The sequence below is a fragment of the Erigeron canadensis genome, chromosome 9, assembly GCF_010389155.1.
Source record: "Erigeron canadensis isolate Cc75 chromosome 9, C_canadensis_v1, whole genome shotgun sequence".
In the NCBI taxonomy this organism is placed as follows: Eukaryota; Viridiplantae; Streptophyta; class Magnoliopsida; order Asterales; family Asteraceae; genus Erigeron; species Erigeron canadensis.
In genome coordinates, this window is record NC_057769.1 from 6,115,372 (window position 1) to 6,174,771 (window position 59,400).

A 59,400-nucleotide genomic window follows, 5' to 3' on the forward strand; every position below is an offset into this window, starting at 1 on the left:
CACAATTCATGTTTATTCATCATCTTTACAGGTACATATATATATTGATGAAATTTGGTTTTGCATTTTCCTTATTCTTTGTTTATTTCATTATGTTATAAGGTTTTAATTGTTATCATTTTTGTTAATGAATTGATATTTTTATTAGTTTGCATGAAATGTATATGTTTATGTCACATATATATAAGTTTGTGCTTTTGACTCTTATTATTTTCTAAATATATTTGCTTGCTTATCCAGGATTGTGATTTGTGGAAGAAACCTCAACATGATATGAAATGTATATATATATATATTTTGTCGCGATATATACGGAAATAAGAAGTGAGAGATGACCTTGTGGTACTAAGGTTTTGACATTCATAAGAATAAGAGATTATACTTGTATATATTGGCATTGTAATATAAAGGGACTGCATTTTGATTATGTTCACCTAGTCGTTATTTAAAAGTGTCAAGAAGCTGATGGTTTTACGTTAGATGAATAGAAGTAAAGGAGACAGAAAATATGCAAAAAGTGAACAAAGACTGTTAAAGCATTACATATAGTGAAGAAATCCTGGGTTGCTGCAAGAATGGCATCAGTAGGGACCAACCATAGACGTTGTAGAAGTGAAATTGTTACGTCGTTAAATAATAATAATAATACTCAAAGTAATGGTTTTCAAAGATTCAAGACTCATATGCAAAGGGCTTTAAATTGGGGTGCTGGTCAGGACCAAGCTTTTTTCAATCCAGAAATATTAGCTAATCAGAAACGCCAGTGGTATCAGTTTCAATCAAAGACACCGGTAATTTGTAACTTTTTTTTTTCTTTATTGTATTTGTATATTTTAACTGTATTTATGCTTCTTTTTTTATCCTTGAGTTTGAGATATGTATGCTTATGTGAAGATGGTGGATGTAGGATACAACAAAGTATCAGGATCCGACCGCACTTTTTGAGCATTTTCTTATCGCGGGTATCCATCCAAATGCTAATCTAATGCCTGTGGAGGATGCATTTGCCGCAAAAAAGAAGATGGAGGCCAGAATGGACAAAACAGATATGACGGATTATAAAATCAGGCAGTTGAAATCACCTCCAGCTGTGATGATGGAACCTCAGGTCAGCTGGAATTTTAATCTTTTTCAATAAACCACAATGATAAATTGTTTTTGCTTGTACTGAATGAGTTAGGATTACGAGATCTATGTAGACACGCATAGCTAAACTTGATGAATCTTTATCCTAGTATAGTCTAATGCTTTTTCTAATGTCCCTCCATTCTAACTTTCGGACAAAAAACATGCATGCTATGTTCTACTTGCAGACTTTTGTAAGTTAATATCGATAGTTAACGTATAAACTTCGGAGATTTCACATTTTTCTACTGTTAACCAACTATGAATTAACTTTATGTGGTTTTGGGATAATATCGGTTTTATGAATGTTTTTTACTTTTTCCTTTAAAATGATTCTCATGAAGATAAGCATGCAATTTTGGAAGGAAGATGGATTTCTGCAATTTCTTTCAATGTAAAAGTTTTATACTGCAATAACACAAAAACTGTACCTCATTAGCTGTAAAATAGGAGTGTAAGGACTTATATCTTATTTTAGAGCTAAATTGAATAAAAAGTAACCAACTTCGGTCAGAGTTAGCGAACCAACAAAAACTATAGGCTTCAAAGCTCAACAGTTATGATTCAAGCTAAACCATCTATCAAAAATCTTGATCAAAGGTAATCTGGCTTGCCCCCATTTGGAATTTTGAATATCAATCTATGTTGTTATCAGAAAAAAGGCAATATGGCTGGGTTACCTGGTCAAAAAAACAATGATTTGGTAGCTGACATGTCATTAAGTTAGCCCGTGTTGAGGTTTTCTCTGGCATGGTATTGATGTGGTACCTGGAAACTGACTAACTTTAGGCTAAATCTTAAAACATTAATAGTTTGTTTATAGGTTAAAAAAAAAAAAGTCGATTACCTGCACTAGAAATGTTACCAAAGATGGTCAATGTTATATGCAATTTACTCATCATCTAATGGCCAAAACTTTGTATCTTAATGCATGAAGATGTTCTGTTCTATATAAAATGCGGGGGATGTTTTTCAATGTTTGTCTGTTATCCAGATACTTTTCAAGTACCCTCCAGGGAAGAAGTTATCTATGGAGTTAGCAGATTTAGCATCCTTTTGCTTTCCTGAAGGTGTGAAGGTGATGCATTGTTTAACTCCATGTCTTTATGATGACACTGCCTATGCTACCCAAACTAGATACAGAGAAATGGGTGGACCTGTCGAGTTGGTTAACTGGTAAACGGGTACTTTCTGTATCAGTCAAAGAGGGTCCGGTCAGGTTGAGCCTAAACAATGGTATCACATACTAATTATAAAGCAACTTATCTATTCCAAAATGAATTACAGATTATGTCATATGAACAATAATCTAAAAATTACACTTTAGACTACTTTTGACCCAATTAACCGGTTTCCTTTTTAGTTATTATTTTTTTTTTAATATTTACCCATTTGACTTGCTAATATGAAACATGACCCGGATAAACAATTTATAATTAAGTGGGTTGAACTTTCTACCTCTGTGCCTACGGCTCACAATCTCACATTAGTAGATGTGGATTTATGTTTCCTGCAAATAACTAATCTTTTTCAATTGTATGCTTTCTTCAGGCATGTATGCTGACGAGGTCTCCATCACTAAGTGAGCTTAATCAACTCGTTTACGGACAGGTATGAATTCATAGAAAATTATTTTATCTTCTAATATGAAAATCTCTGTTTTTTTGGCTCATCTTAGATGTTCAAAAATGCTTAATTTTAGCTCTTATGCGTTTCCATTGTCAGGAACACTTGACCAGAGATGACTTATCATTTATATTTTCATTGAAGGCAAGTTATATATAATCATGGTAGCTGGTTGGCCATGCTACTTTGCTTCATTGTGTATTCCATGTTTATATTGCATTTCAGAAGGTAAAATGAAGTTGTGCTCTCTTTGTATCTACCAGGTGGCAGACAATGCAACTCTTTATGGTGTTTGCTTACACACTCAAGAATTCGTTCAGAGACCACCAGGGATGCTTGGTTCTGCATCAAAGGCCCCAAGAACACCCGGAAGAGGCAGTCGTTTTTTAATCACTGCACCTCGCTGTTACTGTCTATTGACAAGAGTTCCATTTTTTGAACTACACTACCAGATGTTAAACAGGCTAGTTCTTTGCACCGCTTTCACATATATATCAATGAATGTGGCAGTTTCGACCCATTTAATTATGTATTAGTCGACCCGGGTTATGTTTTATCTCTAATGGGTCAAATGGTTAAATACTCCAGCTTAGAAAGAAACAAGTCAAATTGGTTGAATAGATCAGAAGTGGTCAAAAGTTTTTTTTTTACTGCATAAAAAACCTTGTAAGTCACTTTATCAAGAGAAAACTCAATTATTTATTGAGATATATACTTTTGTTAATCATATTTGACACATTGACTGGCTATTTATTTATCACAAACATTTGACATTTGTTTTGACCCATCAGCCAACCAGCCTGAGATACCCGTATTTCAACCACTCAAAGGCATGCTGATTTTTAACCTCCACCCAATGATGTGCATTTACCCTGATGCAGTATCGTTGCTCAGGAGCGCCTCCATCGAATAACACAGTTTGTTAGTGAAGTGAGTCTTGATCATATTCCTTCGTCACCCAAAGTAAATGACCGAGAGGATGGATGTACTGGCAGTCCAAGTAAGAAGCACTCATGGATGGATTCTGCAATACCAGTTAATGGCACGTTAGCCCTTTCGGTTTCTTCTACTGGCATCTTAGATAGTGGGTTAAATTCACCTTCAAAACGGGAAACCAGGTCTCCTAGTTCTGGAAGAAAGCAGCAGCCTAGTAATGATGTGTCAGAAAAGCAATGGGAGTACATGGGAAAAGTGCAGGGTGATCATGATAGCATACGAAAGGCAAGTGTTGAGGCATGTGTAATTCCTGCGAACCGGCCTTTGGAACGAGTTGGAAGTTCTGGACCATTGTTCAGGTGAAGAGTTATTTATAATTTTAATATGCCTAGTGTTTGTATTTGGTGTAAGGCCCACATTATTTTGTCTTATGTTTGAAGACTTAGAGTTAGAGGTAAAAGGGAGAGTTGGGAAACCATCAAAACAGGTTCGGGTCAAAAAGTGTAGCTGCTAATGTTTGAGTTATCAAAACACTTTTGCACAAAGTTTTAATCAGTTCTATAATCTATATATAATTATTGATCAAATATGAATACAAATTATAATTTACAATATATCTATTAGTAACATGATTTAAGTGTTTTTTGGTTTGTAAGTACATTTTAAGTGTCTTTTCAGTTAGTTTTCTTTGTAAAAAATATCGTTTAATTGATCCTTTTGACCAGAAAACCCCATTGACCCATATCATTAATAAATGGATCACACTTGCCACATCTGATAATAGTGTATTTTCCACGGCTTGATTAACATGATTGCATGATGAAACATTGACATGTGTTTGAAAATCTGTTTGCTCTTGTTCTTGTCTGTGCATGATTATGGAATACATGTGTTTGCGATTGTTATCTACCATGTTCTTGTCTTTAACCAGTTCAGTGAAAGGCATCGTGGCAGAGGATGAAGATGGAGTACTCTCTTGCAGTGATATCAATTCTACTAATAAAACAATAATGGAATGGGCTAAGGTGGGCTGACTTTCTATACAAACTACCGAGTTATCTAGAAAATATTATAGAGGTGGCAAACTAAAGTTTTGACTCGCTTATTATATATGTGTTGATTTGTGGTATATTTCATTGTGATGGATATGAATTAAAGAGATTTAGAAATAAAGTAATTGTGTCAAATGGTTGAATGGGTTAAATGGCTTGATGTAGCTTAATATTAATACAAAAAATATCTCTAGTTAGTTACTCGTATTTAGTAATTATTGTGTTATTCAAAATAATAACTTTTGTAGTCACCTTATGACACAATAATTAGTATTTGAATAATCTGAAAACATGGAAGGCAAATGTCTCATGTTAAATCCATCACACACCCGCTTTGACCCATTACCCAACCCGCCCATTTTTTTACCTCTAAAATATATTATGTTGTACATGACTGATCTTGTGAATTGTCTGTTTATGACAGGAAAATAAAAATGAGTTGCTACAGATTGTTTGCAGCTATCATGAAATGCCAGTTCCATCATATGGTGGTAAAGTACATTTCAAGCCACTTGAGCATTTGCAGGCTATTGAATATTATCGAACTGCCTTTGCTTTTGGAGAAGGTCCTAATGTTGATATGTCAATGATTCCTGAAAAGGTAAACCGGCCTGTTGATGCACTATATAAGTATTCAATAGATGCGGATGGGGTAAGTTACAGGTTGAAACAGATTTTAGCCAACATGAATAGTTTTATAATAGTGGGGTTGACTTCAAACTATTTTTTCCAAATGATAAATTGTTTGATATATAAAGTTCGTCAGATATGATTATAAAAGTTATATTATTTCAATAATAATATTGTCGTAATATTGAAATAAGATAATTTGGGAGGTTTTAGGCATTGAAAATCCACCTTGGATGACTTGCAACCTGTTTGCCTTATTGGAGAGAAAACGTAACCCCAATTGACCTTATGATAAGTAAATGGATCAAAAGTATCACCTCAACGATTCAGTCATGCGCATAGTTGCTAGATAGCTGACTTGTAATGTTTTAATAGGTCAAATTTAAGCTTGCTGCAATCGAGGAAGCTGTCTCGTTATCAAATTGGACAACCATAACAATTTGTAGAGCTCTTTCCCTTGAAAATGTAAATGTTATTCATATAATCCTTACTGCTATCCTCAATAATTTACTTAAATTCTGAAGTCCTTTTCTCATATTTTCTGGTCTGAAAGAGACTTTTTAGAACTTTAAACATCTTTTAAAGGTTACTATGTGTACAAAGTGTGGATTCTGATTAAACCAAGTTCAGGTTCTGATTTTGCTTGCGGCAGTACTTTTGGAGAAACAAGTTATCATTACGTCCCCAAATATGGTAATATGTGTTTGCAAGTTGTCAATGGCATTTGAGTTTGTATACGATCATGATTCATGGCACGTTGTTGATCAATGCCAGTAATGATTGTTATACGAAACTGATTTACTTACCACCTTAACTGTTAACTGTCAAATATGTAGGGAGTCCTATCAGCCACAGTGTTATCCCTTATTCCTATGATTCTTCCCTTTGAATGGCAGAGCTTGTTCCTTCCTGTAAGTCATATTTATTCAATGAAGCTGGCAATTTTGACCCATTTGCTTATGGTGGGTCGATATTTGTTACGTTATCTCTGACGGGTCAATAGGGCTATCTAAAATATTTTTCAATAGGAGAACATGTCAAATAGGCCGAGGGGTAAACTCACCCAAAGTCTATCTTCTATGCATATAACATCCTATATTATATTATTCAGCGATTCAATTATTATTATCGTTATAGTATTCTTTTTCTTAAATCATAGTTAAGGCAAAATTATATCAATTTAAGTTAAAATGGACACAGAAATTATCTGTGGGTCAATCCAACCTGCCCTGTGTTTTAGTTTCCATGCTAAAAATGGTATGTTTCAATCCAAGTCTCTTTTAACAGATTAGCCAACCTACCTGACCCACCCATCTTGTGACCTCTGAATGCTGTAAGAGTGTACTAATATTTTTTTTTTCACAGATTCTTCCAGGGAAGATGTTTGATTTTCTTGATGCGCCTGTTCCTTTTGTGGTAAGATTCTGATGTTCAGCCTCGATTTCCATTTTAAGCATCTTTTGTTTGTCATTTCATGTTACAGGTTCAGTGGCTGGATTCTTAATCACTGAAATAAAATTATACGGAGTATTTCTGAAAAGAAATGCGATTGTTAGTGGAACTTGTATGCACGTATGTAAGAGAGATGCAGTTGTGTTATAATCAAATGACATATTTACTGAGCCTTATTCTTTATCAGGTTGGGATACTACACAAACCAGCAGATAAGAAGTTGAAATCCAATAACCTTGTTCATGTTAATTTGGTTGACGACCAGGTATAATGCTTAAAGAGAAAAGGATTATGTACTTATCAATTATGCATTGTTCTAACTAAAGCAGACTATTATCTGAAACTAATTCTGATCCATTTCATCAACTTACCTCTGTTACAGGTGGAAATGACCTCCTTGCCAGCGCTTCCTAAGCATAGAGAACTCTTGACCAGACTTGGGCCACTTCATGCTAGACTTTCAAGTGACAAAACTGCTGCTAAAAAGCATCCAGTATACCGGTGCAACAAATGGCAGGTGATTCCATACCACTTTTCTTTTTCCAACATGAACAATGATTATAGGTGAAACTTAGAATCCATTGACTTATGAATGAGTCTACATGGGTTATGTTTGTTTGCAATGAGTCAAATCGTCAAACAGGTTTCCTTTTAAGAAAATGTTGAATGTATTGAAAGTTGCCCAAAGTATATTTTTCTAATGCATAAACCCTCCTACGCTGTTTTGTTCATCAAATTTGATTTATCAAAATAATTTTCTTAATCATCACTAAAACTCTAAACAATCTAAAGCTTTGGACAGAAAGCGTTTCGGTCTACACCACCAGAATCAAACTGTTTGACCTGTTACCCAACCTGACCCGCCCATTTTGCCATCTTAGAATCTGATGATCATATACCTTATGGCAGATAATATTTCATTGCTCTTTGGATTTATCTGCCTTGCTATTAAAAATATAAGTTCATACTAACAAATGTATTATGACACATGACAAAGAAGAGTTGTATATACTCTGCCCTAAATGGAACAAAATCTATATTTCCTCGGTCCATCTTGTTTGTCCACTCATATAAAATACTATGAAGTAAGATGTGTGTAAATTGTAATTCAATGCATAAAACCTCCAACATCGCTTTGTTTAAGTGTGTTAAATAAAGCACAACATTCTTGACTTCGTAAAATATCTGGCAATAACTTGTTATTTTGACACAGATTGAAGCTGCGACACAATTTTCAGCAGTCGTGAGGCATCACTTGGAGTTGCTTTCTTCAAATTTGTCCAATCATGCAATCACTAGTGTACAAAATAATGACAGGGTACCTAATTTTTTAAGTTATTGGTCTTCCGTTCTTGGACATTAATGGCTATCTGCAACTAGCATGATTCTGCTTGATGCTTATCTTATTACAGGTTTCCCTACTTATCAAAGAGAGCTACATCGATTCCTTCCCCTACAGAGACCGACAATTTGTCAGGGTACCATCTTATTACAAACACCATCTCCTGCAGCATGTTTTATACTAGTGTTTATCTGATCATACCATTGACATTTTTGTCACCCGAAATTCGACGACCCCCCACCCACCCAACACAAAAAAAAAAAAAAAAAAAGGTTTCTAATGTGATCTACTTTTAACAGGAATTTGCAGATACACAGATGTTCACCGTTCTATCAGACACTCGACTATCTAGACCTGAGTATCAATAATTACCAAAGTTAAGGGTGCAATCTATTGCATGAATTCATTTGTTGAAGACCTTAGAATGCCAAATTTGTACCATGAACAACGTTTAGTATTGTACTCTTCATAGCATAATTGATTGCGGTTATATGTTTCTTTGGTAAAAGATAGACACCATCATCCCTATGTTTTTAATGGGATAGATTTTGGATTCTTAATATGGCTCATTCCCTTGATGGAAAAAGAAAAATTGTAAGTTGCAAACTCTTTGCATGTACAAGAAAAATTGTATTTTTAATGTTACTCGTCAAAACAGGTCATGTTCTAGTATGCGTCGGAGTGTTGGACTAACTTGTCAACACTTATATTACGATAATAGTGATATATTCTGTCAATTGATTATGACATCTAACATGACAATGAAAACTATATTACCCATTCTCCTTTAATTAAAAAATAATGGGATTTGCTAAACAGAGTTTAATCAATCATCATCTTTCTATAAATACAGAGCTTAACCATTATCCATAAGGCATTGTTTAAAAGATCCCTAAAATAATTAGTTTGATTTATAAACCTGGTTCAAAGGTACCTCTGTTGTCCCGCTGCCTTATATGTCAATAAGTGGGAGCAAGTAAGGATGAACCATATCCAAGTAAACTTTAATCAGCCCATAGCCTATAAGTTTGGACAAATCTGCAGTAGCCAAAGTGCAAGTGAAATTGATTCAAGTCTCGGAAGAAATCTTTCATACTGAAGTTTGTGGTTTACATATGTCATATGTTATATAGTCAATACAAATTATAACCTAACTGTATCAACATCATTCCTAAGCTACATATACGCACTTCATGTCTAACGAAAGTTACAGATTTTATAATATGTGACCATTTGTGGTCCATTCGACCGAGCACTGAAACCAATATGCGTGTTGGACACCTGGAGTACACTTTCTGGTAAACTTTTCACCATAAAGGCATGAACTGCAAAGATCTTCAGTTGATATTTTATAATCTAGTCATGCCTCACGATCACAAACATCTTTTGCTGTATCCTCATTCTCTATAGGAGATAAGTCAAAGAAGTACAAAGATCTTATGCTTGCCTAAAGTACCGTCGAATATCATACCAAGATGACAAATTGTCATCACTTGTCTTCATCCTCGGAATCAGAATTTGCAAAAATTTGTTTCGGTTGAGTCTCTGCATAAGCTGGAGCGATGAACTTTGGATCTTTTTCAGCCACATCGGCATATTTTAAGATAGCCTCTCTTGGATCTTCATCCATCCATGTTTCTTTAATCATGCCACCTTGCTGCAATAGCACCCAAGAAGTTAGTGTCCTCACCAACAGTGCAAGCTAGTCTTAGGAAGGTCTTTCAATGTGCATTATGAAAGTGATCATGTGAATTTTAAATGTATCAGCTGTATTAAAACTTAAAAGAATATGCTAATGTGCCTTGTTGTTTAGAGTGTTAAATTTCATGTAAACAGAAGCAGGATCTATTAATCCATTCATTAAACAAAGTTTATTTCAACATGTCACATTATTAAGACGAGAGTAAGTACCCGCGCGTTGCGGCGGTGAGATGGTGGGGGTGATAGCTAGGTCAGAGAGTGTGATAGTCAAATGCCTACGCCCTCCGCCCTCGGATTTAAAAATTCGTCGAAAGTATATCGAATGACTGAAAGAGCATGAAATTTTAAGAACACCCATACAATTTTTATAATTTATCGACGTATAATTTTTGAGATAAAAGATTTTGAATGAATTGGAGGAATAGATGATTTATGGAGGAGAGAGAAAAAAGATGATTGGTTGAGATTTGAGGAGAGAGAAAGGGTATTATGGTTATTTTAGATAAATATAGAATAGATGAGAGGGGTATTTTGGGGATGTACTTAAAACCAATATTGAAAATTTCAACTCAATGTTGAAAATCTGGAAGGAATCTGCTTTATAATATAGTATAGATAATTGGTTTTCTTGCAGCTAGTGTTGACAGATTAGTTGTCCCAAATATTCAGAGATCAGCTACATCCGGTTAACCAAAAAATACGAGTAACAGCTAATTATTTGCAACAAGTTGCAGCAATGCAATTAAGTATCAAATAGCCCATCAAAAATATTTCTTCTTACAAAAAGAACTTATTATAAGAGTTATGTCATGATAATCAGTTTCAATGTGCAAATCCTAAAAGATGCAGAAGGATAAGTTGATACCTTGAGAAGATATTGAGTCAACAAGCTTCCCTTAGTTACACCTACTCTCCCACCAAATCCTGGTCCGTTCATTGGAGCTTCAGGCTTATGAGACTTAAGTGGATCTTTCAAGATTTTCTCACGCTGACGCTTACGACTAGGCTGGTCTCTAAATAATGGAAGTGCATGAGGGTTGTGGATAACGGGTTCAGCCTGGAAATCATCAACAGACTTTTTCCTAGGTGCACGAGCAACACAGACAAGTGCACCTCTGGCACTGAGTGTAGGATCGTATAATACATGAGTTCCTCCTTGGCGTTTATCCCCTGCGGTTGCAAAAATCTAGAAACATAGAAGTGTTTAGAGCAACACTCTTGGCATCTCGCACCCCAAAAAATAAGATAAACTAGTATAGTCTCTACATAAAGCAAGATAGATGGAAAGGTGAATTGGCTTGGGTCATATATCACCCTTTAGTTGAGGCAAAGGGGGTTGGGTTGACCCAGAGACATTGCTGTCTATTTATTGTTTTGTTATAAATATCTATTGCAACAGTTCTAATTACAACAACATCATGACGATGATAGTCAAAATATTTGAACAAAATAATTAAGAACATTGTATACATTCAAAAATGGACTTTAGGCAAATTTTCAAGCCAATTTGACTTGTTCCCCTTTATGCTATTTGACCCAGTTGAGATAAAACACATCCATTTGATTCATTCATATGAGTAACAGAAAAGCCAGACAAGCAGTGATGCCATATGCATGATGACAGCGATCCAGGGACAAAAGTAAGCTCCAGCCATAGACTGAGAATGGACGAATATACAGATGACAGTATGGTACAGTGGACATTCGGACAGGTTTGGAAGCTTGGTAACTAGTCAAAACAGGTACAATGATTCAATTTATTTTAATTTACTAGAACACTTTTGAAGGTTGCAAAAGCATATATATAATAGAAGCAACTTTAAAACCATGTGACACATGATGTACTTGTTGAAGCTAAAATGAAGTCAGCAAGACACATTTATGCTTAAACAACATAGATCATAGCCAAAGGGTGTACATATAACAAAAATCAATTTTTTGGTTAAACTTTAAATTTGACCTCTCTAATTCGTTATCAATAAAATATACCCTATATTGACTTAATTTTGCCAACATATATAGGCCCGCTAGCAGAGAGTATCAGAAAATCTGAGAATATAACATAAAAAGGGAATAAAGATTTGGCAACCTGATTCAATTTTGGATGCCAGGCACACTGCACAACACTACAGGTGGGTGATATCCCCACTTTTGATACAAGCTCGAGTTTTTGTCTATCAAATAAACATAGCAACCCACCAGTCGTGCTATCCCTTTCCACAGATGTACCCGTTAAGAAGAGCTGCTCATCAGGACTAAAAGCCACATTAGTTTGTGCATAGTGATTCGGAAGGTCCTCAAATGACTTTAATGCTGTCTTCATTTGACGTAAATCCCACACCTATTACATATAACAAATTATTATCATCAATTCAGCATTCAAAAACAAGAATGTAGAATATGTAACATAATACGATGTGTGTTGTGATGTATGTGATACTGAGAAATCAGAATCAGATAATCTGCTGTAATAAACAGAACGTAAAAAATACTTTTTGGGTGTGCTTCTGCAACAACAGATAAATTTGTGTTTCAAGTGTTTGAAATTTTTTTACATATTTAAGAGAAATAGATAAAACTACCAAAATGGACATAGTTACAGAAAAAGTAGAGTTAGTGAAACAAGAATATAAGCCTCTAAAACTAGCTAGTTTAATATTGGTAGTAGATAACTAAACTCGATTTTACCCTTACACAAGTTATTTTGTAGCAGCTTGTATGATTAACTGTTCGCACGAATTAGATAAACAACTCTAAAAAGCAAATCCAAATGTAGTTTTACCTTTAATGAGCCATCAAAACTTCTGGAGAGTAATATTCGTCCATCACTAGAAAATTTAAGACTACTGATTTCATCTGAATGACCATTGGCAACATAGATGTCGGGCCGACTTCCCCATCCAGGCTTAATGCTCCATATCTATAATGAATAAATTTAACGAACATATATATATATTATATATAATGCAAGTATATAGATAGAAAATCTAGATAATCAAACACCCTTTTCATGAATATAAATCATAATAAACAAGATACCAGATTATACCTGTATAGACCCGTCACCAATACCACCAGCAATGGACTTCCCTTCACGATCCCAAGTACATGTGGTGACAGGGGTCCTTCCGGGTCTTGCCAGTTTCGGTTTAATGACCTACAAATATAAAATGTTTAAATCACAATCAGCTAACTCGTTTTGTTCAATACTCCTATAGATCTCAATATGAATCCATTGCTTATGAATAGACCAACTTGGGTGATGTTTCACCTCTACATGGTCAAACAGTAAAAACAAAATACAAACAAAACACTGTCTAACGGGTAACAGTTCAAATGTGTCAACTGGGTCAAAAGTCACCAAAAATCTTTTATTTAGGAAGGCAGACATCACCCGAAGTCTACTTTTATGGCATAAAAAAAACCTGAAGAGATATATAATCTTTTACAAGCATTACTTTTGCAATCACTATTGACACAATAACTATGTATTAAAGTGTTGAACATGAATAATACCAACAGATTATCCATTATCCAACTCCCTGACCCACCAAAACTTCCACCTCTATGGCTCTATATATTTCAGTTATCATTATTGTAAGACATTTTGTTGATTCATGATGTTATAAATATAGGCCAATACTTCATAGTAACCTTTTTTTGGAGCCCAAGGTCATAGCATTATTGTAAGACATTTTGTTGATTCATGATATTCCAAAAAAATGTTACAGAAGTATTCAATAAATTTGATATGAACAACTGCATTTAAGGCTAGCAACAACATAAATTTCTTCAAATAGCAAGGATGGAAAAACACCTGAATCTTTCTTAGAGAAAGTACTACTAATTATATGCAAACACGAACCTGCTTTTGAGAATTGAAATCATTGACATCCCATATGCGCAATGAACCATCCTCTGATGATGTTAAAACGGTCTCTTTTGTCTTTGGATGCCATTCTCCACATGTCAATCCAGTTATGTGGCCTTTCGTATTCTTCAGATCACGTATATACATATCACCTTTCACAAACTCTCCAAGCGTCAACCCATCACGGTCATATATCTAGAATAAATAAGCAAGAAGAGTTAGTGGGTTGAGTTGAGATTGACATCTACACATGTGCCGTGGAAAGTGGCGACCACAGCAGACCAAAACTGCACCAGAACCAATAAATAGGTTCATATTAATTTGGAAAATATAGATCTAAAGTGGCATCACTTCAACTTTGAAGATAAAAAATTCCGACAAACACGACATTGTTCTATTTTTTTAAAAGAATGTGAGCAAACAAAGAACCAGTGTTTATTATAAAACTCCTGTAACTAAGAACCAAACATAAACAGTTTTTAAATAAATCAATATCAACAGTTTATTTCGGCCTGGTTTGGTTCTAATGTTCTACAACTTCGTTGGCTTAGACATAATTTGTACCCCTAATGACATCCAAATGAATTAATATAGAGTTGGCGACGTGGTTCGAAAGGGGAAAAAAAGGAGGAGGGGGGTTAGTGACGCGCCGAAAGGGGTCATTTTCGTGCGAGCTGAAACAAGGTTTGGTTGAGCTAGAAAACATTGTGCAATTTCGTACTATTATTTAAACGTGTGTCGAATATGATTGTAAAACAATCACTTTTCAATAAACTGACAATTATTTATGGTTTTCTACATAAAGACTTGGGAGGTTTATGCTTTAAACATACACTTTGGGTTGTTGATGCACAATCATCTTTTGTCCAATATCTGGAAACACGCTTGCAGATACTAATAATATGCTGATTAGATTTATAAACACAATAATATTAATATAATAGTACGAGATGGGTACCCGCGCAATGCGGCGGCGGTGGAGGCAACGGGTGGTGCTAGTATCGGTGGTGGTAACGATGTGGTTATTAATCTAAAAGTAATTGACATAAATGGTAGTGTAGTTATTTTATGATTAAGAGATGTATGTTTTGTAAATAACTTTATTAAGAATATTATAGAGATATTAGGTGGAAATATTTAAATTAATTAATAAAGGAGATAGATATTTTGGATAAATATGGGTGTAAAATAGTTTAGGGATATATTGGGTAGATTTAGTGTGTGAGTTAAGAATGTGTTGAAAAATAAGGGTATTTTCGGTATTTTAAAGGTAGAGAGTTGAAAAGGGGGAGGGTAGTTTGTTTATTAATATAGTATAGATAATACTCCAAATTAAAAAAGGTTGTGTGTGCATAAAGAAAATTTTTGGACTACCAATGACCCATTTGACCATCCAACTTGTTCCCCATCAAACTACAGTTTTTATTTGACCAGTTTGAGATTAAACACAACCCAAAAATATACATTCGTAAGTAACTGGTTTAGAACGGCCACCTCTAATAGAAGTATGAAATGTAGGTTACATTAAGTTTTTAAGAAGTACCTTAGCTTGGGCAGATCCAGTAACACACAAGAATCGATCTGCAGTAGGACTCCAGCTTAAGCTACGAACTTGATGTCCTTCAGAAGGTTCAATCTGTCTAAATGATTCCAAACGAGCATTCATCCCTTGAAAATCATACATACGAACTGTGTAATCATAACTTCCAGAAAGTACCCTAGATCCAGAATGGTCGATAGCAAGAGCAGAAACCACCTGCAGTTTTAAGCCCAAAATAATGAGATTGTGAGAGAAAGAATGGCTACTGGGCTATCCCTAACTTTAAAAATATGTCGCTGATAATTATCTGTTCTGATTTTGAGGGTAAACAAAAATGACTGTTCGAGAAATAATTCAAGCTTTTAGATTTTTGATGACATTGAACAAAAGCTACAGTATTTAACAACCTAGCCAATCATGTGGTTTCAACTCCAGTTCCTTCTCAAATCTAATCTTCTTTTACAATCATGTTACATCAAAAGGTATTCAAATGTGTGCTTTAAAGCTTATTACTTGATCGTATGGTGTACCACAGACTGGGATATGCACTCCTCTTTCAAGAGACTGTTTTCGTTCATCTTTCGATAGTCTCATTACATGGAAGCATGAATTCCTAAAGCCAATACTTGGGACCAGCTTCATATCCCATACTCCCATAGAACTATCAGATCATCTATCAAAGGTGACCAGGTCCCAGTAGATCCCCTAATCCTCACCGACTTACCAAAAAAAAAGAACCTAAGGGTGAGAGTTTTGGTACATCAGGCAAATCTATCAATAGCCAAAAAATGAGAAACTTCTAGCTCTTCGATTCTTATAAAGGAAATAAACCAAGATGAACACACTTGAGTGAAAAAGATGACTTTAAGGTAGCTTATTCCACTAAAAGAATGTTTGAACAATCGAACTTGGGATTGGTGCCCTAATCGAACGCAAAATCTATCAAGGAAAAAAAAGGTTAAAAATTTTGCTCAGATAGATTGCTTAGATAAGCAACAGTCTCACTTGAGACTTTATAATTTCCTATCTGTCTATGAGGGAGATAGGTCGAGCTATACAATCATGAATATCTACTTCATAATTTTGACAGTGCTCTTATCTTAGGCAATCTATCTGGTTGATTCTTCCTTCTTTTAATCGTAAGTTCGTAACCTACCATCAAATTGTGTCTAAAACTAAACTACTTACTGTTTCCAAACCAACTTATGGTTGTCAAGTAATCGCTTTCAAACTTATCACTAATACTACCTGCATCATGACTGATCATCAACAGACACATCAAAATCCCTTGTTTTAGACGACATTCCCCAAGTTATCAGATTTATCCAGACAATAATGATAACAAGCCTTACTATCTCTTCACCAAGAAATATTTAGCGTGCTATTGCGATTTCTAGTCACAACAATAACCCTAACTATCTCATCACCAAGCAATCACCTTTTTTACAAATTCATTTTAAACCGATAAATGCTAGTTACACTTACAACTTGACTAATCATCAAAAGTGATATATTACAACTATACTATATATATATATATATATATCAAGTACCTTAGAGTGTCCTTTCAAAACAATCTCATTACTAAGGGGAATTTTATGCCGATTTTCGTATTCATCGTCATCTTCATCCTCATCATCACTATCCGAATTCACCGGCGGCCGCGGCGGACCGATAACCACCTCATCGTCATCATTATTATTTCCATTATCATTAACCGGAGGTCCAATGACAACATTATCATCATCATCATTAGCTTCTCCATCAGCCGAATTCGATATCGGCGGAGGGCGGGGCGGGCCAATTGCTACGTCATCATCATTGTTATGGTCATTGGTTGTGTTTTGTTTAGGGTTTTTATTGAGGGAATTGAGCCATGATTTTGAGGATGATGAAAGGGAAGGAAAAGGGGATGATGAGGTGGTGGATGGGCGGCGCGTGGCGTTGTGAAGTGATTCGATGGAGGTTTTTGATTTGGGTTTTTTTCCGAAGGAAACTGGAAAGTGTGCCCTAATTTCATTGTCTTCTGAATCTTCCATTTAGTCCTGCTGGTTTGTGTGTGTGTGGGGGGGGAGTATGTTAGTTTTTAAGGTTTTATCTGTGTCGCGGGTTTTTAGCAGGACATATAGCACGCAAAAAAGAGGGTTAGACCAGGTTAATGGTTAACTCCACCGGACTATTAGCGGTGACGTCGCCGTAAATAGTCGGTCCCCCGACACCTGAAACATTAAATGATAAAAGCATGTTTACGAGTCGCCGCGTCAGAGGTATTAGCGGCGACGTCGCCGCTAATAGTGGGGCCCCCTCTGACAATTCACGTTTAGGAAGTCTCGGGAATCGTTATTCGCCATGGATAGGATAAGAGTATGGCAGCCCTTTCTAAAATAATTCGTTATTGGCCAGAGTATGTCAACTCATCATTCAGGATAAGAAAAGCCCATCTTAATTCTGCAGTATAAATTGTATATTTCGTAGCGGTCGTTTTCGCATAACTTTTAGTTTTCATACGCATAGCTTTTGTATTCAATATTTTAGTTTTCATACGCATAACTTTCGTATTCAATCTTTTAGTTTTCATACGCATAACTTTCGTTTTCATTCGTTTTCATTCACAAATTTCGTTTTCAAAGCCATATTCCAATTATATTTAGCACAGGTATATTGATGTATACGTATATATATATATATTATGAATATAAATATAAATATTATACATATGTGTGTATTATGAATAGTTAATGAACTAGATGTTTACTTGAATTGTTTCAGATGGATAGTTTGGAGGATATTTGGGCAGACCCAGAAAACGTACGTATTGAAGTGCCTGATAATGTGTTTGAGCAACCTGATGCAGACGGTGAATTTGAATGCGAAGCTGGGGACTTAGAAACCGATGAGGTGTTCGGTTCCGTTGAAGAATTGACGGAGTGGGCTCAAAGAACAGCAATGGAGTTGGGTTATGTTATAGTCATACGGCGGACGAACAAAAACTCAAAAGAGGTGGTCAATAAAGTGACACTTATATGTCACCACGGTGGAGCGCGTGATGCAAGGTTAATTGGGCCACCCAAACGGTTTACCAAGATAGGTTGTCCCTTCACTTTAATAGGCCGCCCTGGGCGTGATGGTGGTTGGAGGGTAACTGTCAAGGACTGGAGACACAATCATGATCCAACTACCGATCTGCAAGGGAATGCGTACGCGAGACGGATGAAGAAAAGGAATACGCGGGGAACCAATCGGATCGCGGTTTGTACCCACGTCAGATCTTGGTAAACCTCAAACTTGAATTTCCGGGAAACCTGACTCGGAGAGGATACATTACCAACTTCCTGAAATCGAGACGGAGGTCGGGCCAAGCAAGGCGTACTCCAATGCAGTTACAAACATCAAGCTAGTGATTATGTACTACTGATAAGCCTCAAATTGTACATGTTTCCCTACACCGAATTGGACGTTTTGTACTGGTTTTATAGCCATTTATACTTGTTTTGTGGTACGTTATGGTATTTGCTAGTGGTTTCAGGCCTACAGCAGGTATATTGCCCCATATGGTAGAAAATAGCTCAGAAGTGGTCCATATGCACTAACCGAAGAAGAACGAAGCTGAAACGGCAAAACTTTGCAAGACCTCGCCGCGCGAGGAGGGTCTCTCGCGGCGCGACCTGAGAAAATTTAAGACAGAACTTTAACCTGTAGGAGATAGCGACGCGAGGAGGGTATCTCGCGACGCGAGACAGGGTTTTCAACCCAGTAGCGGCGCGAGTGGCAAGACTAGCGGCGCGAGCTGGGCACTTTCGAAGTCAGAACTTTGGCTTGAAGGAGCTAGCGGCGCGACCCGAGTTCCTAGCGGCGCGAGTTCTATCTGACATCACCATTTTCTCTCTCCTGGGGTATAAATACCATCCACCACTCCATCCAAACCCTAGTCTTGGACATTTTCAGCTCACACACTTATACTTCAGCCGTTTTTCAAGGTTTTGAAGAGTTTTTCACTACTCCGACATCATTTGAAGACTTGAAGATTAATTTTAGCTATTGTTACTCATTGTAGCTCGATTGTAACTTCGGTTTGTATTTGTTCTCTATATTTGGTACATCATGTCTTCCTTTCTACTTCAATCTTTAGCTTTTAACATTATGAGTAGCTAAATCCTTATACATCTATGAAGATGAAGTGAAACAATTAGTTATGGTTGCATAGTATTTCGAATTCAAGTTGGTTTTACTTAACATTTTGTCAAGATCTTAATGAAGTGATTTCTTCCACTTAGATTTGTGTTCTTGGTGATATTTGTGTTTTTCAATAATGGTACTAGTTGAATGCAAGTATTATTTTAGTTGTTTGTCTAAGAACAATTTTTGCTAGGTCATGGTATGATAGTAAAGAATATAAGTTTAATAAAAATTAATTTGTTAAGTGAATTTAACGGTTGGTGGTACCACGTTTCTTTCACACAGATAAAATTGTTATTTAAGTAGTCAAACAAACTAGTTAGTTCAAGGAAGTGTAATAAGGTTGGTGGTACCACTTGTTGCAAGGAATTGAATTGATTAGGTGATTGAGTCGATTTTACAACCGGAGTGCACGCCGGGTGTGTTTTAGTCTTGTCACGATTATTGTCACCAACAATATTGAATTTTGAGCTTAAACCATATGCAACCTAAACTTCTTGTGTAGCGGATTCGACATAGATGGCTTTTTAATTATTTGTTACAACTCAAACTATTTTCGCATACTCTCGATTGACACCGGTTGAGTATTTAATTTATTTTACTTGTCGATTAATTAGCTTTATGAAACGCAAAGTGACAACTCGGTCACAAACCAAACTTTCTCTTGATTTACATTTTTACAACCTTAAGTACAACATTTAGTCCTTGTGTTCGATCCTGGTCTTACCCATTAACTATATTACATACGAACGGGTACACTACCCGTAAGTGTGTGGTAGACAGTAAACGGTAGATCTTGTTATAAATTATTAAACTCGATTTCACACATCAACTACGTTGTTGGAAGTGACTTATTTACTATATCTTGTTCAATTTTTCCAGGTTATGTTCTAACTGTTGCAGGAGAAAAACTATTTTTACCAGTTCATCACAAATATCAAAAATGGACGTTTAGAGAACCTGTTTTTCATGCATCCAACATCAATGACCCTATGGTGCACATTTCCCTGTTTTTCATGCATCCAACATCAAGTCCACCCTTGTTGAAAGCTTTGCCATTCGTGTCATTCCTTGATGGGCTGGGGCACCTGCTCCCACGACTCGTAAAAATGTGGGACAGTAGCGACATAGGTCCCCAAATAGCTCTTGTACCATTTGGCGTGGTCCCCGATGGCCTGCCACCTACTAAGATCGTTATTAAGCATAAGAGATATACGGCGTCCGGAATTCTGAAACTCCCGCTCCAGATCATTGTTAACAGCGGCAGCTCTCCCTGTGCTAATACCTGCAAAACAAAATAAAATAACAAATATATATACATATATATAATATATTTATATGCTTAATACATCAATATATACTTACCACCTGTACGCCTACAGCCCCATTCGGGATTCCACCCCCAATTTGGATGGTCATTGCCACCATCTCCGCCGTGAAGGGCAGCCATTTTAACCTACATAAGTTATACACAACTTATAAAATAATAAAAACAATCATAAATGTCAAAAAAAAAGGCGCAAATTAAATTAACATATTTTGGACACAATATTGTTTTTCAAACTTATTATACCTAAAATGACCACATTTTTGCAACTTATTTTTCAAACCTTCTTTTCTAACATTAATATTAACTGAATAACAACTATATTAACAATTACAATCATATTAACAAGTGTTTTCTAACATAATACTAACAATCATATTAACAATAACCATAAAATTTCTAACAATCATATAATTTTTAACTATAATAATATAACATTTTAAACAATAATTCTAACTACCAATAATTCCTAAATATCATTTAATTTCTAAGAATCATATCATTTTTAACTATAATAACATAACCTTTCTAACAATCATATTCTACGAAGTTCTTACAATCAAACTAACAAACATATATTTCCTAACTATAATACTATAACATTTCTATAACTAATATTTTCTAACATATATTTTCTAACACTTATTTTCAAACATATATTTTCTAACATTTATTTTCTAACATGTATTTTCTATAACAAACATATATTTTATAACATTATACTATAACATTTCTATAACTAATATTTTCTAACATATATTTTCTAACATTTATTTTCAACATATATTTTCTAACATTTATTTTCTATAACTAATAATTTCTATAACAAATATATATTTTATAACATTTTTATATATTAAAATAAAAACAACAATTTAAAAGGTAAATGAGTGTTACCTCGTCTGAAAACTGGTTCACCGGAAAAATGAGTAGTCGGAAAACCGGAAAAACTGGGTCGTTGGAAAATTCGTTCGCCGGAAAACTGGTTCGCCGGAAAACAGTCGCCGCTAATACCGCATCTGAAAATGGAGGTCGGGACGCCGAAAAACGTGGGACAAATGATAAGGAGGATGAGGGGATAGATGGTCGGATTATGCAAATAAAAAGAATATATTGCCTCAAAAATAGCCGGAGAAGGAGCCCGGAAGCCGGGGGTGGCCGGATTGTTGATATAGAAGGTGAGGGGATAGGTGGCCCGGAGGTTTTTTTTGGATAGCCGGATTTTTTTTTTCGCAGGTCGAGTGGTGTGAAGAAGAAGAGATAGATGAAAGGAAAGAAAGATCCGCGCGTTTAAATCTATGTAGTTTGTCAGTGGGGTCCATTAACGGCGACGTTGCCGCAAATAGTGGGATCCATGGCACGTGAAATGGTCACGTTGAATCTCTGCAGTCTGTCAGTTGGGACCCACTATTTGCGACGACGTCGCCGCTAATAGTGGGTGGTGGGGGTACCCTGTTTGACCTGGTCGTGTTACGCGCTTCGGCAAAAAAAACCTGGTGGGAACTTGAAGCCGATCAAATCCTGATCAAAATCGGCTCGAAATTTGTAAAAATTGATGGGTTGAAACCGGTTTGTATACATTTGTAACATCAAATCAATATCAATATAAATATATAAAAAAACAAATTTAAAAAAAAAAAAGTGTTGTTAGGTCTTAGGATACCTCTATGTGAAATGTTAATTTGAAAACCAAATTTTATGTAAAAATTAAAAAACTGATAAAACACATTGTGATATGAATTTAACACAATGTGTATTAATTGTGTTTAATAAAAACACAATATATCTTTATTGTGTACTCTAAAAACACATTGTGTTAAATTTTAAATCATGATGTGTTTTTGATAATGTGTGAAAATCAAAAAATTGTTCAAACATACTGTGATATGAACTTAACACAATGTGTTTTCTAAAACCATAATGTGTTTTTGATAATGCGTGAAAATCAAAAAATTGTTCAAACACATTGTGATATGAACTTAACACAATGTGTTTTCTAAAATCATAATGTGTTTTTGATAACGCGTGAAAATAAAAAAATTGTTCAAACACACTGTGATATGAACTTAACACAATGTGTTTTCTAAAAACACATTGTGTTAAATTTTAAATCATAATGTGTTTTTGATAACGCGTGAGAATCAGAAAATTGTTCAAACACACTGTGATATGAACTTAACACAATGTGTTTTCTAAAAACACATTAAAAACACATTGTGTTAAATTTTAAATCATAATGTGTTTTTGATAACGCGTGAGAATCATAAAATTGTTCAAACACATTGTGATATGAACTTAACACAATGTGTTTTTTTAAAAACATTAATAACACATGGTTTTAAATTAAGATCACAGTGTGTTTTAGCCAGTTTTTTTAGTTTTTACAAAAATTTTAGTTTTCAAATGATTACAATTCACCTCTCTCTTCCACACTTTCATGTCAACTTTTCTTTTTCCTCATCCACCTCTTTCATACTCACCACCAATAACAAGTCTTTCACACCTCTTTCACAACTTTTATTTATTTTATTTTATATTTATCTAAATAATAAATTAAACTTCAATTTATTTAAAATTAAACATTACAACTAAACTAAAAACATTACAATTAAACATTACAGCTAAAATAAAAAAAAAGTACACCTAAAACATTACAATTAAAAATAAAAACATTACAACTAACATTATTATAAATAAAACTCCTCATCGTCCTCAATGGTTGGCTTGTTTAGCTTTGATTAGTTGATGACATAGCCGGGATCGGGTTTTCAAGAAAGGCATTACAAAGATCGTTAATTTGATTTTGGTTTTCGTCGTTTTGAGGCATGATTTTAGTTTGGACAAGTTTTTGAAAGAGTTTTTGATAGTGTGTGTTTTTTGTGTGAATAATGGGGTTGTAAAAGAGTGTTTATATAAAGATGGAAAAGTTAAAAAAATAAAATAAAATAACCAACATAGCCGTTGGTTTTGAAATTTGAAAAATATTGAGTATTTTTTTTGTACCGTTACACACACCCTCTCTCTCTCTCTCTCTCTCTCTCTCTCCCTCCTGTCCATGCATTTCAACCCATCGATGGGCGGTCGACGTGACTATTATATCGGGCCTTAATGACAACCTTTGAGACTGTCAGTACAAACTAATTGATACATTAAAATTTTATTCGTTATTAGTATTATTGATAAAAAATTGTAGAGGAATAATTTTTAATACATGTATTACTTTTAAACATATAATAAATTGTTACTAACAACTTTAACTCTTTAAGACTGGTATTTTCATTTTCCAAAAAAAAACAACAAAACAAATATTTTAAAAGGACCATTCATGTATTTTGTTATAATCCAATTTCTTTTTCCCCGGCCTTTCTTCATATACATTTTCATATCCAATTTCTTCTTCCATTTATTTCTCTCAAGTATTTCTATGTCAAAAAAATAAAAAATAAAATCATAGAAAAAGTATCAAAATTTGAAAAAGTGGGCAGTGAGTGGACGAGCCATATATAGCACCTAAAGTGTGAATCGTCGGAAGGAGTCGATGTAGCCAGCGATGTGGCCGTGTATCACTAGTCAAGGCGTTCCACTCTTCTCAACCTTAATTCTCAACAATAAGTTGAAGTTCTTCAACTTCTTCAACAAATAAGTTCTCTACCAATGAAAAGAAATATTTGAATCAACTTTTGATTAACTTCCCATAGATGTTTTTAAGGGATTTTCAATTGAGTTTTTTACAAAGTTTTTTATAAAGTCCTTTTACTATTTCATAAAACTTTTACACAAACTTTTTTTTATAAAAAGAAAAGCTTTTTTGAAATAGGTTGAAAAATTTAAAAGAACTTGACACTCTCTTTTTTATTTTAAAATTAAAAAAAATATTTAAAAGACTTTTTTTATGTTTAAAATTGAAGCAATAACTCGATTAAAACTTTTTTTTCTTTTTTTAACTTTGACCAATAAGTTTGGAAATGTTTTGAAAGATTTTTAGATTGAAAAGGCCAAATTTTTTTATTTTTTAAAAAACATTGTCTAAAAACATATACACATGTATTTTTATGAATACATATGTAAGCAACAGGTCCTGATTTTTATACAAAATAAAATGGGATAAACGACCGTAGCAACAGTTGTTCAACAGCTTATAAGTTGAATTTAGTTGAATTTAATTCTGATGTAGACTTTAATACCATGACCATTAGAGAGTAGACTTACTCTCCTTTCCATGGACAGCTCATTTGTTAAAAATGGAGTTACCGTTTTAAAGTTATGACTATTTCAATTGATTTACAAGCAAACTCCAACGGGGTATTTTATGACATATTTGACACGCTTAAACACAACCGTATTGCATGAACCTATACCATTTGAAAGAGCTACAACCATACTTTCAATACCTGTTTTTGGTTTCAGCCAAAACAAAAAGACACAAAGTTACAGCCATTCAAAAACAGCCCAAACACATTTCTAGTTGCTGAAAAATTAACAGTGGTGCTGATCAGAATCTTGGTTTTAAAAAGCGCGCCTGCGCTAGGCACAAGCCTTGGAGCTTTTTGGTACTCAAGGCGCAGGGTGTACAGAAAGCGCGCGCTTTTAGGCCTTTTTTGTGAGCCTAGGCGCCAAAAAACACTAAAAAGCGTGAGTTTTTTGTACACAATAGGATTTTTTTTATAGAAATAAGTAATTTTTTTTTCTTACCTCTTCTTTCTCAACAAGATTGATCTCTTTTTTCTTTTTCTTCAACGAGAACAACAATCTTTTGAGAATTTCTTTTCAAATACTAAATTTGATCAAAGCCGGACTTAAACGAGTATCTTACTGATGTTGTTTTGGTATTTTATGTGTTATAAATACTATATAAATAATTAATAAAATTTCTTCATAAGTGTGTGCCTTGCGTACGAAAAGCTCGCCGCTTTTGTGCTTAGCGCTTTGCGCTTCTGAAATGGACCCTATCGCTTTTGTGCGCTTATCGCTTTTTAAAACCAAGATCAGAAAGAAAACAGCCCCGACCGGCTGTTTTACAACCCATTTTGAACCATTTTTCTTTGGACAAACCTAGACATATCTTAGAATGTTTCGAAGCCCTCGAAGTTTATTTTCCAACCCCGTAAGTCACTGCAACCATAACTGAACCATTTCAATTTTACAGGGGTTATGGAATCATTTATTATAAAATTCTTACAATAGTTAAAATTGATGATTTACATATGTTTGTTAACATCATATAAACAAAACACTAAAATATTTTAGTTCAATTCCATTCTTTCATTATATTTTAGTTCAACCCCGTAAGTCACTGCAACCATAACTGAACCATTTCAATTTTACAGGGGTTATGAAATCATCTATTATAAAATTCTTACAATAGTTAAAATTGATGGTTTCTATATGTTTGTTAACATCATATAAACAAAACACTAAAATATTCTAGTTCAATTCCATTCTTTCATTATATATCTCATCAAAAGTCTAAGGTTGCATTTGGTTCGCGAAATGTTTTATAAATGAATGGAATTTGATGGAATGAAATTAAATTCAATCAATGTGTTTGGTTGACAAAAATGTAAAAGGAATGTTTTGACATAATCACTAAAATGACATGTGTACCCTTCATTTATATAATAACATATATTCCTTTGTTGCAGAGAAGATAAAACAAATTTCCCTTCTAACGAGGGACCAAAATTTCTTTCCACAAACACACATGGTTATCTCTTTCTTCATTTTTATCCTAATCTCCATTTGTTTTTCCAGCCACAAAATCACCAACCACATCACCATCCTCCAAATATTTTTCTGGTCACAAAATCCCTAACTTTATCATCAGCCTCCATGGTTACATACGCTTGTTCACCATCGGTCAACCAAAAAACAACCGACTTAAATACCGCCGCTAGCCGCACCAAACCACCGCCTCATTTTTCCGGAAACGAAAACAACAAACACCCCTTGTCCTTTATTAAATTCGGGTTACACTAACTGCCAACCCTTTTTCTTTATGTTAAAATTTTGGTTATATATGTCACATTTTAATTATATAATAATAATAATAATTACAAATTTTATTTATTATTTAATAATTATTCCTGGTATTATTATTAGAACTATGTTGTTATCATCATTCATCAATGATCCAGTGTTATTAGAAATGTGGATGTTTGTTTTTGTTTCAAGGTGGATATATTTATCTTTTGGAGAGAACGAGTCTCATGGAATTAGAATCCATCCACATCCCTGAAGGAATGTCAATTATGTGGATAAAGGAATCTTCACATTCCATGGAATTTGATTCATCTTCAATTTCCCAACCAAACATGCATATGGAATGGAATTGGATTTCAATTTCATCAAATTCCGTCAGAATTTGCGAACCAAACGCGCCCTTAAGACTTTTTGCTTAAGAATTGTAAATAACAACTTACTTGAATTAAAGGATGGGAATATCACTTAAAATCAATATAAGGATAATAAATTAAACAGAAATCAAACCTCTTTTCTTTTCTTCTTGATTCTCATGCGTTTCTCTCTTTGTGGGGAAGTATTACATGAGTTTTGGAGAGTATGCATATAATTGTATACGTGTATAGTTCATAAAGTTCCACTACATCATGTTTATCTACTAATTTAATGAGTATTTACTCTCCTAATCCTTTGAATCTTGATCATTTAAACACTCATTTAAAACATAAGTCTTGATACTTAAAGTATCCAACTTTTAAATATGATAATCTCGACTTTATATACGAACCTATTGTATTTTAATTTCTAACAAAATCATTTTATAATAGTAAAAATATTACTATTATCATTATTATAATACCTTACAATTACGGGGTATTACAATTGAATAGTGTGAAAAATGTATCATTTTTTTTAATAAAACTTTAAATTAACTATAAAAATATAGGATCTAGTATTTTCTCGAAAAAGTGATTCGGTTGATGGGAGTTGGTATGATATTTAATTTTGTTTAGAATAACACTATTTTGTTTTCTATATGTATATTTATTTATTAAAAGAAAAATATTGTATAAGATTCTTGGATTATATACAATGTAAACAAAAAATGTATTATATATAGGGGTTGGATATTGTAAAACAAGTATTAAAGTAAAATATATAGGACAAGATCTTGACCCTTAGATCATGGTTAGATTGATGCACGAAGATTCACGAAACAATTGATGCACGATTATTTTCATGATGCATGGTGATTTTCAGTAAAAAAAAACCTATTGTTTTATTTGTTTTACTTTAATACTTGTTTTATTTTACCTAAAACCATTATATATATATACTATCGGATAAAGCAAATGACCCATTTTTTTTCTTAAACTTTCAACATTTGAAAAATCAAAAATACTCTACGTTTATATTCACTAATATATTCAGCTCTACTTAATATACCTATAATAGCCTTAATGATATAATCTACAATATAAATTTCTCAACTCTTAAAATAATTACACTACTACCTTTAACATCAATTTAGGAGAGGCGTGGAGGGGGGCAAACCCGACCTCCAACCAGGTCACATGTTTGAAAGGGGCACAAAATTAATTATTGCTTATTTGAATTCCTTAATGTTGCATTCTCAAGTTTTATCTAAAAGAAAGGAAATGAAAAGATTGGATAGAGAAAGAAAAGAAAAAAAAATCATATATTAAAAGACACATTCTTGAGTTGGAGGGGAGGAAAAAGAAAAAGGAAAGTTTTACAATTATGCCCCTCTTAAAATTTTCTTTATAACTTTAGTAGGAGGGTATGTTAGTAGTTTTAAATGGGTTATAACCCTTTCCTTCCGAATCATGCCATTTTTGGCAGGAAAGTTTTGGGATAAAAATGCCTTAACTTTTCCTTTCTTTCTTTTTCTATTCCTAAAAAAAAAACTGAAGAATACAAAAATAAAAGTTTTATTTCCTTCTCCTTTCTTAACTCTCAAAATAAAAACTCAAAAATGGAGCATAAGGGGGCGTTTGGTTCACAGAATATTTTTAAGGAATTAAACTCTGTCAAAGGAATTGGAATTTGAAGGAAATGGAATTTGAAAGTTTTAAAATTTGTCATGTGTTTGGTTGATAGAGTTCAATGGAATTCAGTCAAAGGAATCTGAATTTAATTTATAAGAATGACAAGAATACCCTTTATTAAATATAAACAAAAATATTATTTTTAAATGTTAATAATATAAATAATATTAAAACCATAATAATAAGAAAAATAATGATAAAAATAATAAAAGTAATTACTTAATAGTCATAAAAATAAGAATAAATAAAAATAATGCTAACAAAAGTTATATTAAATATAAATAATAATAATAATAATATAAATAATATAATAATAATATCATTATATCATTTATATTAATATTATTCATATTATAAATATATAAAATAGTAATAATAAAAAATAATATTAATAATATAAATAATATAATAATATTAATATTCTATTATTTATATTATTATATATTATATTTATATAATATTATTAAAAATCTATAAAAATAATAATAGTTTAAAGATATATAAATAATATAAATAATACAATAATAATATTATTATATTATATTATTTAAATTATTATTATTATTATTTATTAGTTTTATATAATATTTTTATAAATATATAAAATAATAATAATATAAATATATAAAAAAAAGATTAATAATATAATAATCACATGACATAAGTAATAATATATGTTATCTAAAGGCATTTTGGTAAATTTGTAAATATTTCATTGGAATGTTAAACATTCCATCCCTTTTGTGATGAAATCTTGAATTCCATAATTTAGAGAATTTGAGAGAAAGTTTGTAATTCCAAACCAAACATGGTAAAGTATGGAATTCAAATTTCAATTCCTATGAATTCCAGAGAATTCCGCGAACCAAACGCCCCCTAAAAGTTGAAGGCTTATTTTTCCCAACTAGGTGTTGGTATCGAATTCTTAGAGCCGTCACTGCATCAATTACTTTTACATTTATCCTTACACCGTCACCGCCACGGCTGCAATCACTCCTTGACGCAAACGCAAACGCCGCATTACGCGGACTAGTAAACTCCAAAGGAAAAGGTTTAAAAGAGTTTTAGACGGCAATGTATGACATTAAACTACTATTTTTATTTTTAAATGGCAAATTAAAGTAAACTAAATAAAGCCACAAACAAGATAAGTTTGTCTGTGAGTCGCAAGTGTCTGTATGAACGTATGTAGTAGATACCATAAACACATGGCCCCATTAAGATCATGATAATAAAAATAGATATTTTTACACTTAAAAAGCATAAACCTTTCAAGTACTAATCTTTCTCCCACTAAAATTTCAAGAAACCCATTATAAAAATGTAAGCTTTATGCTCTACTTTTAATTTATGTATTTATTTATGTATCTGTATATATGCATTGGAAATTTGGAATGCATGTAAGGTGTTTGATGAAATGTGTAACTGAAATTCCATATGGGTATTTGAGTGTTTGTTTGGATGAATCTTTAACAGGGAGAATGGGTTGGATTTGAAACCAATGGATGCAGAGCAACTAAGAGAACATGGTCACATGATGGTGGATTTCATTGCTGATTACTATAAGAATATTGAGACTTTTCCTGTGCTTAGCCAAGTTGAGGTATGCCATTGCTTATTTGATTTCTTCTTGGAAATGAACTATAAGGACTGCCTTTTAGATTTCAGTGGAACGGTCAGATAATCGAATAACATGCCTATAGAACACAAAACGTCTGAGTGTAGGTATAAGAGAAGGTTGAATATATATTGAAAATAGGTTAAGTATCCAAAAAAGCAAATAAATTTTGTGACATTTGTTATATGTTTGTTGATATCTCTAAGGGCCTCTAGAGAATTGAGACCTTTAGAAAATGGTGGCTGTGTGCAATCTTGTATGCTACACAGCGAAACTGTAAAATTAAAAAATTTCTTTTTATGTTTGGATCAAATATGATATTTTGTTTGCAATACCAAAGATGTATGGTGATTGATTTGCGTTATGTGATGATTGGAGATTGATTTTCTTATGTTTTAATCATAGAGGATTACGTCTTTAGGCTTTGCTTTTGTGGGGTTCTCAGATTATTATCTTTTTGGTTTTCTTTGCTTGTCAAGTACATAGGAACCTTAAATGCTGTTAATTTTATCAGCCAGGATATCTGCGTAAGCTTCTTCCTGACTCTGCACCTATGCAGCCCGAATCCTTGGAAGCAGTTCTTCAAGGTGACACCTCTTGTTCAGCTCTTATGCATTAAGTTATCTAATTAGAGATGGTATAATGGACGGCTCAGATGAGTTGGGTAGGGTCAAGATGGGCCAGGCTAACTTGAAACACTTTTTGCCCAAATCTCTAAAATGTTTGGTTTTAAGATATCTTGTTAAATGATTTAGAAGGTTGTTTGCATTAAAAATACACTTTGGGAAACTTTTGACCCTGTTGCTTTAAATCTATCTTCGTAATTTTACCCGTTAGAGACAATAAATAACAGGATTCGACCCATTATATATATAGGTCAAATTTGCAATCTATTAGTAAAAGAATGCTTGTACATAGCCCATTATATGTTCCACTGAAATAGCTCATTGTTTTCCTTTTCATTTTGTCATTACAGATGTTCAATCGAAGATATTGCCAGGGGTTACTCATTGGCAAAGCCCAGACTACTTTGCATATTTTCCCTCTAATAGCAGTGTTGCAGGCTTTCTTGGAGAAATGCTCAGTGGAGGAATTAACATGGTGGGGTTTAGTTGGATAACTTCTCCAGCTGCTACAGAACTGGAAATGATTGTTCTTGATTGGCTTGCTAATTTACTCAAGCTTCCAGATGATTTTCTCTCCAAGGGTAATTGTTGAACTGTTCTTTTCCACTTCAATACATTGTCTCTCGTTGAATCAGACGTATGTGCCATTAAAAGGTGCCCGTTGGTAATCCTGTTAACAAATTTTTTATCTTTCTGAATGTTGCCTAAATATCATATTACAGGCCCAGGAGGTGGTGCTATACAGGGCACTGCAAGTGAAGCCCTTCTTGTTGTGCTTCTGGCTGCCCGGGATAAAGTTCTAAGAGAGGTTGGTAAAGATGGTCTTGGAAAGCTCGTGGTTTATGGTTCTGATCAAACTCATTCCTCTTTACTGAAGGCATGCCAAGTATGTTCAATTGCTCATTACTGTTAAAGTCATAAACCACAATAAGTTTCACTGTAGTATATTCAATGTTTTCATTATGATGGATTACTTTCCGTTACTTTTTAAGCACACATTTGATACTTAAGTAAGTTTTTCTTATGGCAGATAGCAGGAATTCATTCCGATAATTGTAGGCTGCTAAAAACAGAAACCTGCCATGAGTACGCTCTCTCTCCTGAATCACTCACTGATGCAATCTCACATGACGTTGCCTCTGGTTTAATCCCCCTTTTCCTTTGTGCAACTGTAAGAAACACGAGGACTTGTAAAATTTAGCTTGTTATTTATCTGAGTCATATTATTCTTACATGGGGCCATGGGGACACCATGATTTTCGATTAAGGAATGACCTACTATAACAAAGGAAAATATTAGGGAATGCACTAAAATACTTGTCTAATCTTTTGATTTTTCTGTACATGTTAAAACACTAAAAAAGAAATTTTACTGTAGGTATGTTGGTAGTATGAATGTTCCATGATGTACGCTTTGTGCTGTTTTATCTCTCTGATTAAGTTGGGAGGTCTTTCTGGAAGTAGACTGTCTACCTTTATGTAGGGGTATGACTGTCTACATTTTATCTTCCCCATACCCCGCAGACATATGTGATTGGGTATTGTTGTATCTCTGTGATCTCTAATATTTTGAATATCTGCACTCTATCTTTAATGTTTAATACAAGAAGTTAAATAATTAGTGGAATTATGATTATCTCCATGTAAGTTCAAGTTTACTAAATGCATTGGCTTATACACGCAGATAGGTACTACATCATCAACAGCCGTGGATCCTTTGCTCGCACTTGGAAAGATTACCAAGGTACACATACATGAGTTTATTCATACTTTTCCTTGCATTTTACGTTTTATTGAGGAGCACCTGTATATTTTCAATATCTTTAGCCAACCAAAGATTTTTGTTAGAGGTGACAATAGGTCTGGTCAGACGGGTTGGGTAAGAGGTCAAAACGGGTACATTTTCGTACTTCTGGAACGGGTGGTTGACCCAAAACAGTTTGTCCTAGAAAAATTTATATTATCTGCATTTAGTGTGTCAAGAGGCTTTATGCATTAATGGTACACTGTAGGTGACTTATTACTTGTTGGAACCATGTGATCTGTTAGAAATTTTACATAACCCCGAATGGACTACTCTTAGGTGATCTTCTATGGATCGAAATACCTGCCTCTAGTTATCATTAGCTTTGTTGATACTGTATGGCATGTTTAAAAACATATGTTCATCTAGTATTCTTCTACTTTTGTCTTTTGACTATAAAATGAAGTTTCTCATGCAAAACTTACATGTTAATTGTTTAACAGAGGTACGGTATCTGGTTTCATGTCGATGCTGCATATGCTGGAAGTGCTTGTATTTGCCCAGAATACCGTCATCATTTGAATGGTATTGAAGAAGCCGACTCATTTAACATGAATTGCCATAAATGGTTCTTAACCAACTTTGATTGTTCAGCACTATGGATAAAGGTTTGAACCTTTGTTTCTATCTCTACTACTTTGTAAAGAATATGATCCTTCTCTTAAATTTCAAATTTTTAAGTACAAGGAAATTACTATATTACATCCTTAAGTACAAGGAAAATTTTCAGTACATAAGTTATTAATGAAATAATGATTTGACTGTTTTGTATAAGTGAATGATGAGTCCTAGTGCTGGCATACTGACCACTCTAATGTAGTTAGAGGGTTATAACCATTTGACCCATTTTCAGTTAATCTTCTAATTAGTAATGACTTATAACCTAAGCTGATCTGTTATCACATACATGGATTGAAATTCCCCTCTTTGGAAAAAGGACACGGCCTGCATTTGTCATGTGACCCCAAAAATGGGACTTATTCACTTATTTTTAGCATCAAAGGAGGCTATAGTCTCCTAATCTAATATTCATATTCATTTCTAGAATACTTCGCGGATATTAAATGTTGCAAAACTTTACTTTAATTTGTCATTTTTAATCATGTGATGCAATCATCTGTTCAATTATCTTCAAAGCAGTTTTTGACAGCCTTCTTGTCTAAACAGGACCGAAATGCCCTCATCCAGTCCCTTTCTACAAATCCTGAGTATTTGAAGAATAAAGTAAGCATACCCACCGTCCATTGGAGTATACTATTAAATAAATGGTAACTGAGAGACCACATGTGCTTCTAGAAACTTAAGATATGTTACTGTATATCAGGCTTCTCAAGGTAGTACTGTTGTTGATTACAAAGACTGGCAAATCCCTCTCGGACGCAGATTCAGGTATCACAAATTGACACTTTATTCAATAATCTTTAAAGAACTTTTTATTCAGTTGTCACACTAAGGTAAAATGGTAAAAGAGGTAGCTTTTATCTATAAATCATTCTATATAGAGGTATCCTTAATTTCAAGATTTATATTGGATGTGACGATTTCTACCCATTTATATACATATGGGTTGATTTGGGATATGGTTATGGTCAATGTGTCAAATGTATTAAACGAAAAGGGAAACATTTTGAGTGGGTCAATTGGGTCAAAAGTCATCTGAAATGTGTTTTTTTAAATGCATAAAACGTCCTCAGTTATCATTGCAGGGGTAAGCATGTTTAAAATATAAATTTAATAAAACTAAAAAAAATGAATAAGTGCTTGCTGGTTGTCTGGTTAACCCGACCCCTTCTAAAATTTAATTTACCCGTTGCTCAACTCAACTAATCCTCCTGTTTAGCCACCCATAATTTATTTAAAACAAACTATTTATGCTATAATAATTTGTGTGCCATTTGATAGGTCTTTGAAACTGTGGTTGGTGTTACGACTATATGGTGTTGAGAATCTTCAGTCTTACATAAGAAACCATATAAACTTGGCTAAACATTTCGAAGGTCTTGTTGCTCAAGACCCAAGGTTTGAGGTAAGATTAAATAGCATAGATGAGTTTATGTATTTGCACACATCATTGTTACGAATGATTTTTAATTACTAGTTTCTATCTTCAAGATATCTATATTTAGGATACAATTAATTTACGTTTCCATCAAGATATATATATTTTATCTTCATTTTTTTATACCACCGACTGCAACATTGTACATGAACTTGATTTACAAGATTTTTTTAATCAGTCATTGACTCGCTTTTAAAGATGACAATTGGCAATTGTTTGTATTATGAGGATTTGACAAAACAAGATATGTTGCAATTTTTCTAGACCTTTCTGAAATGATATATCTTCTCAAGAATAGTATCTTATTTTCAGATTGTTGCCACTCGTACGTTTTCATTAGTTTGCTTTCGCCTTCTACCTGCCAACAAAAATGAAGAAGATGTCAACAAAGTCAACCAGGACCTCTTGGATGCTGTCAACTCATCTGGGAAGATTTTTATCTCTCATACGGTATACACCTTCACCTTTTATCTTTGGAAATCATCCTAACTATTTGTTCGTTTCTACAAAGAGTTAATGACTTTTCACTGCAAACAACCGTGGTTCTTTCTTAAACTTAGCAAGAATAAATTACTTTGAAAGAAATTTGCCAAGTACAATGTGAAAATTGCTCAGTCTTGCAAACCATTTTTCTCACCGTTTTATTAAGTATGGTTGTTTTAAGAAGAGGCAATTTCAGTCTTCAACTCTACTCTTGAAATTGGATATACATGTAAAATGATAAAATACAGCTAAGTAGAGATTATCAATTGGCTGGAATGGTTTAAGAGTTACCTGATAAATAAGCACTTACAAAGTTACAATATTCTTATTATTCACTATATTACAATGAAATGGATCACTATCTTAATACGCAGGAATCATTTTCATAGTCAATTTAGTAAGTTGATTGTGAATGAATAATTTAGGAAAAAACTATGACATGTGAGACATTGTCCTATCAACATAAACTGGCCTCTAAAATCATGGATTTGTTGGTTTATAAGCTCATTTCTCCCTTTTCAATTATTTACCGCAGGTTTTATCGGGTAAATACATCTTGCGGTTCGTCGTAGGAGCTCCATTGACGGAAGAGAGACATGTAATTGCAGCTTGGAAGGTTTTTCAAGGAGCAGCCTCAACTCTTTTAGGGAATTCATAGACCTAGTTTCTGCTGAAAATACAAATAATTGTTTCTTGAACGATTGGTTTCTGCTAAAGCAGACACATTTCTACAATTGATATTCAAAAACTCAATTGTTTAAAGAACTTTTATATAATCGTCTATTCTAATATATGAAACATACAACTTTTTATAGTTTTCCAGATCATGAGGTATTTAAGAGAGCTTTTAAAGTATCATTTACCGTAAATCATCCATTCACTATCTCATATTACCCGTTTTGTTAAAACTAAATTTTCAAACATGTCAAATCACATAATTGCTGTGAAATGCGAATGCCAATATACCTTTTATGTATTAAGCCGTTACTTACAATCATGTGTGTGATTCAATCGTCAAAAGAGGTACTGTTAGACGATTGTTATAAGGCACGGTGTTCCCTTCTTATAAGTGACATGACTAAAAAGTTGCTTCAACTCTCTAATCTGTGCGGTAATCATATATCGCTTGTGGCTCAGGTGTAAAAGTGTAATGAAAACTGATAATTCAAATTAAGGAGGAGATTATTAAAAACAGTTGTAATAAAAAATATCAAATAACACGACTCCGCTGGGGATCGAACCCAGAATCTCTGGTTTCGTAGACCAGCGCCTTATCCATTGGGCCACGGAGTCAATTGTTGCTTATATAGATGCATACATACATAATATATACTCAAATAAATAAAAACCAACAAAATAATAACATTTTTAAAAGAAATAAAAAACATATGACGGTTGTGGGATTCGAACCCACGCCAGTTCGAAGCAGATCCTAAATCTGACGCCTTGGACCACTCGGCCAAACCGTCTTTGTTGACTTTTTTTTTTTAAATATTATATTAACTCCAAAAATATGCTATTAATTTTATTTTAAAAGTCTTTTATTTTATATATCGGAAATATATGTGTGTCTTTGTATCTGATTAGTTGAACCCAGGTACATTAATCCCTTTAAAATTTATTTTTTAAAAATTTAATTATTTGATTTAGGGTTGTTTCATTGCCGTTTTGATACCATATGTAAACTATTGTCAATTATATTTTGAATTTGTTTTTTTTAAAATTTTTTTTGGAGGTGAGATCATTTGGATGCACGTAGGGTGTTTGAAGTTATGTTTATTATATATTAACAACAAATCGTTTTTATTAAAATGTGGTAGTATTAAACTTGAATCATATATTGCTTACAAATTTAGTATACACGTTGTTAGATGACTATTGGGGAAAAAAATCAAAATTATATTTTCCTAAATATCTACTCGTGGAGGGAGGGGAGGCAATAGATTCATCTTAGGTGGTATGTGAAGTTATGTGTGGCTGGCTTCTTCTCTTATCATCTATTTATCACATTTTCTCACGAGAAAATAAGACCCATAAAACGTTTGAGAAAATTCTTATGTCAAGGGTGTCATCTAGAAAAAATCTCCAGAAAACGAGAGAAAACATTCAGTTGGGGAAGCTCTAATGACCCTGGCCATTGTAATGTAATCTTATTGCGAACGTCATGTTGTTTTATTAGATAGATTAATATTGTAGTTTAAAGTTAGTAATTTCATATTTGATTTCGTATAAATAAAGCGATGATTTCTTTTCTTTTTTTTAACTTTATCTCTTATATTAATAAAAAAAATTGTAATGATGTCATTTTGTTTTAAATGAGAACTCCATGACATGTTAATATATGATCTTGATATTTTTATGACATCATCCATAAAACTAAAATTGTCAAATAAAAAAATCAAAACTATTTTACTTAGATTTGAATCATTATTAGACTTTTAATATAGCTGATGTGATTTAGATATTTTGATTTTTAAACAAATTGTAATCTTAACATCCAACTTTATTCAGCTACCTGCATAGTATATAGGTTAATTAACTAGTTATTACATTAAATAAACATGTTTTTATCTATATCTAATTTTACATCATCATAAATATATAACAAACATATCCAACAAGTTGTATTTGTATACAATAAAAACCATTCTAAATAATAATATCGTCATTATTTGGCATGCAATTAGTCTCTATATTTAACTTTGAAGTTTAAATCGTCCTCATACAACGATATAACATACATATTCTACTCCTTAGTTTCAATACAAAATATCTTTGAGTAATAATAATATTTCATTATATTTCAATATGTATTATTTATAACTACTATTAATGTTATTGTGAGAAATTAATATATCTATCTCGCGTGGGAAATAATCTAAGACATAATCTTAATATATATTATAAGGCAGTTGAACTAATGACTTATTAACCAATCAAATCGTTTGATTTCATCAAATTGATTTCTGCTTATATCATCATTTAATTTAATTATAAATTAAAAATCCTAATAATCATTATTCAAATATATTATTATATTAGTATTATATTAATATTTATAAAAAAAGTCTCAATAATGTACACTTTTTGGTTTTTATTTAATAATTTATACTTTTTAGCCCTAAATATTTAATTTATATTTATTTGTAGCCATCAACTTGAGAAAATTATTTCATTAATTTAAATAATTTCAACATATGTAATATTGTCTACACAAAATATTTGAAAAGATGAAATACAATATATGTGTTCAATATTTTAAAATTATATTTTTTTAAATTTACATTTTTTACATTTAAATTTGTATATTTAATAAATTGTTTTATCTTTAAAATGTTATAAACAATCTGCGTAATATTAGCTAATAAGAAAATATTATATAAACAATAAAGATTTACACATATAAATATCAATGTCAATTGTATGACTAACGATTGATATTAGCTTATAAGAAAATATTATAAAATATTATAAATTGATACCTATAAATGTCTTACATTGGTATCCTAATACAATATTGATAATGTAGTCTAATTTGATAATATATTTTAGATTTAATTTTTATAAATATTAATATTTAATGTAAACACAATATGAACTCCAAATACATATCCTAACTATAGTAACAGATGACGATATACAACATTCTTATCCTAAACACAATAGGAATAACAAAACATGGGACGATCACAGAACAAAGCACGATTATTGTATTTCAACAGAGGGTTACTTGAATACTAAATTCAAATCAATATGAACTTCATTTAAGATTTATCTCTCAATAAAAAAGGTACAACATTTTCTTTCTCCTTTTATATATTAGTTTTGCGTATTAATATTTAAAGTTACAATTGTCACTCAAATCAATAGTCCTAACTATTATGAAAAAATATGAAAACAATTTTAATTGTTATCTAATTATCATGAGACAGGTGATTGAAAATTAACCTATTCATGTTATGGGTCCGCATCATGATCAAAGACATATACTTGAATAATTGAATGTCAAGTACATGATTATATTATGAGTACAAATGGTTTCAAAAAATTTTATAATAGAGAAATTATCGTAGCATGTGTCTTGTGGAATGACTATGACAAACAATTCCATCAATATGTTTCAGCTAATAACGACAGTGACGGACTTGTGATTAAGTATATCTTCAACATTATAAGCTTTTATGACTTAAACGTATGAAGATCTAATTTTGATAATATCTGTAGTAGTGTTGGACATGAGCTTAAAATCTATTATATCTATCTATACTACTTATTAAAGAAAACACCCCCCATGTTGAAAGTTACACGGGGGAAATGTCTAAAATGTCCTTCCATGTAATATTTTCATCTACCACCCTTAAGATATGCAATATTTTTACTTAGCACTAAAATATTTTTACTTACACTACCCTTTAACATTAATGATTAAGTTATACTATCAATTATTTATTTTTTAAAATATCCCCATTAATAATCTACATCAATCACATCGACGCATTGCGCGGGTAACGTGTTACTCATATAAATATATAAACCGACACGATAGTAACATTATTTTAAAGAAAAATAAAAAAGTGGATGACGGCTGTGGGATTTGAACCCACGCCCTTTCGGACCAGAGCCTAAATCTGGCGCCTTAGACCACTCGGCCAAACCGTCTTTATGATTTCAATTGACCTTACATTATATTTATTTAATCAACACCAAATTTTCTATTAATTTTATTTTAGAATCTTCTATTTTATACGGAAATTTTATATCACAAGGAAATCTGTGTCTGTCTTTGCATCTGGTTAGTTGAAACCCAGGTACATAAATCCCTATTAAAAAGAAATTAAATTTATTATTTGAATTACGGTTGCTTAACTGTCTGTTTTGTACCATACATATATAACAATATGTACTTATAGTCATTTTTATTTTGAATTTGTTTGGTGCTTTTACCTTTTTTTGGGTGTTGGATATAAGGTGTTTGATGTTATGTTTGTTAGAAGTTTTTTTTTTTGCCCTAGATTATAGTACTAATTAATATGTTATATACTTGTATGAATTTGTGTTGATATTACTGATATGTTTGTTCAAACTTCCGTGTTTGAAACTTATTTTTTTTGTGTTTGTGTGTTTTTGTTTTAGGTTGCCATTTTTATGTTTAAGTGTTAGTTTTAGAAAATGACAGCTAAAAAAGTTAATTTTTTTGCTTGCAGTAGGTTGAAATTTTTATAAATCTTGGACTTTAGGGAAATGGCGGCCACCCCAATGTTGCCACCGAATCTAGGACCCGGGGCTGATGGAAATGCTGCAGCAGCTCCACCGCCACCAGGAACTGACATGACTGGAATATGCTTCAGAGATCAGTTGTGGTTGAATACGTACCCACTGGACCGTAATCTTGTATTTGATTATTTTGCGCTTTCTCCTTTCTACGATTACACTTGCAACAATGAACAACTTCGGATGCGCTCAATTCATCCGTTAGATACTTCTCATCTTTCGTAAGTTTTTCGTTCGATCTTGGTTACACTTGGTTTATGTGGTACTGTTTTTATATATGCTGTATATTTATCTAAGTTGTACGAATTTGATTTCATCATAGCTAAACCAAAAGCATGATCCTTTTGATTACCTGTTTGTTGGTTAATATGTCTAGCTACAAACCATAGTGATTATCACATTTATATTAGTATTAATATTGAATTGCAAGGATAATGTAGCAGGGTCAAATATTAGTATGATTTTAAAAGTAACTGATTTCAGGTCATAGTTACAGAATTCGCTCAGAAACCTTCGAATTTCGTATTGGTATAAAACGTACCGAACGCAATACGAAAACGTTCCAAACGATGCGGGTACGTCGAACCGAGTCGATAGGGTACTGTGAACCGAGTTGGCAGGGTACGACGAGCCGAGTCCAGTTCCAATCGTCGAATTCCGTCTTGAAATCGCTGAATTCAATTCGTATTCTTTGATTACAGTTCGTTTTTGAACAGGAAAAACATGTCCCGTGACTTCCAAAGCTCCAAATCTCCAAAAGACGTTCCATTTTCCAAGATTTTAAGTTTTTAACTATAACAACTTACTTTAGCTTTAAAAACAAAACCAATTTACTTAATAAGAATCTTTTTAACAAACAAAGATCTTCATATTTATTACAAAATTACAAAAACTTAGGCACTAAACGGCTATATATATCATACTAACTTACTAACCTTTGCACTGAAATTGTAGCATTCCAATCTTCTACTATTAGATTTTAGTTGGTGTTTGATTTCTATTGTATTTCCTAATGTTATGTTCTATCTTTTTATTGAGAACTTTTGTTTACTTGTGGTTTTAAATTTTGGTACACTCACCGAATTCATAATACAATGTACCATTCGTACCGCTTCGTACCGAAATGAGTATACCCCCTACGTACTGAATTCGTCACAAAGGGCGAATTGCGTACCCGTACCGAAGCGTACCGCGTTTTATGTGACTATGTTTCAGGTATAATTCAATAAAAAGTACCTGGAATTCAGGTGTGACGGTTGGGTCAGGTGGGGGAACTTATCTAAGATTGTATACTTTTTTATGGAAACCCTTTAATGTTTATTGCATTTGCCCTTGTCTTTCTCTCTAGTTTATATTTTTCTGGTGAAAAGTTGTTAAAATGGTATTTTTAGTATACTTGATATGCCGATTAAAGTAGTTATATGACTTATATCCAGATATAATAGTTCACACTAGAATTTTTTCAGCAAAAAAGAAGTTCGAAGTGATATTTTGATAACATAGTTTATTTTTCTTTTAACTATTGTTAAAAGATAAGATGTAGAATGAGAGTATTGATTCTTTATGCATAGTAAAATGACAGGTATAGAGTTCATGGTGAGCGAAGTTATGGAACCCCACCTGTTTGTAATTCGTAAACAGAAGAGGGATAGCCCTGAGAAAGTCACTCCAATGTTTACCTACTATGTGCTTGATGGTTCTATATACCAAGCGCCACAACTTTGCAATGTCTTTGCAGCTCGGGTTGTACGTACTTCTTCCCTAGTTTCTATATGTGTAGAGGTGGGAATAATGTAAAGGTCGGGAAGGTCAGGTACTTGGCAAAAACCGGGTAATGTTTGTGTAGACCAGGTTGAGTTAACCTGCAACTCTTTTTATCCATAATTATATAAATAAGAACCATTTGGCGATAAAATTTGATACGATTTGACCCAATATGTCAATTATACTTTTGATGCGCTTGTATTCTTGACTAAGTAGTGGTTATAAGCTGATGGGCTTTGTCTTATGGTTCACTTGTAATGACAAACTTTTCGCCTGAACTCAGTTTATAGTATATGTAAATGAAGTAATAAACATATATGCAAGTAAAAAGATGTGAAAAAATAATTGCGCATGAAAATAGTTGCGACTTTCAAAGTTGTCTTATCTTAATATGTGTGTTGAAACCTCATATTCAAAAAGTCAAACTTTATTCAAACCTAATCAATAACCTTGCTTAACCAGTTTTGAAAATGGAGCGGTTTAGTTTTTGTTTTTCCTTTGTTGACTGAATAAATACAATAAGCTTCTTCATGCACATTGAAGATCTGTTATCTGTTCCATTTAATTATTTAAATCCACACCATAGAACAGAGTTTTTGTAGGAAGGTTTTGTGTTATTTTGATTGTATATACAAGATTTTGTGATAGTTTGGTTGTATATACAGGGACGAGCATTGTATCATATATCAAAGGCATTTATTACTGCTGCTTCAAAGTTGGAGAAGGTTGGGTATGGTAAGTTGCACATTTCTGTCAGACATTTTAGAGGTAGCAATTTCATATTTACTTACAGATTGGTCAATTCGGGTTATATTTTTTTTTCTAGTGGTGCCAACATGTAAAATTAATTAAATGGAAGCGAGTCGAATGGGTCAAACAGGTAAAAACTCAATCAAAGCGTATTTTTAAATGCATATACCACCTAAATCATTTTATTGAAATAGCATAATGTTTTTAAACCATAGATGAGACTAATTATTCTTTGTAACAGTAGGAAAAAATGTGGTTTTGGTCAATCCAACGCAACCAACTAACCAAGCTCAAAAAAATTACCCATGTTGGTCCGTTGTGCCATCCCACACATTTTGCTGCCACATCTAATTAATGATGATAGTTATTGGGATGATTAACTTATTAATGGGTAATGACGTAGTGGACTCGGAGAATGAGGGTGCATCTGTTGAACCAAAAGCTGCCAAGGAGACTATTGACTTTAAGGAGGTTAAGCGAGTAGATCACATTCTTGCCTCGTTGCAACGCAAGGTAAGTAAACCATCCCTTCCTTTCTGAATGTTACTGCAAGGGATATTTTTGTAAAAAGGTGTTCAAAATCGTAATGTATTGAATAAACTCTTTACAAGTGATGCATTTTTTGGCATACAGCTTCCACCTGCACCTCAACCTCCCCCATTTCCAGAGGGTTATACACCGCCATCAAGTGCAGAAGGGGAGCAAGGCCCTGAAGCTGGGCAAACCGACCCCAAACTTCCTCTGGTTGATCCCATCCTTGATCAAGGTCCATCTAAAAGAATGAAATATACTTAATTGATATCTCATACATGATGGTCCCATTTCTAACATGTATCTCTAATTGCATTTAGTCCGTCAGATCTCATCTTAATTTGAGTGCAGTTACGAACTACGAGTTTTTGTGATATATATATGGTCAGCTGGTTAATAGTTGCTAAATGGAACTTTAGTTCATTTGATAATTATGTGGGTCAAGTATCAACGACACACGGTATCTTTGACCAGGGTATGTGTATGCAACAGTAATCTGTTTACTTGAACCAAAAGCCTTTAGCCTAACAGTATCTGAGGCGGCCCATCAACCTGTTGGTTTAAGTACAACCTGTTGAAATAAGGAGTCCTCATGTGCATGATTTAATCTATGCTTAGGTACATGATGTAGAACAGGCAATAAGACAGTGCACACACATGCTATGAGAGGAATATGAAATATATGATATTTATTCAGTGCTTTTAAGAGTACGGAAGTTGGGGAGGCCTATCAAAAAATCAAAATATACATCTAAACATAACTGAAACTTGCTTGAATAAATATGTGAAAATGATCTGCTTAGGCGAAGGCCTTTAGGCCTCAAGGTTGGGCCAAACTGTCATTAGGTAGTTTGCCACAATAGTGGTGCCGTTGCAAGCTTTCTGGGTGTGTAAGGCAGGATCGTTGTTAAATTATGCTTTATTTTTCAACTAAACACTGGTTCCTTTTCCCAAATTTCAGCAAAAGTCTCTCAAGCTCCCAAGTGTAGTTCACATATACTCGTATGGTTCTTTCCTCATTAGATTACAACATATCTCCGGTAGGCGGTAGTGATATGTACATCAATAAACCTTATCATGCATTATTAGAATTGAGCACGCTAGAATTCGATTCTTATCCCTTGTGTCTTTTTTTAGAAACATTCTCTCAACTTTAGATAGGGGTAAGGTTATATATACATTTCATCTCCCCATGTACCGTTTCATAATCCGTGAAGAAAGGTATTGGATATTAATTTTATAGATTACTAGCTTTGGATACTTTTAAAGTATTTAAAACACATTATACAATATCATATAAGGTTGATAGTGTACGCCTAAGTTTGGTGATACGCATACGGCATATCCCATCCAAACATAACCTAAAGTTTTGGGGAGTTATCATTATTTTGTTTAACGTTGATATCGACCAAATAATATATAATTCTGATCATCTAAAGTTAGTAGTGTAACTTAATAGCTCTTAATGATACCATGAGTAATAAGTCATAGTTTTTTTTTTTTGTTGTTTTCTTTTTTTTTTCGACCGACGCCAACTTGGATTCATAATCGGTTAATTAGGTCAGAGTTTGTCTTATTTTGGTTACGATTTTTGGTTTTTCTTATAATATGTGGTGGATAATATTCAAGATTCTAGTTGAATGATTTTTGGTGTTAAATGAGAATGACGTATCTACTTTCAAGTAGTCTTTGTTAGGTGGGTTTTCATCTTTGAATGATTGGACGTGTTGTATTCGAAAGTTGTTATTCCAAAAAAGGAACGAATCAAATCGTTACACTTTGAAATGATTGAATGAATCGGACTTTCATATTTGTATGATGTATCTTTCTCAATTCAGATTAAAACATTAACGATTTTAAACATACCAGTCGATCCGCACAAAACTTAAATCTGTTATTTGAAGTCACATTAGCTTATACACGTTTACAGCCAAGCTAGTCGACCCATGGATTGTGACAACTCTCTCTACACATTATGAATCAAAACTAGCATTTGTGGTGACATAAATGTAATGATGTCATTCCAATGAATCTCTATGCTCCACGAATCCAAGAACGATATTTTAAAAACATAGTGGCGGCTTTTTACCATCAATATTATTTACCAAAATAATTATTCACCATACCAATACACACAATTTAAAATATCTACACTATTGAGGGTTATTATCATTTGAAAACTATAAAATTGATTAAAACATACTGTGATATGAATTTAACACAATGTGTTTTTATATGTTTTTAGAAAACACATTGTGTTAAGTTCGTATCACATTGTGTTTGAAAATACATTTGATTTAAAACTTAACACAATGTGTTTTTGGATTACACAATAAAAACACATTGTGTTCTTAAAAAAAATAAAAACACATTGTGTTAAATTCAGATCAAAGTGTGTTTTGACTAGTTTTCTAGTTTTCACATAAGTTTTAGTTTTCAAATGAACATTTCACATACTATTTATAACACAAACCACCCTTTTTTTTCCTTAAACTTTATACCTTTGAAAAACCAAAAATATCTTTTTCCTTTGTTCACTAATTTAAACATCTCCATTTAATAAACCTATAATACCCTTAATGAATTAATTTACAGTATAGATTCTCCAACACTTAAAACAATTAAAATATCACATTTAACATCAATTACTTTTACATTCAATACCATTGTCGCCCCCATCACGTCCCCACTGTTGTCCCCACTACCGTCACCACCACCACCTTCGTCATCACTACCCCTACCGCCGCTGCATTGCGCGGACATAAGTGTAGTAAAAGATAAAATTAACCACTGTATTAGTTATTGCAATTTTCCTTACCAAATGTCTCCTTAACAAAATTATTTGATGTTTTCATATTTTTTCCCCCTATTTTCTTAAAAGACGTAAATTACTAGGCCAGAAATGAAATTTACATTTACATTCAAACAAATGAGATGAATCTTATTATTCATGTTACTTAAAAAAAAATCATTCCATTCTTTCCAAGTTAGATTTCTTTCTTTTGTTTTTGTTGTGAATCATAGGAAACCAACAACACTTGAATCTCTTGTACTACTTTCTTGATCATCAAGGCTTACTTTAGAACACCATTTGATTCCTTGTTTTCCATAAAACCCAACAAGAAAACACCGAATTTCTTGGAGTGATGTCAAATGAAAATTTCAAATTGACACTAACATGGTAAACTTAGCATTTACGTATATATATGTTTAATAGTGGATAATGATTTTAAGAAAACCTTAAGAGTACCGTCATCATGTGACCACAGATGAAAGTTAGAAGTCATAGATTCAAACTAGTAAATCAATTCATACTAATAAATCTAATATAAATTTAACAAAATTTAATTACACAAAATAAAAAATAATCGTTTAGCTCATAGGCACTCCAACCATTCTTCAGTCAACCAAGAATTATAAAATTTAAACGACAACAAAAATAAAATTTTTAAATCCAAGATTAAATATACGATTAATAATAAGGCTTAGCTTAAATACTGTTAACATCATTTGACCTCTTTTTGCACCTCACATTATCATTTGTCAAGTTGAAGAAGAAGATAATATGACATTATCATTTGTCAAGTTGAAGAAGAAGATAGTATGAGGAAAACAAAATGTTGTTAATAACATACAGAACTTTTTTGTAGGCGTCGAGATGGCCTCGCTTAGGTGTTAGCCGGGATTTGATGCTAATATCCCGGTCTCATTTTAATCCCGATTCATATGGAAATTATATTTTAATTAATCATTTACGTTCAGCAAGAATTTTAATTGGGAAGTGATATTCGTACCATATGTTTTGATTGATGTACCACACTTGTGCAATATTGGTTTGTACAATCAGCTATAAAACTTGTACATTGTGATACATCAATCAGAAACAGTGATACGAATATCACTTCCCATTTTAATTAGTCATTTTCAGAACCAATTAATAAGGTAGTTCCACGTCCATCTTTACTTCCACACACAAGTGCTTCATAACTATTTTAATAGTGGACAATATAAAAAGGATTATTGTGCCATTGAAAATGTTAGTATATTAACATCTACTGTAAGTAAGTAACGCCCAATGTTGTTTTTATGGGTTTTGGGTCCCAATATATCGATGGTGTATGTGAGAGGTTAAAATATAGACAGTTTTACCCCTACCACGACGGTGTAAAGAGGCTGCTTCCAGGTTCCATTTAAAGATAGAAAAAGACCCCCGACCTTGTAAGGGACGAGGATAGAATCTATGACCTCTGTCTCCAGAAGCAAGCCGGATACAAAAAGTTAATTCCCAAAGACCAATAGGCAATAGATTTATTCTCTTTAAACGTGTATTCTTTTTTTAGATATAAAAAACGAGTTTATCATAATTTTTTTTCTTCTTTTTTTCCATTAACACTTTGGAAAAAGTTGTCACTATTACGATTGCGGGCCGACGTTAAAATAAAACCGAAGATCCCACATATGTTACTCGTACTACTTTTTTTTTTTCTTTTTTTATAAAGTACTCATACTATTTTATAAAGTGACTTTTCCCCTACAGTTTTTTTTTTATATTTTAATATAATTATACGGAGTAATAATTATAGAAAAATGCTTATTTGTAAATAAAAAATTAGTTAATCATCAAGAATTCTTTTTATAAAATCAATTTAGTTTTTCATTTTTAATTAACTGATCCGTTTTTTTTTTTTTCAAACAGTTGAACTATAAATAACTAATTTTCTAACTAAGAAAATCTCAAAAACAAATAGTCCCTTTCTTTTTTTATGAAAAATAAATAATAATCCATCTCTATCATGCCAAAATTCTATTATATGTAATAGGTTATCGTTAAGATCAATTATGTGACTATCTTCTATGTTTAACCTAACCAGTAGGCTTTCCTAATACATGCCTACATGGCATGTTTTTCTTTGTTTTGTATCTCCATAAGACATGTCATCATCCAACTCATTACTTAACTTTTACAAATATTTAGAGGTGTCTTTGATTGGCGGAAATGATACTAGAGAAATGGAAATATGATCAACTCCTTTGTTTGATAAGTTGTGAAATGCAATTATCCAACTCCCTTGTATCCCATTAGACGTGTCATCATCTAATTCAATACTTAACTTTTACAAATATCCAACTCTTTATTTGTTTCCTTTTTATCAAATCTAATAATCGTATATATGTATATATTCCATAATAAAGAAATTAGATCCCCTATTGAAAGTTACACATGAGAAAATATCCAAAATACTCTTCTCACAAATATTGCAACCATCCATACAAACCCACGTTGTAGCCATTCACATACAAACCCTTAATGCAGCCACCAATCGTTTTCCCATTATTTATTTTGCACGCATTATCTGTTAATTGTATCCGCTGCAACGAGTGAGTACTATGCTAGTTTGCTGCTCAATATATATATTATACTAGGCAATGGCTTTTTTTTTTTTTTTTTTTATCATTTATAAGCTTTTTTATTTATTGTGAGTTCTAAACTTGGATTAAAGATGAGGTTTTTGTTAGAGACTTTTGAAGAAAAAGGCTTCCAAAATTAGTTTCGCTTAAAGCCACCGAAAATGTTATGCCGCCTTTATTAGTTTGTAAATGAAAAGTTTAGAACTATGACAAAATAGTCGGTGTTCATAACTTGCTCATTTAGTTTTTAATTTAATGGATATACATATACTAAAGTAATATTAAGTGATTAATAAGAAAATAAAATTTTTAATAATATTCATTAGTACTTTAAATATTTATTAATCGTTATTATATACCAGGGGCAGACCAACATATAATGTAAGGGTAGTTGGGGCTACGGGTCCGTTTTTTCCGTCAAGTGAAAAACACTTTAAAACTTTTTATGTTATGTATTGGTGCTACGGGCCTAAAGAATAGGATACCGGTAAAAAAAAACATTTATATTTTATACATCGTTTAGGAAAAAAAATGTAGAAATAAATACCTACTAATTTAAATGTCAATACTTTTATAATTGTGGTCCAATCATAACCATACAATTATAGTTTATACACGAGTTTGATTAAGTTGTTTCTTGAAGTTATTAAGGTGCTTACGTATGTTAAATAGGATGGTGCCACTTTACCTAACCGAAATTAAGCATATAGTATCCTCTCTTATTTCAAAACACTTGATTTTTTGTTTTACTTTCATTTGATGTTAGAAGTTTTAGGCCTTAAAAATATTTATTATGGAGATTTTTTTAATTATTATTATTATTATTTTGATTCAATCATGCATAGAAAATTTTTTGATTATTATTATTATTATTATTAAGTTTTTTGATTATTATTATTATTATTATTTATTAAGAAAAAAAAGCTTTTACATAAAGTTGATGGGAGTCTAGACACAAGTTGTGCTCCCACCCCTTTCTGAATGCAAAAACATAATCTGTGAAAAATAAAAGCACCACTCCTAGTATTATTTGAGTGGCTACTAGAAATAGACTTAACACGTGAAAGTGTGTCTAAAGCATCCTTATCAAATTATCCAAAAGTGGAGAAAGCGGATAGTATGAATTTGTAGTCGTTGTCCTCACACTTAGACGCATGCTTTCTCTTTTTCTTTTCCACAACATTGTGTAAGGCAACCCCAGGTGCAAAAGAAGTCACCCCGGTACCAGCAAAAGGGGAAATGCAAGTCACATCCAGACATGTGTCTTTACCTTGTGCCCAATTAGATAATAAAAGGTCTGTTGGGCGTAGATCCTTCCCAACTTCTGATAGAAAACCCATTGGAGCCTCTTTGCGCACCATAATCCCTGCCTTAAACATATATCAACAAGGACATCACGCACCAAATTATGCCTGAACTTTACACCCACTTCACTATAACAGTGAACAACATGATCTCCCCATTGGTCCATCCGATGCACATTACAACTCGGGCACATGCTACCTTTAGAAAACATCGGTATAGAAAGCCTATAGCTCAAAACACAACGGAATTGACGATGGTTCATCCGCTTACCCAAACCGTCAATAGGAATGGTGAATAGAAAATCTTGAGCATGTGGGGCTCGGATGTTGTTGAGAATAGCTAGCTGGCGAGGACTTGATGAGTATTGAGAAACTAGGTCTTTGTCAATGACACCTAAATATGAGAATAATGAGAATGTTTTTTATTATTATTATTATTATTATTATTATTATTATTATTATTATTATTATTATTATTATTATTATTTATCATATTGATAAAACAAGAATGAGAATAATCAGAATTTCATTTTTATTTTTTCATTTTTACAACTTATTTGTATTATTATTTTTTTTTCTTTTTACAACTTATTTGTATCGTTTTTTGTTTTAATTTTAGTTTTTTTAAAAAACTTATTTGTATCTTTTTAATGGAAATTTATTCAAAAAATAATACAAAATATAAAAAAAGGTATAATTTTCCCATACAAAATATCATATCTACCAAACTTAATAAATGAATATAAAAAAAACTTTAAAATTCTTAATAACTAGTTTTAGAATATATTACACGGATGATACATGTAATTACGTGTTTGATACCTCACGTGCACGACACGTGGCTTGACTTAAAGGCCAAATAGACAGGTATGGTTCGAGTGGAGAAGTGAAACTTTGGGTATGATGAGTGTTAAAAGTGCAAGTTTAGATATGGTCTGAGTGAAAATTCAAAAATTTGTATCAAAAAAATAATTTATGGTATACTTTAGGTACCATCCGTGTAATTGTGTTACGGATCTTTTGGAATCCTAGGTCCGCCATTGTTATATACTGTACTATTTTTATGTCTACATTAGCTTAAGCGCTAGTTATATAATAACAATTATAACATTAAAATTTTAGAACGGAGAAACAACGAAATTGATGTCGACAACGTATAAAACATAGATTGCTTAAAGTATGTATAAAATTCGTTATAATATTTAAAAAGAGGGGCACATAAATTTGATGTGAAAAAGACTATTGGAGGAAAGAACCACCCTTCTTTTATGCTACTTCCTTCCTACAAATAAAATATGAATAAGGTAACATATTTAATGAACTTACGAGTCACTTGTGGGCTAGAAGAGATTGCAGTCGTTGTCATTGCTTTTAGTTTTTCCTCTAAGAGTGATATTAATATTTTATTATTTTTTTTTAATGAATAAATGCATGGACACCCATAATTTTTATGGATTAAAAAAAATATGTGAATGTTCCACCATTAAGCTTAGATATCTGACAGTCTCAATACAAATAACCATTGTACATCTATTTTAAATTATATATATATATATATTGCCGGTAGAGCAAAGAGAAAAAAAGAATGAATTCTCTCGTTTCTGATTGGCTGAGAGTTTTATTTTCTTGTATCCTGATTGGTTGTATTATATTTAGAAACTATTAAATATCATTTTTATATTTGGTAACAACTGGATTTAAAGAGAAACTATAGAAAATAGATTCAAATTCTAAATGAGTTGAAAATCTTTTAATATAACTTAACATTCATAAACTCATACTTCTGTAATACATTTGTAGATTTAAAAAAATCAAAACGCAAATGATATTTTGTTTGTAGCTAAAAAATTTATCAATTTATATATACTATTTATTTATCAACAATGATTATTTATTTTTCCTCACTAAAATAAACGTTCAATGAACTAATATTAGATACATTCTATTCTGTTCTAAGATTATAAAATTAATTAAAAATCTTTTAATTTAATACGGTACGTCTGTTTCTAAAATATTTATAAAGTTGTTTTTTGTTTAAACTCTATCCTCGTGGCATTTCACACTTTAGTGAAATTGGCTTAATATAATGGTGCATGTGTTTCTAAAATGTTTATAAAGTTTTTTTTGTTTATACTCTATCCTCGCGACATTTCACATTTTAGTAAAATCGACTATCGGTAGTTGAAGAGTTAACCCTAATTGATTAACAAAATTTATCTTATTATTGGCATGAAGTGTTTTGTAAAAAGGATTGAATAAAATAACGCAAGTAATTCAACACTTTGACTACTTTCAAATATAATATAACTAGATATTCATTACCAAAAAATACGTTTCTCCTAAACAACTCATTGAACTTAAAAAAAACTATCAATAATATCATTAAAAACTTAAAAATTTTGATTGGCGGGTCAACTTAACAACTTGAAAACTCAACGTGGACCGATCCGAGAAATCATGTTGGTAGGTTAACGAGTTGAAAATCTCTGATAATTTCAAGTCGGGTTTCAAGTTGAGTCAAGTATTGACAGTCTGGTTATTGCCTATAAACAACTTAATCATTCATTTACAACATTTTAGTGGAGTAATGTATATATTCCCTACACATACACGATAGTTAATATTTATTAAAACTATTTATAATAAATATTTTTCAAACTATAATTATAATCTTTTTTTTTCAATAATAATATTTTTAAACTATAAAAGGTCATAAAACCCGCTTTATGTGTATCAAACCCATTCTATAGATATTATAGTTGAAATTGTAGAAGTGTTTAAAGATTATCTTAAATGTATGTTCGATTTCATTTTAAACATCATTTTGGTATATGATAAGACGTATATTCCTTGCAATGTCTGTTATATGTACATGTTATTATGTAACTTTTAAGGACCAGGTATTAAACTAGGGCGGGTTGAAATTTAAGATCAGACACTTCAACCTGGATCTAACTCCGGTTGACCCGAGTCGACCAGACTAATATATGGGTTGGCGAGTTCACATGGGTTAGCGAGTTCACAGGTTAATCAACAACTTATTTTAATTTTTAAATAAAACTATCAAATCAACTTTTTTTGTGGTTTATAAAAGGTATGTAGATATGTAAATAACCGCTATTGTTAGTAAGACTGTCAATGAGTTCGGGTTGGCGTGTTGACAGGTAAAAAACTTGTGACCCTGACCCAACCCATTAAAATTCCAGGTTATAAATTTCAACTCTTGCCTACAACATGTCAACCCAAACCAACCCGTCAACATGAAAAAAATTGGTTTGGCGGGTTAATAGGTCGAGTTTTCGGTTGTCGGGTCAAATAGGCTGGTGGGTTGACGGGTTGGCGACTTAATATTAGGTCATATGGGTTATGGGTTGGTGGGTTGATTTCAAGTCAAATGGGTTGATGGGTCGACCTGTTTAAAAAATTATATAAACTTAAAAATATTTTCATGTTGGAGGGTCGACCTGTTAACCCAATAGGTCAACCGTAACCTAACCCGAAAAATAAGGTTAGTGGTTTGGCGGTTCGAGATTTCACAATCCTAACTCGGTTATTTTCGTGCGGGTTCCAGTTTTGGTTTCGGGCTGAGTCGAATATTGACAGTCCAAATTGTTATGGCTGTCAATCGGGTCGATCTGTATCGAGTTGGCTTTGGGTCAAATAATCAAGTGGGTTTGACGGGTCAAATATGTTGTTTTCGGGTAACCCGGTCACCGACCGGGTATTAATCTAGTTTTTTATTGCTAACATGGTCTAGATTTTTAGTTGAATAGTGTCGGGTTCCATTTTCTCGGTCTAGATTATACGCCTAATGCTGTTGGAAAATGATAGATGTCGCTTTGAGTCATGTTCAATTTATTGTAACATGTATAAAATTGTCTCATATTGAACATATATAGATAACTTATAATGTAAATACAGCAGCTGATAATTTACAACACGTTTATAACCTAAAATCATGGTTTGTTTTTAGACCATCTTCGACATGAAGGTGATCACCGATGAGGGAAGTGTTGTAATGTAATCATTTTATTATAAATCGCATGTCTATAAATAATTTAAGCCTACGGGGTCACACGAAATGACACGGTAACTCTATATTATTAGTTAATATATTAAAGTAATATATTAATTAATTTGATCACGAAATGATTAATTAAACATAATTAAAGGGTTAATTGTATTTAATTAATTAAAAAGAAGGATTAAAATGTGAAATTAGGAAATTGGTGTTAGACCCTAAAATCCTATAGGGGGGGGGCGGTTTTATTAAGGCTTTTTAAGACTTGATTTAACTCGGTCACCAAGTTATTAAACCCTAATTATTCCCTATATATACAGGGTTTAATTCAAGGATTTTCACACACCTTCACATAAGATTTCTCTCCTCTTTCTCTTCTCTCTTTGGGTTCGGCCGTAGGGTATAAACCAAAGGGGTTTTGGTTTGCTTGGTTCGACATTTAGGGAGATAGTAACAAAGGGTTGTTCGGTTTGTGATCGGGGTACTAGTATACGGTATAAGAGGTGTCTAGTGTGCGGTCGTAGAGGGTTTTGCTTTAAACCCTAAATCATAATAATAATAATATTATATTTATTAGAAGCTTTGCATAAGGTACACATCTCAATTGTATTCTTTGTTAATTAATTTGATTACATATTTGTTTCGATTCTTCCGTTACGTTTACTCGTGATAGAGTTGAAAATGGTTAAAGAGTGTTGGCATTGGAACTTTTTTTTCTTTTTGAAAGGTGAATTTTGCTAGAAACTTTGTGTCGTGATTTGACAGCAGGAGATCTAGCATACGTTGTCTCAACCAGGTCAGCGCTAGAGAGCTCTTTCGAAGTAGAAAATGTCTATTTCAAATACCTGATTAAGTGAAAACCCCATATTAATCCGCCCGAAGGCACGACGATTAATAGGGGTAAACCATGTCCTCTCATAGAAGGACTTAATTCCTATGTCCTGCTCAAGGCTTGAACACAAGACCTCATGCAAAGGGATGACCTTTCAACCATTGAGTTAAAACTCAAGGACGTGTTGGCATTGGAGCTTCCACTCCATTTTTCACTATTCACTTTCCAACTAATCACCTTATATCACCTCATTCACCCCTCATTCTATTATTTTGATGGCATCCCACCACTCACTACAATTTCATTTTATTTAAAAACATAAATTCTATTAAAAATAAAAACATCGAAAATATTACATATATAATAATATATTATAACATAAATAATAATAATAATAGATTATATTTAATATAATAATAATAATATATAAAACATTTTATGTATTTATATAATATTATAGGGTTAAAAATGATGCTACCACGTGTGGTGAAGGGTCAGCGACGACGCTTTGTGATGGTGTCATGTTCACCACGCACCCAACTTTCATATGTTGCCAATGCACTAATTACCATTGTACGCAATTAGTTTGAAGCATGGAAAAAAGTTAATAAACCACATACAAAGGATTTTTTTAGGAGTAAATTGACATAAACATTGCTGACACCAGGGGTCACATATTTGTCAACACTAACTACTAGTGTTCCGAAACAAAGGAAGAACAATGTCTATCATATGTTTATATTCTTTAAGCATGTTTAATATATTTTTGATTATTATAATCTAAGAATAACTGATTACGATCACAATTAAACAAAGACATATGTAACCCTCAAAGTTTGAGATTTAATATAAACATATTATATTATACGTCGACATATTAAAAATGAACTACTAGAATTACGTGTCAGAATACCTAACTTCTCTTTTATCAAAATATACTCATATAAATAATTTAACATTCAAACACACGTAGGCTTATAAATGAATCGATTAAGTTATTGAATTAATAAAAATATTTGTATGTATTAAGTTAATACAAATGTTTTTGTTTATTAAGTTAGAAAACAAACAACTTTTATTGACTTAATGGATTAAGTATTTTTTATTAAGTTCATTAAGTTCTAAACTAAGGTAGTGTTTGTTAATGTCTAAATAGAAAAAATCACGGCTTAATTAAAAATACTTAACTAAGTCATCAAAAGTGTTTATTTTTATGACATAATGAACAAAAACATCTGTATTGACTTAATCCATACAGATATTATTTATTTATTCAGTCACTTAATCAATTCAGTCAAAAAACAAACAGACCCTTAGACCATCCACATTCACAACTCAACCAAACCATACAATTCATTAAATAATTATTATCTCACTCTTCTATCTACCCAACCCAACCAAACTTAATTTTTATACTCCCATTAACAACCCAACAAACTATTTTTTATAATTTATTTATAATGTTTAATGGTTAAGTTAAAAATATATTTTCATTCAAAAAACTTAAATGTCTCAATTATCATTTTAACATAATATATAACTCATTTTATATTTAAATTATTTGAATCCCACTAAAGTATAAATGAAAGTAGAAAGCAAAATAATGTATAAATATTATTGTCAAAAGAAAAATGATTATTTCAAATTTATTTTGGAAAAAGTATACAAATGATTTTAGCTAAAAAAAAAAAAGTTATATAATATGTTACATTACAAATATAGGATAAGTCAAAAGGAATATGTAAACCATTGCCAACTTGCTATATAAATTATATAGAAAATGTCACAAATAGTCCCTGTGGTTTGTCATATTTGTATTTTGCCCTCTGTGCTTTTTTTTCGTTCCAAACAGTCCTTGTATTTTTCATTTTCAGTAGTCCCTGAGCCTAACTTCTGTTAGTTTTGGACGTCAAACACCCCCCACGTGCATACCACATGAGGGTATGATTGTCCATTTATAAAAAAAAAACACCTTCATTCTTCCTTCACTCCTCTTTCTTTTTATCATCTTCTCTTTTTTTACTTCACCCACCAAAACCACTAAATTGAAGTAATGTAATTATTTTAAATTGATACCATAACTACTATTCTTTGATCTATAATATTTATTATCATGATTCTTTTTTTTTTTCCGAAATTTCATCAAAAGAACCCATCATCACTTAACGGGTTATGGTGGCTTCGGGTTGTGGTGTTGTTCTCCGGCGTCTTCCTCGATCTGATAGAAAAAAAGGTGTGGTTGGGTGTCGATCTTTGATTCCATTTCTCAACAGTGGTATATACATATTATATATTAATTTTATTATTAGTATAACTATATAAGCATTATTATAATTTATAAGCATAGATAAGTATTGATTGAAACAGTTTCAGTCAAGTATAAGCTTTACCTTTAATTCACTGCCACCATGAATCTGTTGTTGTTATTGTTATTGTTGTGAGGTTGTTTTGAAATTGAAAATAAATAACAAAAGAAGCTTTTGGGATGTATATATGCATATGAGATACAAGTAAAAATGTGTGTATGTTTCTGGGTTATTTTTTTGGCCTTTGTTCAATGTTGTCACATAATCAAAGAAAATTAAAGGAATGGTGAATGTCAGGATTACCAGGAACTTTTATTCAAAAATTTCTTGCCACTTTACCAACAAAATGCTAAATACTATAATATGTATGTATAACTGCTACTAGTGTTACGATTATCAGGAACTTTTGCTAACGCTTTCACAAAATTGTGGTGGTTGGAAAGACTTATATTCCAACAATACCTCTTTATCTCAACTATAAATCGAAACATCCAAAGGTTTAAAAATATTTTCTAGTTTAAAAAAGGATGTATTTGGGGAGTGAGTGATTTGGGGAGTATGTATGAAATATTTTGATTTTGTTGTTTAATCTTAGAAAGGATGGCAAAAAGAAAGAATGAGTTTTATAGACTTGAAACTGACAATTATATCCTCACTAACGAAATAAAACTAACATCTATTAGGGATCGTTGGCAATAAAAGTGAAAAACCAAGGGAGCGTTAGCAATGAAAAAAAGCATAGGGGGCGAAATGCTAAAAAGAACAACCACAAGGACCATTTGTGATATTTTCTCTAAATTATATTCACCAAACAAAGGTTCGTTCTATTGACTTGTTTGGCTGTATAAAAGTTTTTTATAATTTTTTTTCCTCCACTTTACCCAATCGACTAGATGTTTATTCCCTCGATGGGATAGTCTTATAGGGCATTAGATTCCTATCACTAAATTAGAAAGCTTCTAATTGTACAAAATCACAATCTTTAATCGGGAAGTCTTTCCATTCAAATGTCTTAAAGATATTTATATTTTTTAAGTTCGAATCCATTGAAGAAAAATATACGGTTACGATTTACGAAGGTTTACTTTCGACAAATTCGGATTACCTGCAAAACAGGTAGTTACTTTGAAATTATATGGCTTGCGAAACGATACAAACATGATATATTTTCCAAAAGATCTTATATCATGCAGTGAATATATATATATATATATATATAGGGGTTAGTTATTGTAAAACAAGTTTTAAAGTAAAACAAATAAGACAAGATCTTGACCTTAGATCATGATAAATTTTTATTTGTTTTACTTTAATACTTGTTTTATTTTATCTAGAACCTATATATATATATATATATATATGGTAGAAATCAGAGATAAGGTTTTTCGAGAAAGAAGGAAGAGAAGATCCGTTTTTTTTTTATTTTTGTTAGCTTTTTTTTTTATTTTTTCACTTTTTTCATTCTTTTTTTTAATAAACTCAATCCATAAAAAAATTTTAATTTTTTTTTTTTTTTAACCCGAATTAGTGAATTATACATGTAAGGGTACGGTACGGGCTTCGTCCTTAAGGATATTAACAAAGGGTAGCTGATGGGAGTGATAGGTCATAGGGGGTTATCGGTGATGAGGTGATCTACCTAACGGGCTTCGCCCTTAACTATCATTGGCTCCGCCATAGACATGAGAGGTTTCACCTATAGCTTAAGGGCTATGCCTTTTGAAAAAAAAAAATTAACAGGAGAATGAAAAAAGTGAAAAAAAAAAGTTCAAAAGAACAAGCTAAAAAAGAAAAAAAAAATCAAAAACGAAACTTCT

The 59,400-nt window shown here is 32.4% G+C and overlaps 4 protein-coding genes and 3 non-coding genes across 7 annotated transcripts; 3 read left to right on the plus strand and 4 right to left on the minus strand.

Moving 5' to 3' along the window:
• The first annotated feature begins 508 nt into the window (after positions 1-508).
• Positions 509-8,738, plus strand: LOC122583071. Its single transcript, XM_043755513.1, has 18 exons — positions 509-791; positions 908-1,108; positions 2,120-2,203; positions 2,677-2,736; positions 2,851-2,895; positions 3,015-3,214; positions 3,633-4,046; positions 4,619-4,712; positions 5,164-5,340; positions 5,745-5,834; positions 6,000-6,062; positions 6,206-6,280; positions 6,735-6,785; positions 7,009-7,086; positions 7,204-7,338; positions 8,035-8,139; positions 8,234-8,299; positions 8,463-8,738. The coding sequence occupies exons 1-18, from the start codon at positions 576-578 to the stop codon at positions 8,529-8,531; spliced, it is 2,223 nt and encodes a 740-aa protein (XP_043611448.1). The 5' UTR covers positions 509-575; the 3' UTR covers positions 8,532-8,738.
• Positions 8,739-9,227: 489 nt separating this feature from the next.
• On the minus strand, positions 9,228-17,367 carry LOC122582346 (WD repeat-containing protein 70). Its single transcript, XM_043754716.1, has 8 exons — positions 16,829-17,367; positions 15,279-15,491; positions 13,730-13,930; positions 12,914-13,021; positions 12,647-12,784; positions 11,954-12,205; positions 10,730-11,050; positions 9,228-9,820 (listed from the first exon to the last, which is right to left on the minus strand). Exons 1-8 carry the CDS (start codon positions 17,312-17,314, stop codon positions 9,653-9,655), a joined length of 1,887 nt encoding a protein of 628 aa, XP_043610651.1. The 5' UTR covers positions 17,315-17,367; the 3' UTR covers positions 9,228-9,652.
• A 12,654-nt stretch (positions 17,368-30,021) lies between these two features.
• Positions 30,022-36,209, plus strand: LOC122582179 (phenylacetaldehyde synthase). Its single transcript, XM_043754537.1, has 13 exons — positions 30,022-30,128; positions 30,282-30,408; positions 30,938-31,010; positions 31,400-31,630; positions 31,772-31,935; positions 32,080-32,220; positions 32,734-32,793; positions 33,297-33,461; positions 34,021-34,077; positions 34,178-34,242; positions 34,756-34,879; positions 35,225-35,362; positions 35,931-36,209. Coding segments are annotated over exons 1-13 (1,470 nt in total). The 5' UTR covers positions 30,022-30,126; the 3' UTR covers positions 36,054-36,209.
• A 406-nt stretch (positions 36,210-36,615) lies between these two features.
• On the minus strand, positions 36,616-36,688 carry TRNAR-ACG. The gene has a single exon. It is a non-coding gene; the product is annotated as a tRNA-Arg (tRNA).
• A 96-nt stretch (positions 36,689-36,784) lies between these two features.
• TRNAL-UAG lies at positions 36,785-36,864 on the minus strand. Its single transcript has one exon. It is a non-coding gene; the product is annotated as a tRNA-Leu (tRNA).
• Positions 36,865-39,974: 3,110 nt separating this feature from the next.
• Positions 39,975-40,054, minus strand: TRNAL-UAG. Its single transcript has one exon. It is a non-coding gene; the product is annotated as a tRNA-Leu (tRNA).
• A 101-nt stretch (positions 40,055-40,155) lies between these two features.
• On the plus strand, positions 40,156-44,119 carry LOC122581951 (mediator of RNA polymerase II transcription subunit 6). Its single transcript, XM_043754284.1, has 6 exons — positions 40,156-40,203; positions 40,600-40,887; positions 42,238-42,412; positions 43,096-43,165; positions 43,584-43,693; positions 43,814-44,119. Exons 2-6 carry the CDS (start codon positions 40,637-40,639, stop codon positions 43,973-43,975), a joined length of 768 nt encoding a protein of 255 aa, XP_043610219.1. The 5' UTR covers positions 40,156-40,203; positions 40,600-40,636; the 3' UTR covers positions 43,976-44,119.
• Positions 44,120-59,400: the final 15,281 nt, after the last annotated feature.

Bases quoted from the DNA above. Each gene is read 5' to 3' on its own strand.
- LOC122582179 (XM_043754537.1), top strand. The intron at 30,409-30,937 runs GTATGCCATTGC...TAATTTTATCAG, and splicing joins CTGTGCTTAGCCAAGTTGAG to CCAGGATATCTGCGTAAGCT. The intron at 35,363-35,930 runs GTATACACCTTC...TATTTACCGCAG, and splicing joins AGATTTTTATCTCTCATACG to GTTTTATCGGGTAAATACAT.
- LOC122581951 (XM_043754284.1), top strand. From the start codon at position 40,637: ATGGCGGCCACCCCAATGTTGCCACCGAATCTAGGACCCGGGGCTGAT. The intron at 42,413-43,095 runs GTACGTACTTCT...TTGTATATACAG, and splicing joins ATGTCTTTGCAGCTCGGGTT to GGACGAGCATTGTATCATAT. The intron at 43,166-43,583 runs GTAAGTTGCACA...GTAATGACGTAG, and splicing joins GTTGGAGAAGGTTGGGTATG to TGGACTCGGAGAATGAGGGT.
- LOC122583071 (XM_043755513.1), top strand. From the start codon at position 576: ATGGCATCAGTAGGGACCAACCATAGACGTTGTAGAAGTGAAATTGTT. The intron at 792-907 runs GTAATTTGTAAC...TGGTGGATGTAG, and splicing joins AGTTTCAATCAAAGACACCG to GATACAACAAAGTATCAGGA. The intron at 2,737-2,850 runs GTATGAATTCAT...TTCCATTGTCAG, and splicing joins ATCAACTCGTTTACGGACAG to GAACACTTGACCAGAGATGA.
- LOC122582346 (XM_043754716.1), bottom strand. From the start codon at position 17,314: ATGGAAGATTCAGAAGACAATGAAATTAGGGCACACTTTCCAGTTTCC. The intron at 12,785-12,913 runs GTATAATCTGGT...TATTCATTATAG, and splicing joins TTGGTGACGGGTCTATACAG to ATATGGAGCATTAAGCCTGG. The intron at 11,051-11,953 runs GTTGCCAAATCT...CTATGTTTCTAG, and splicing joins GGCATCCAAAATTGAATCAG to ATTTTTGCAACCGCAGGGGA.